Raw genomic sequence first — 72,089 nt, forward strand, 5'->3', positions numbered from 1 at the left:
GAATTGTTTGAAGTATTCTTGAATCATGTTAGAAAGATTTCGGATTAATACTTGAGTGTGGGATCATTGGTGTTAGTTGGATTATATGTGATTGAATTGAATACAAATGAAATGACGTTGAATTGTGTGACGAAGGTTGCTAATGTTAGAATATATTTTGGATTGATCGTTGAAGTTGTTAGTATGATTGTTGGTATTGTTGTTGATAATTTGGCCGAGTTGAATTCTCAGATTGTTGTTGATAAAATTGGCCGAGTTAGATTCTCGGGGATGGTGTATTTACAGGGGAAATGCTGCCGAAATTTCGGCAGAATATAAATGAATTCATTTGAAGGACTAAGACAAGTATATGATGATGAATCTAACGATTATGTGAATCTTCTTGAATGTAGACTAGCGATAGCGAGCTTGGACAATTAAGCTTAGCTAATAGGACGCGGAGCAGGTATGTAAGGCTTACCCTTTCTTTCTTTTGGCATGATCTTTGTGAAACCAACATGACAAAGCATATGTGTGATTTCAAAGAAACTCCTATCCTTAGAGCCACTAGGATGGCTAACGTCCTTGATTTCCATAGACTGTTTCATATGGTTTTGATGCCTATATATGATGTCCAAAGTTCGGTTGATATGTTTCCGAATGGCATTCGAGAGATAATTAATATGACTAATGTCTTGATTTTCAAATGAAAGCACGTTTGATTAATCCTTTGAGTCTTTGATATCTTTTGATACGTACATGTGGTTCCAAAAGCTCTATCTGATTTGATTCATAACGATGCTCGAAAGGTACCTAAGAGGATTGTTGCTTTGATTTTCCAAAAAATGGCTTCTGAAACGTTCGTAAAAGGTTTTGTACTTCAAACGCTCATAACTTTCTTCTACTAAGTCGGATTGACCCGAAACTTGTTTCTGAGCCTTCAGGTGTCGGGTTATGTACGTACCCATCGAGTCTTGAAAATTGTTTTATGTGCATATGTATATGAAGCGATGCCTTATGAGATTTATGATCTTAGTTCATGTTCTCTTAACGCTGTTATTCGTTGCTAGTCTCATCTTATAATAATTATTCCTTCAAGGTGAGACAAAGCCATGATGATTATTCCATAATATATTCGGAGGTTACCGACCTTACGTCACTCCGATAGAGACATAATATTCTTTGGGCTCTCCTGCATGCTGCTTACATGATATATGTATATGACATATGTATATGATACATGAACATGATATATGTATAAGTATATGGGGTAAGGGAAAAGGTGAGGCGCTATAGACGCATAGCCACCTGATCAGTTGGTATAATATGATATCGTCCCGGACGCGGGATATATGGATAAATGGATCGGGCTGCACGTTCCGCAGCATTATAATATAAATGGATCGGGCTGCACGTTCCGCAGCAATATAATATTTAAATGGATCGGGCTGCACGTTCCGCAGCATTATAATATATATGGATCGGGCTGCACGTTCTGCAGCAATATAATATATAAATGGATCGGGCTGCACGTTCCGCAGCAACATAGTATATATATATGGATCGGGCTGCACGTTCCGCAGCACTAATCATGCATGGTACCCGCCAAAAGGCACTCGTATGTACAGGTTGCTCTTCTATCTCATGACATGCTTTATATTTCCTTTATGTTATTATTCATGCTATGTATCTCTCGTATGTTATTATTCATGACTTACATACACGCTACATTACTTGTACTGACGTCCCTTCTTGTGGACGCTGCGTTTCATGCAACGCAGGTAAGCAAGTAGACGCATTCGATCCCTAGGAGCTCCACCAGCGGTACATTGAGAGCGCTCCAGTTGTTCCGGAGCTTCTGTTTATCGGTACTACTTTTGTGTATATATTTGGGCACGGCAGAACCCGACCCTCCTTGTGAATAAATGTTTTTTGTTTAGAGGCTCGTAGACAGATATGTACAGTCAGATGTTTCACAATCTTGTTCGTCCCTGTCGCTGTATAATATATTAGTAAAGTTTACTGACACTTGTTTACGAGTATGTTATTAATGATGGTGTTGAGTAAAGCAATAACGGTATCGTCCATACGGCCCACTCAGTAGTAAAAGTAGGATGCGAGATAAGAGGTGCTTGGTATAGTAGTATCGGGTACCCGTCACGACTTCTAGTGGGGTCATGACAGTAACCATATAAGAGAAGATAATAATCAGCAGCCTATAATTACAGTATGGCATAGAGACACACGTAAATATAATGTAATCAGAGGCAATACATAAAACTGATGGGTGCAAGGTGAGTAAAGCGAGTCAAGGTTATATATACACAGAATAATCAAAGAGGGCCTAGCTCCAAGACATATATAGGAAGTAAATAGAAGCATAACCAATCACACAAGCTCATGGGATGACCAAGAAACAATTAGGGGCAATACATGGGATGAATGAGTGCAATTTAAGAAAAGTGAACCTAAGGTATATGAATATAGATGATCAAAAGAACTAACTGTAGGGACATAACCACGCATGCGTACTCATGGCACAAGCAAAAATAACCCAAGGCAGTATATGAACCTAATGAGAGCATTGTGAGTAGGGGATATGCACCCCACAGATCTTTTAGGCATGTCATGGCACCTCTTATTTGAGGGAGGTACTGTGAACCAAGTTTCACCTTGGTTCTTCCCAATCCCTACCCCACGGTGCCTTTAAAAGACTTCCTCAAGGTCAATGTGGAATAAATCCATCCATATACATTACCTAATCCCACTTCTTTATCAATCCACTAACTTAAAACTATATCAATATAGACAACTGATCATTTCAGACTAAACCCCTCTAAAAAACATAGTTAAACACATGCTTTGAGCTTTGCAAGTAATAATAAGAGATGGTTTGGTCTAAGTGTACCCTTTTCTAGATATAATCAAGCTTTCCCAATCCATCAAAAGAAAAAAGAAGACCTCAGGGTCCTGAAATGGAAACAGGATTGGGTGGGGTTATCACATCCCCATCTTCTTTTCCTGGATTCTTCTTTCAGTAAAAAGGGATCCTAGGTTCCACTGGTCATTACCTCCAGTTCATGCGTAGGCTCACCTTTTAGTCTCCCAAGACCCTCCCTTCTTCTGATTTCATTTCATACCGCAGTGACAGCCACTAAGAGCCTTGGGAGGGTTTAGAATAAGTAAGCATTATCATAATTCTACCATAGTTGACCTCACTAGGTCCTGCTTAAACCCTTAAGGCCTTATGGTCAAACCAAGCATAATCAGAGGTTATCTAGGCCATTTAATCTACAATTAGGTGTTAACACATTAAGCAAGCAATGATCAGTTGGTGATTCATGTTTTGCATATTTCAGAGTTACTTAAATCCCCATACAACCCTACCAATATCTACATGTGAACTTTGTTCAATGCTTAATCAGTCATGCCATATTTTCATTTAATCATTTAATCAACTGAACAAAGATCAACTCAAATATGCACTTACAAGATAGGTTACTCCAAATCTCAAGTCATTGATCAAATAAGGGAGGGAAGTAGATTACGGAAAATAACAGCTCACAGTATTGTGATTCATGGATACTACCCATGATCATTCGAAGTAGAGCATTTTGAGGTATAGAAGCAGTAAAAGGTTATCAACATGAGGTCTCATGCAGGCTAGATAGGCTTCAACCAACAAATAGAGACTTGGGATGCAATGACACAAAGCTAGATTCAAGGAAAAAGTGATCACGGAAGGACCAAACAACATCATTAAGCCTTAGGTCTAATGTAATGATTGCATTCTAACTTTACATTTTGACACAGGAGAAAACAAATTAACAAAAAAAAGTTTATGGGATGGGCTTTAAACAAAAATTGCTCTAGTTCCACTGAATTTAGTCATAGAGGGTTGTTCATATCAATTCAAATATAAATGACCTAGTATAGCTCAGCATTACTCATGACCATTAGAGTAGGTTAGTTCAGATACTTAACTGATCATATAGAGAGGATTATGTTGAAAAAAAAAACTAATCAAAACAACAATCATTATACATTTGACTCTACTAGACTTCAAGAATGCATCACTCAATTCCATTGTCAATAACTATACCACAATTCTAGTCTATAAATTCAGGGCTACACCATTCTAAATTCATCCTCACATTAACATATCCCAATCTTCTTATACAACCCTACTTAAGCAAGGATGAAGATCAATTCACTTACATTTACGAACTCAAAACAGGGTAAAATCTCATTGTCATGACTCAATCAAATAATTCTAACTAATCATTATCACAGATTTACCACAAATGAACCCAAGCCAATATAATGATATCAGAAACCCACCTCAAACTTAAAGCACATGTCATTAGCAAGTCATAGCTTCAACTATACAAGGATTATCACATAACTTTGACTAAACAATAACATCAGCAGAAATTAGCAAACTAGAACAACCCGTCATTAACAATTTACTAAGCAAAGCAAGGAACTAATAATACAATACCCCAAACTAAGCAGATTTCTCTTTGTTTTTTTTTTAATATCCATTAGGTTGTGCCTAATGGCTTATTTCATTAATAAGTAAAAAAAGAAGTATCTTACATCATTCTCAAAGTAGGAAATAGCTAAAATAAGATATTCTAAAACTAGAGTGAAGTTCAAGCACAAGTAGCTCTCCCTTCCTACCACAATGTCACTAAGTTGCATATCTGCATCCTCTTGTATGCATAATAAGTACAAAATGGTAATGATCATCATGAAATCTTCTTGGTCTTAATCCTCAAATTTGGGTACTGATTCTTATCCATGTTGATGAGTGTCCTGCCAGTGCTTGAAAGATCTTGAAATCCATTTATCTCCAACTTGCTGCCTGTGTCCAAAGCCATATTAGGTAGGTAATATGCAATCTTGTTTCCTTCCCTATAGATATACTGCAAATGTACTGAACATAATTCCATAAACTTTTGTATGTCTTCTATTATTGTAATAAGATGTCATGGTGTTGAACTGCTTCCTTCTAGTATTCTCTTGACCCGCATGGAATCAATTTCAATGATCACCTGTGGGATCCCCTTAAGTACACAGAAATATAGAGCTTCTTTGATTGCCTCAGCCCCTGCTACCATATTGGTTGTGTCTGCTATCTGTGCTGTCTGTGCATATATAATGTCTCCATTGTGATTTCTGCAACAAAAGCCATAAGAACTTGGTCCTGGATTACCCCTACTAGCTCCATCTATGCTGATCTTTATGTGTCCCTCTGTTAGTGCTTGCCATATGATTTTCTTGTAATGCAAAATTGGCCTCCATGTTTCTAAGCAATCCAACAACTCTAGCCATCCTGGTGGAACCTGAGCTAGTCTTGAAAACTTGACCCTCACCAGTTGCCAAATAATTTTATGAACCTGATATTCCAAATTGGAAATTGTCATGTTTCCTCTATGCTTGATTTTATTTCTTCTCTTCCAAATTTCCCACATGATAACTGCTGGTATAGCCTTCAACAGCTATTGCACCTTACCAGGTCCATCATGTTTCCAGCATTTTATGATCACTTCACTAAGCTGCAAGCCTTCAATATTGATACCTACACATGAAACAAACATTCTCCATAAGTTCGTAGCTACTGGAGAGGTTAGGAAGAGATGTGACATGGTTTCTTCTTTTGGTTCTTGACAACACCAACACCTTGATAGCATTCTCACTCCCAAACTGTGAAGAATCACTATTGGTAGATTAAATTTCCATGCTCTCCATATAAAGAATGACAGCTTGAAAGGAATTCCTCTCTCCCACATATACTTATAAATATCTTCCCTCTCATCCTTCTATCTAATATAATTCCATGCACTTTTAACAGAAAACTTACCATTTTGTTCCAACATCCACCAGGTTTTGTCCAAAGGCAGTGTATCTACTGGTGGAGAGATATTTTGCACTATATGTTGAACAATATCCTCAGAAAGTTGTTCTCTCAAAGCACTCAAATTCCATTCTCCTCCACTACTAAACTGTTTCACTTCAATCTCCTCTTCTGCATGATTTTCTTCCACAACATGATATAAGGCACCTAGTGAAGTCCTATTATCAAACCACAAACTAGCATCTCCCTGTCTTATCTGCCACCAAATTTGATGCTCAACTAAATCCCTGACAAGAATCATCTTCTTCCATGTACAGGAACCTCCCCTAGCAATGGCTATCATAGGATGCAATTTCTTGAAATACTTGTTGATCATGAATGAAGCCCATAGAGAAGGCTTTGTTCTTAGGTTCCACCATAATTTGCAGAACAAAGCATTTGACATGTTAAAAATTGATCTAAAACCAAGGCCACCCTTTTCCTTTGGTAGATAAGCAGCCTCCCATTTGATCTAGTGTCTGCACCTTGTATCACTTTTATAGTTCTAGAAAAATCTAGCCAGAAGCCTGTGTATGTGTCTGATCACTCCAATTGGTGGACTCATAGCAGAAAGAATATGCAAAGGCATACTCTGCAGGACATTTGAAATCAATACAGCCCTTCCACCATAGGACAACATCTTCCCATGCCAAGATTGTATTCTTCTGCCAATTTTCTTGATTATGTCATCATAATATGCAATCTTGTTTCTTCCATAGTATATTAGGTAACCAAGATAAGTAAAAGGAAAGGATCCCTTTCTGATCTTAGTAATTCCCATTATTCTTCTAACCATAGTTTGAGAAACTTTATGATGAACATAGAAAGCACTCTTATTCAAGATAACTAACTGTCCAGACACTTCCTCATACTGCAGAATTTTCTTCATCATAAGCTTAACTGATTCTTTCTCTGCAGACAAGAATAATATGGTGTCATCACATTATGCGAGATGATTAATAGAAGGACTCCACTTAGGCATGCCAAATGGTTTGAATCTGTCCTTTTCTAAAAGTGCATTTAAACTTCTAGAGAGAACTTCTGCTGATATAATGAACAAAGTAGGAGATAGTGGATCTCCTTGTTTAACTCTTCTTGAAGAGGTAAAGAAACCATGTGTTTGGCCATTTATGAGCACTGAGTACCAATTACTTGAAACCGGCCTAAACACCATGTCAATAATGATTTCGCTGAAGCCAAACTTCCTGAGTACCTCAGTAAAAAACAACCAAGAAACTCTGGCATATGCTTTCATCATATCCAGTTTGAATCTGTCAGATTTTCTCTCAATATGAATTAAACAAAGAAAAAAATTTAGAAAAATTAATAGCAAGATAAAATATTACCTTTTGTGTGTGCAGCCGTGTTCAAGAATGGACTTGGAACCTTTTGTGCTTCCAATTCTTCCAACTCGAGCCACAATCACCAACAAAGACACAAAGCAAGAAAAAAAATTAAAACTATGAGACTTTAATTTTGAGTTTAAAGCCTAAAATTATATTTCATACTTGATTTTTTTTTTGAATTTTTTAGGTTCAAATCTCAAGCTTTTGGATTCTGAAACCCTCCCCCCCCCCCCCCCTCTCTCCCCTCCCCTCCCCTCTTTTTTTGCAAGACATGGAATAGAACCCCAAAAATACAACCCAATGCTTAAACAAACGATGTGGAACTTGTGATTTTCACAAGTCTCACTTAGATCTAAAATTTAAATGGTCAAGATCAAAGGAAAATCGCAATCAACGGCTTTGTTTGCATCTTAACAACTGTAAGTCAACGAAACATTTAAAAAAATACAAAGATTGTACCTTAGAGGCGCGTTTGGATGAAATTTGTGAAAGAAAAAGGTGGAAAAGGATGAAGCCATTAATGCTTCGTCTTCTCCTCCGAAAATTTAATGCTTTACACCCAATTCCGATAGGACAAAAGGAGAGAGGGGGGTATAGTGGAGTGAAAGCGGCGCTAGGGTTTTGCCCCTAGCCGCCTCCTCATTCTCTCTTTTTCTTAGAGGCCCCTAGGGCCTGAGTGTTGTGAATAATGAGGGAAGGTAGGGCGTATTGCCCTATTGTCTGCTTCTTGGACCGGGTCTGGTCCTGTTACTAGACCAGGCTCGATCCAATGCAAGAAATATATGTACATGGCCCCCTTTTCATATATCATATGTATATACTAGCGTATATTAGGTGTATATACATACATAGGGGTAAAACGAGCATTTTATTTAGAATAGACAATTACTTAAAGTAACTAATTATGAGCGTAATTAATTAAATCGTGGTCAAATTAGGACGTAATTAATTTAAATTGCTACTATTAGATTCATTTTGCAAACATGGCCTCAATTGGCTTTCAAAATTAAATGATTGTTGCAATTACAACCTTTATCTAGCCAATTGCAAAAATATCCTTAACTAATCTTAATCCAATCAATTACTTCAAATATAGCATTATCTTGGTATTAGTTAACCAATTAAAGCTATTTTGCGCTAATGACCTCAATGAATTTGCCAATGGATTTGGACATCTCAATTAAAGCCATTAGGAGGCTAGATTTGCAAAAAATGACCCCAGTCATCTCAAACCATGAGTTGGTTAATTTAATGTGGTCATTTATGTAAAATAATTAAATAATAAAATCAAATTTGCAAAAATGACCCCTCTAATTAACCAAATTAATCACTAAATTTTTTTATTAATTGTAAACCATTATGCAAACACAAAGAAATTAAAGATTGAGAGTTAAAATGGTCAATTCCTTTAATTATTCAAATACCTTGGATAAAAATAGAATAAATTATTTGTTAATCTGATTTTTGCTTGATTCAACAATAAGTAAATAATTATTCAAATTGTTTTGCTTTTGATTAATTCTAATAAAATGTTTCATAAATGTCATAAAATATCAATTAATTTCTTAATAATTTATAAAGCCCCCTGAAAATCTCTTCATCAATTTAAAGAGGTGAAATATTGTCCTGAATAATTTTACAAAATTATTTAGACCCTTTAAGATGCACAGCTTATTTTATTTATCATCCAAGGACTTCGAGTACTTAAAATAAATTATGGAAGGCCAAAAATTAGGTGTCAACAACTACCCCTTCGGTGTTCAGGGATGGCGGCACCATCCCTGAGCAACGAAATTTGACTAATCCTAATTTTTTACTGACCCGACTCATCTTACCCTTCAATTTCATGCAATTAACATATGCCGCCGGACCCTGGCTTCTGGGTTTTCCTACATATCTCAGGCTATACAAGAATTCAGGCCACCTACAGTTCGATTCAATTAAAGACTTTCAAGTGATTTAGCAGGAAAGTCCTGAGATTCCCGGTGTTGTGACCATGATTTTTCTGGACGGTTGTTAGAGAGTGGCCAATTCTCTGGTTTTGAGCCCGCCTACATATCCTCGATCTCTGGGAATCATGCCACATATAGTTTGACTCGCTGGAGAAGAGTATGTCCCTTTTGCGGGAATACTTTCGGATTTACCCGGTGTGTATCCGAACGGTCGCGGTTTTTAATAAAAAAAAAATCAGACAGATTGTGGCTAAGTATGAGATTGGATGTCTCCCAAGTCCTGGCCGGAGAGCTTGACTCTCATGGGCACCCTATCTTGACCGACTGCATAAGAAAAAGTTCCACGTTTGCTCCGATATTTGTCTGGATCTGGTTCAGCAAGCTGGCTCCTTTTTTAAGGCTGTGCACCTGCTTCTGAAATTCAACCATATTGCAGATATTTGTATGAATATCCCTCTCGGCAGTTTATATGAGTGGCTGTCTCGGCAGTTTGTATGAATGGGCCTCTCGGCAGTTTGTATGAATGGCCCTCTTGGCAATATGTATGAATGGCCCTCTTGGCAACAGGAAAGTAAACATACAATGGCCCTCTTGGCGACAGGAAAATATGATGGGGACGATAGATATGACCCTTTTTGCTGGATAATCTTTATGTTGTTCATTGTGTTGGTTGTTGACCCTTGTGGTCGGATATGCCTTTTCACCTTTGTCATGACCCTTTTGGTCAAAAATGTGTTTACGTTCATTCATCGTGACCCTTTCGGCCTGATATTCCTTTGTTGTTGATTCTTTGTATGACCTTTGTGGTCAGATATGTCTTTTCTCGTTCGTTTATTGCATGACCCTTTTAGTCAGATGTGCCTTTGTCATTCATTCTTTTTCATGATCTTCGTGGTTGAATATGCTTTCTCTTCTATTTTATTCTACAATTCCTCGTGGCTATCTGACGACAGGTTGAGTTCGCTCCTTGTTTTTGTTGCGGGCAAGCTAATTGATGACTCCCCTACTGTCCTGTTTAAAACTTGCATCCACAGAAAAATTGTGAGTTTCCTAAAAGGTCAATTAGTGTTGCTATCCTCTCTCCTGGTGTCTCCTCTTGATGCTCCTTCGATCCCTCTTGGGCTCGGTATTTCAAGAGATGTTTCTGGGATGTACTTATACTAATTTTAAAATTTAAAGTAAATATTTTATAAAACGCGCGTTGTTATTCGTTAAAATAAATGTTTATTTCGTTTTAATATGTCATGACGTGTGTTTTCTTCGAACGAGGTCTTTTGGCTCTCCCGGGAGGTATGATTTCTGACTTATAAACTGGTAAAATTTTTTAGATCTTTCTCAAAAATTCTGCCCCAGTGTATGGCTTTGTTTTGCCATCTTCTTTGTTGATTGTTTCTGGTAGGAATTTTTTAGACCCCCTCAAAAATTCTGCCCCAATGTAGAGTCGACTCTGGCTGACTCTTGTGTCAATCCTTGTAGCTTGATCTCGTTGATTTCTCCTACTTTATTGTCTCCGGGGTTTCTTGGGTTTTTGTTTTATGACGACCGAGCGCGAAAGCACTTATGTATCCTGTCGCAGCAGGAATTCAAGTCGAACGTAGTTTGGAATAAAGTAACTGAGTTTTGGTTTTACTAATAATGTGACTGGTCCGATATGGACTACCCACGTATCCCACTATTGGGAAGTCAGGTCATTGTGTAGTTCATTACATAGATGATTTGTTTTTCCTGTTCTATTACAAGATATGATTACAAGCAAAAGATACAATTATAAGGAAATGATAATGCAATCACAAACAAATAGAATCCTAAACATAGTATCTCTTGAGTGTGTCTGCATTGATATCTTTGGGCCACTCTTGTCCACCCATCTCGGCTAGGACCATGGCTCCTTCTGAGAGTACTTTCCTGACCATGTACGGCCCTTGCTAGTTTAGCGCAAATTTTCCTTTGTATTCTTCTTGGTGGGGAAAGACTCGCTTGAGCGACTCTGACCCGCTTGTTGAAGGCTAGAGACATTCTTTGTCTATACAGCTGTCTGTGACATACTGCCACCATTCTCTTTTCATCTATCGTGGCCAGCTGCTCGCAGCGATTTCTGACCTATTCTGCATCATTTAGCTCCGCCTCTTGGATGATTCTGAGTTAAGGGATCTCAACTTCTGCAGGTATGACTGCTTCTGCACCATAGACAAAGAGGTATAGGGTTTCCCCGGTGGAAGTTCGGGTTGTCGTTCTGTACCTCAACAAAGCATAAGGCAACTGCTCGTGCCAATTCTTGTAGTTGTCGATCATTTTTCTCAGGATTCTCTTGATGTTCTTGTTGGCAGCCTCTATGGCTCCATTCATCTGTGGCCAGTAGGTGGTAGAGTTCCTGTGGGTTATCTTGAATTGTTCACAGATGTCCTTTATTAAATGGTTGTTCAGATTGGCACTATTATCTGTGATGACGGATTCGGTACAACAAAATGACATATCAGATTACTTTTGACGAAGTCAGCCACGACTTTCTCGCTTCTACCCATTTAGTGAAGTAATCGATGGCCACTAAAATGAAATGATGTCCATTGGAGGCTGGAGGCTCGATGGGTCCTATTACGTCTATTCCCCATGCCACGACTTGCCAAGGCGAGCTCATGGCATGTAACTCCGTAAGGGAACCTTGATCAGATATCTGTATATCTGACACTGATGGCACTTTTTCACGAGTTTATAGGAGTCATGCTCTATGGTTATCCAATAGTATCCTGTCCTCAAAATTTTCTGGCGAGGATGAATCCATTCATGTGGGGTCCGCACGCCCCTGCGTGCACCTCTTTCAGCAATTTCGTAGCCTCCTCGACATCCACGCACCTGAGTAACCCAAGGTCTAGTGTCCTTTTGTACAACACTTATTTGTTCAAGAAGAAACCATTAGCCGACCTCCTGATGGTTTTTTTCTGATTCGCTGAACTTTCTGAGGGGTACTCTCCCTTCTCTAGGTATGCCTTGATATCGGCATACCATGGTTGGCCATCTGGCTCAGCCTCAATGTGGGCATAGTGAGCCTGTTCTTCTCTTAGTGTACTCTCTAGTAGATCAATGTTAGCACTCTCGGGGTGCTGGAGCATGAAGGCTATCATAGCCAATATGTCTGCAAACTCATTTTCAGCCCTTAGGGTATGCTTGAAATCGATACTCTTGAATCTCCCGCACAATCTCTGTACCAAATTCACATATGGGAGTATTTTATAATTTTTGGTTGCCCAATTTCCTTTCACTTGATTTCTGAGCAAATCAGAGTCCCCGATTACCAACAACTTTTGTATGTTCATGTCCAACGCCATCCTAAGGCTGAGGAAACACGATTCATATTTTGCCATATTGTTGGTATATCTGAAGTTGAGCTTTGCGTCCATCGAATAGTGTTGTCATTTTTCAAATATTAACACTGCCCCGATGCTTGACCCTTTGTAATTGACTGCTCCACCGAAGAACAGTCTCCAACCTGAGTATGGTTCTACCACCTCTTCCTCCATAGCCATTACTTTCTCATCTGGGAAGAAAGTCTGTAATGGTTCAAGTTTGTCATCGATGAGACTTTCTATCAACAAGTCAGCTAGGGCTTGTCCTTTGATTGCCTTTTTCTGCATATTTTCTTTCCTTGTAGCGTGCTGGGCCAATTCTTCAGGAGTGTAGTATCTTCCTGAATGAGTCATGAATTGGGTCATATCTGCTTGCACAGTGATTGGCTTTTTGGGGTTAGGCATAATCTGTTGCGCCACCTGGGCTACCACGGGTGCTGGAACCAAAGTCTTGAACATTGGTATAGCCTTGGGAACTCTCGGACTGGGGATCAAAACTTTGAATTTGAGACGTTCCTGGAGTGTGAGGGAGGCAACTGTCTATTCAAATAATCGACCATTTTGGGGACCAATGCCCCGCAAGCTTCCCAGTCTTTATCTCTCTCTATCATGTGGACCCCGTTATTTCCATGATTCCGTAGTGGGTTCGTGTTTACGTTGGGAGCTGCAGTTTCTAGGATGATTTCTCTTTTGTCGATTAGATCTTGGATTTTGTGTTTTAGATTTTATGCAATCTTCCGTGCTATGCCCATTCCCTCCTTAATGGTAGGCAAAAGTCTGACCGGCCCTGTAGAACCTACTTCTGGGTTGTGCTGGTTTTGGTGGGACATTCTGGATCAATCCCACAGTTAATAGTCTTTCAAAAATTTGAGCCCTCGGCTCGAGGAGCGTCGTGAATTCTCTCACTGGCCTTCTCTCGAAAGCTGGACGTGCATCATTATATGCTAGGGGCGGTGTTTTATTTTGGTAATTTTAGGGTTGATAAGCTTGTGGTGGGTTATTTTGTGGTGGGCGATAGTTTTGTTGTGGTGGTGATTGGTATGTTTGTTGTGGTGGTGGTTGATAAATAAGAGCGGACACACAGACACTGGGCGGAGCCGTATAGGCTGCTACAGTGGTGGTGAAGGTTGGTTGGACGTAATATATGGGTGCTGGGTTGTATGAAGGAGTGGAGTAATTCACAAGTGGTGAAGTTTGGTGAGAAGATTGTGGTTCTTTTGGATTTTGGTTCGGAATGTGGGATATACTCGCCACGTCCCCTTTCTTTTGCGGAAGACTCCCGCAGCGGCCTGTTCAGACATTTTATTGAAGATACTGACGATTTTTCCAGATTTGAGACCATCTTCTATGGCCTCTCCCATTTTTACCAACTTAGAAAATGGCCTCCCGGCCATGGATAACATCCTATCATAGAAATCAGGTTCCTGTGACTTGATGAACACAGAGACTAGCTCTTCCTCACACTGCGACTGCACATGGGCTGTTTCGTCCCTCCACCTGCTGGCGAATTCTCTATACTTCTCTATTGACTTCTATTTGACCTTCGCGAGGTAGTAGCAGTCCGGCACGGTTTCAACATTAAAACAAAATCTCTCCAGAAAGGATTCTGACATGTCTTCCCAAATGAGATATTGGTGCATATCTTGTGTGGCGAACCATTCGGCTGCTTCGCCGGTTAGGCTATGACTGAATAGTCGCGTGACCAAAATTTTATTCTTCTTCACTCCGACCAACTGGTCACAGTATGAACACAGGTGTGCTTTGGGATTCCCTATCCCGTTGAACATTTCAAATTTAAAATTTTAGAACCCTTTTGGCACGTCCAAATCTGGGTGCATGCACAAGTCGTCGTACCTTAGGCCTATGGCCTTTCTAATGGACCGGTTGGATTTTTCCAGTAACTCCTCCATCTTCCTCTCCATGTCTTTTTCGCGTCTATCTTGTTCGCCCTCCAAGTCCTCTCTTTTCCTCGTAATGATCCAACTCCTTGTGTCCCGGAAAAAATATGTTTGGGATGTTAGGAGTGAAGGACATTTAGTGAGTGGGATGGTTAAACGGGATAGTAGTGGGTTTCCCATTTGGTAGGGCTGGTGTGTGTGCTTAGCTTGACGGGTTGAAGAATATCGGCTGAGGGATTTGCTATGAAGGGACTGAGTGGGTGGTTCCTGGAACTTGGGCGTTTTTAATTGGTAGTGGGGTATAGCAACAAGGGCCAGCATGGTTTTGATTGGCAGTGTTTAGTGGAGGTGGCATGGTTCCTGGTGGGTAGACAGGAAAGTGGTCAGGCATTGGAGAGCTTAACGAGGGGAAAGGAGGAGGGGGCATCCTTCTTTCCGTGGAGGTATTCTTTTCAACATCAGTCGTCTCCCTTCTGGCTACCTTTTCCTGGAGAGTCGCGAAGGTAGTCAATAACGTTGCAATCACATCCTTTCAGGATGCTGCCTCTTGTGAGTCCTAGGTGTCTCCGTCACGGAGAACGAGCTCATTTCTTACTTCTTTGGGGTACCAGTCATTTTGTTTTTTACTCTGTTTCAGAGGGATGCTAACGCGACTTTGGATCTCGTAAGGTATGCCAGCTTTCATTGTTACACTAATCGGCCCTTTTCTATAAGATAAGAATAACTCAACGGCAAAGAAACTTTCTGGTTATCAAATATAAAAGAAAGATATCACATATGGGAATTTAAAGCGCAAGTAGCACATACAGTCATGCATTGAAGTTTAAATACTTTTGATTCTATGTTCTAAAGGCTCAGATATTATGGGCTTGTTATGTTTGGGTGGATCTTGGTCTGGTGGTTTCGTGGTTGACTTACTATGATGAACCCTTCGACCTGTCATAAAAATTTAAACAAACGGATGGGTGGGAATTATAATTTAAATCATGAAGGGATCGAGTCTTACGTAGACTACCTACGTATCCTTCCAGGAGAAATTAGGCCCTACGTAGTTCGATTACAAAAGAAGGATATACATTTCATCCTAAATATCCTTTGGCTAATCCTAAATACAAACATCCCCAAACCAGGCTCGACTAGGACTTCCTGCGTATCCCACCATAGGGACATCAAGTCGGCGTTGTTCCTTTATATTTATGAGGGTGGGGGCAACATTTGTGCAAAAGAGGGGGATACCTAATATCTACCCAAAAGTGTACCTCTGTAAGTCGATGTCCTTACGAACTTGCTCTCTCAAGCCAATCTTTCTTCTTCTCAAAACCTTGGTAGGAGGAGGACCAAGATTTGTCCGGTCTTGATCATATATCGAACTCGAGTTTGAAGGCATGGCATTCCTCAATATCATGTCCCCTAGCTCAAGCATGGTATAAGCAAAACTTGTTTAGGTTGGACCCTAATGGTGCGGGCTCCTAGACAGGTTCAGTGGGTCTGATCCTGTTCAACAAGGCCAAAGTTACGAAAAGGCAAGCGTGTGATTCCTCGAAAATCATGAAATCATACTGCTAAATCTGAGTCTCGGGGTAACTCCCTCTCCTAGGATAACAGGGTCATGGACCAACAAGGCATGTGGCCCCCATAAAATCTTGATGATCCTATCGTCAATCAAACTAACAATCCTTTTTCTTAACGCCAAACATTCGTTCAAGGTATGGCCCTCCTGATTGAGGTGGAACGGGCATCTTTTGTAGGCATACACCAAGTCAGGAACCTGTAGCTTAGCCCTAGTGGTGCAATCCATCCCGACGGCCATTATTTTTCTAAATACTTCCTCGCAAGTGACGGGCAAAGGAGCTACTCTACATGGGGAGGATCGAGCTCCGAAGGCTATGCTCCACGGAGCAGATGTAGGAAGGTTTACCCTTCCAAAGTTCACTGATGCCATAGTAGAGGCAACAAGCATCAGCATGGGCGAAGGTGCATAGAAATCCATTCCCTCATCAGTGAGGGCATAATAACCTGATTCGTCATCCGCATCATTCCCTTAAAATTCGGGAAACGTATCAAATGGGTTCTCCCCTCCTTCGACCCCGATGTCGATAGGCTCTGGTTCTTCTTCCTCTGGATCTTCTTCTTCCTCATGCAGCTCTTCTTCTTTAATAGGTTCGGGATCCTTCTCTTGGGGCTTTGTTACTTCTTGTGGGTCCGATTCAAACACCTATGAGTCTGACCTGAGTCCTTGTTCCCCATTTACCCCTTCCGAGGTTCCTTCTCTAGGTGATACATGCCTTCTCTCTAGTGGTATTTAGTTTAGCACCAATTCCCTCACCTCCTCGGGGACATTTCCATGGTGTTGCTATTGGGGTATGCCTTCTGTCAAATTCCCAACCATGCCCAGTAATCTGTCTACCTCCTCAATTTTCTTTCCTATTTCCTGGAGGTGCTTTTCCATTTATAGCACCTTATCCCACAGCATCTCAGTTGTCTCTCCTAAATTCTGCGTTTCCTGCTCTTCTTGATTGGCCATCGTAAGTCAACTTAGTAGAGATAAATTCGGGCAAGTTTTAAACCTCATGGTTTTTCTTTGGGGTATCTTGTTTAGATCATCGGACCAATTGTACTCAAGCTTTAATATATGACAACACACATAGCAAGTAGGAATGTTAAGCACGTAGCAAGCAAACATGTAATTTGTATCTATTTATACTACTCGTGTTCCTAAGGCCGTTTTGAGTTAAGGCTTTCGTAATCATTTTAAACATGTAAGTGCCATTTGTGAAGATGAAACACTGCCCCGAAAAAGTCATTATGATTTAATAAATAATAATAATAATATCTTCCCGAAGGGTTTACAAAAGTGATGATGAGGCCGACATAGGGCTTATAATAATAAAAGCAGTAAATCAAGGAGGTCTTCCAGCGGCTGATGTCGAGGCTTAGCTTGTCTTGGCCTTCTTGACCCTTCGAAGGGTGGTCTGAATACGAAGGTGTGCCAATATAGCTCCATCCTGACAATCATCGGGTCTGTTTCTTCCATGATCCTGGCCAAATGCTCGTTTGTACCCTCTAGGCATTCTTTCAGACGCTCCTCTTCTAGGGCTTCTTAGGGAGGTGAGGGCCCTGGTGTAAGCGCACGAGCCAAGTGTCCCTGTAGCCACTCATAATACGCTGGGTCACACCCTGCTTTGAACCTATCTGGAGCTAAAGTATCTGGGCCTCAACTCACGCGACCATTCCATTCCCTGAGAATTTTACCAGCGTTCTTGATTCTCTGTTCTATGTGCTTAATGATGAACTCCTCGGGGTTCCCTACCTGAGGTATCACTTGCCTTCTACCACGAAGGGACCGAGTCTTACGTAGACTACCTACGTATCCTGCCAGGAGAAATTAGGCCCTACGTAGTTCGATTACAAAAGAAGGATATACATTTCTTCCTAAATATCCTTTGGCTAATACTAACTACAGACATCCCCAGACCAGGCTCGACTAGGGTTTCCTGTGTATCCCTCCATAGGGATATCAAGTCGGCGCAGTTCCTTTATATTTATGAGGGTGGGGGCAACATTTGTACAAAAGCGGGGGATACCTAATATCTACCCAAAAGTGTACCTCTGTTAGTCGATGTCCTTACGAAATTCATCTCTCAAGCCAATCTTTCTTCTTCTATAAACCTTGGTAGGAGGAGGACCAAGATCTATCCGGTCATGATCATAATTTCGAATTCGAGTTTGAAGGCATGGCATTCCTCAATATAATGTCCCTGGGACCAGCATTGTATAAGCAGAACTTGTTTATGTTGGACCCTAATGGTGCGGGATACTAGACAGGTTCCGTTGGTCTGATCCTGTTCAACGAGGCCAAAGTTGCGAAAAGGCAAGCATATGATTCCTCGAAAATCGTGAAATCATACTCCAAGTCTAAGTCTCGGGGTAACTCCCTCTCCTAGGATAACAGGGTCATGGACCAACAAGGTGTGGCCCCAACAAAGTCCTGATGATCATGTCGTCAATCAATCTAACAATCCTTTTTCTTTACGCCAAACATTCGTTCAAGGTATGGCCCTCCTGATCGAGGTGGAACAGGCATCTTTTGTAAGCATACACCAAGTCAGGAACCGGTAGCTTAGCCCTAGTGGTGCAATCCATCCCGACGGCCATTATTTTTCTAAATACTTCCTCACAAGTGACGGGCAAAGGATCTACTCTACATAGGGAGGATCGAGCTCTGAAGGCTATGCTCGACGGAGCAGATGTAGGAAGGTTTACCCTTCTAAAGTTCTCTGAGGCCATAATAGAGGCAACAGGCATCAGCATGGGCGAAGGTGCATAGAAATCCATTCCCTCATCAGTGAGGGCATAATAACCTGATTCTTCATCCGCATCATTCCCTTCAAATTCGGGAAACATATCAAATGGGTTCTCCCCTCCTTCGACCCCTATGTCGATAGGCTTTGGTTCTTCCTCCTTTGGATCTTCTTCTTCCTCATGCAGCTCTTCTTCTTTAATAGGCCCGGGATCCTTCTCTTGGGGCTCTGTTACTTCTTGTGGGTCCGATTCAAACACCCATGAGTCTGACCTTAGTCCTTGTTCCCCATTTGCCCCTTCCGAGGTTCCTTCTCTAGGTGTTACATGCCTTCTCTCTAGCGGTATTTTATTTAGCACCAATTCCCTCACCTCCTCAGTGACATTTCCATAGTGTTGCTATTGCAGTATGCCTTCTGTCGAATTCCCAACCATGCCCAGTAATCTGTCTACCTCCTCAATTTTCTTTCCTATTTCCTGGAGGTGCTTTTCCATTTGTATCACCTTATCCCACAGCATCTCAGTTGTCTCTCCTAAAGTCCGCGCCTCCTGCTCTTCTTGATTGGCCATCGTAAGTGAACTTAGTAGAGATAAATTCGGGAAAGTTTTAAACCTCATGGTTGTTCTTTTGGGTATCTAGTTTAGATCATCGGACCAACTGTACTCAATCTTTAATATATGACAACACACATAGCAAGTAGGAATGTGAAGCACGTAGCAAGCAAACATGTAATTTGTAGCCATTTATACTACTCGTGTTCCTAAGGCCTTTTTGAGTTAAGGCTTTCGTAATCGTTTGAAACATGTAAGTGCCATTTGTGAAGATGAAACATTGCCCCGAAAAAGTCATTATGATTTAATAATTACTAATAATATCTCTCCGAAGGGATTACAAAAGTGATGATGAGGCCAACATAGGGCTTATAATAATAAAAGCAATAAATCAAGGAGGTTTTCCAGCGACTGATGTCGAGGCTAAGCTTGTCTTGGCCTTCTTGACCCTTCGAAGGGTGGTCGGAATACGAAGGCGTGCCTGATATAGCTCCATCCTGATAATCATCGGGTCTGTTTCTTCCAAGATCCTGGCCAAATGCTCGTTTGTACCCTTTAGGCATTCTTTTAGACGCTCCTCTTCTTGGGCTTCTTGGGGAGGTGCGGGCCCTGGTGTAAGCGCATGAGCAACGTGTCCCTGTAGCCACTCATAATACCCTGGGTCACACCCTGCTTTGAACCTATCTGGAACTAAAGTATCTGGGCCCCAACTCACGTGGCAATTCCATTCCTTGAGAATTATACCAGCGTTCTTGACTTTCTGTTCTATGTGCTTAATGATGAACTGCTCGGGGTTCCCTACGTGAGGTATCACTTGCTTTCTGCCATGAAGGGACCGACTCTTACATAGACAACCTACGTATCCTGTCAGGAGAAATTAGTCCCTACGTAGTTCGATTACTAAAGAAGGATATACATTTCTTCCTAAATATCCTTTGGCTAATACTAACTACAGACATCCCCAGACCAGGCTCGACTAGGGCTTCCTGCGTATCCCTCCATAGGGATATCAAGTCGGTGCGGTTCCTTTACATTTATGAGGGTGGGGGCAACATTTATGCAAAAGAGGGGGATACATAATATCTACCCAAAAGTGTACCTCTGTAAGTCGATGTCCCTACGAACTTCCTCTCTCAAGCTGATCTTTCTTCTTCTCAAAACCTTGGTAGGAAGAGGACCAAGATCTGTCCGGTCATGATCATATTTTGGAACTCGAGTTTGAAGGCATAACATTCCTCAATATCATGTCCCCTGGCTCCAGCATGGTATAAGCAGAACTTGTTTATGTTGGACCCTAATTGTGCGAGCTCCTAGACAGGTTTCGTGGGTCTGATCCTGTTCAACGAGGCCAAATTTGCGAAAAGTCAAGCGTATGATTCCTCGAAAATCGTGAAATCATACTGCCAAATCTGAGTCTCAGGGTAACTCCCTCTCCTAGGATAACAGGGTCATGGACCAACATGGTATGTGGCCCCCACAAAGTCCTGATGATCCTGTCGTCAATCAAACTAACAATCCTTTTTCTTAACGCCAAACATTCGTTCAAGGTATGGCCCTCCTAATTGAGGTGGAATGGGCATCTTTTGTAGGCACACACCAAGTCAGGAACTGGTAGCTTAGCCCTAGTGGTGCAATCCATCCCAACGGCCATTATTTTTCTAAATACTTCCTCGCATGTGACGGGAAAATGAGCTACTCTACATGGGGAGGATCGAGCTCTGAAGGCTATGCTCCACGGAGCAGATGTAGGAAGGTTTACCCTTCTAAAGTTCTCTGAGGCCATAGTAGAGGCAACAGGCATCAGCATGGGCGAAGGTGCATAGAAATCCATTCCCTCATCAGTGAGGGCATAATAACCTGATTCGTCATCCGCATCATTCCCTTAAAATTCGGGAAACATATCAAATGGGTTCTCCCCTCCTTCGACCCCTATGTCGATAGGCTCTGGTTCTTCCTCCTCTAGATCTTCTTCTTCCTCATGAAACTCTTCTTCTTTAATAGGCTCGAGATCCTTCTCTTGGGGCTCTGTTACTTCTTGTGGGTCCGATTCAAACACCCATGAGTCTGACCTTAGTCCTTGTTCCCCATTTGCCCCTTCCGAGGTTCCTTCTCTAGGTGTTACATGCCTTCTCTCTAGCGGTATTTTATTTAGCACCAATTCCCTCACCTCCTCAGTGACATTTCCATAGTGTTGCTATTGCAGTATGCCTTCTGTCGAATTCCCAACCATGCCCAGTAATTTGTCTACCTCCTCAATTTTCTTTCCTATTTCCTGGAGGTGCTTTTCCATTTGTAGCACCTTATCCCACAGCATCTCAGTTGTCTCTCCTAAAGTCCGCGCCTCCTGCTCTTCTTGATTGGCCATCGTAAGTGAACTTAGTAGAGATAAATTCGGGCAAGTTTTAAACCTCATGGTTTTTCTTTTGGGTATCTAGTTTAGATCATCGGACAAATTGTACTCAAGCTTTAATATATGACAACACACATAACAAGTAGGAATGTGAAGCACGTAGCAAGCAAACATGTAATTTGTTGCCATTTATACTACTCGTGTTCCTAAGGCCTTTTTGAGTTAAGGCTTTCGTAATCGTTTGAAACATGTAAGTGCCATTTGTGAAGATGAAAATTTGCCCCGAAAATGTCATTATGATTTAATAAAAAATAATAATATCTTGCCGAAGGGATTACAAAAGGGATGATGAGGCCGACATAGGGCTTATAATAACAAAAGCAGGAAATCAAGGAGGTCCTCCAGCGGGCTTAGCTTGTCTTGGCCTTCGTGACCCTTCGAAGGGTGGTCTGAATACGAAGGCTTGCCTGATATAGCTCAATCCTGACAATCATCGGGTCTGTTTCTTCCAAGATCCTGGCCAAATGCTCGTTTGTACCCTCTAGGCATTCTTTTAGACGCTCCTCTTCTTGGGCTTCTTGGGGAGGTGCGGGCCCTGGTGTAAGCGCATGAGCTACGTGTCCCTGTAGCCACTCATAATACCTTGGGTCACACCCTGCTTTGAACCTATCTGGAACTAAAGTATCTGGGCCCCAACTCACGTGGCAATTCCATTCCTTGAGAATTATACCAGCGTTCTTGACTTTCTGTTCTATGTGCTTAATGATGAACTGCTCGGGGTTCCCTACGTGAGGTATCACTTGCTTTCTGCCATGAAGGGACCGACTCTTACGTAGACTACCTACGTATCCTGTCAGGAGAAATTAGTCCCTACGTAGTTCGATTACTAAAGAAGGATATACATTTCTTCCTAAATATCCTTTGGCTAATACTAACTACAGACATCCCCAGACCAGGCTCGACTAGGGCTTCCTGCGTATCCCTCCATAGGGATATCAAGTCGGTGCGGTTCCTTTACATTTATGAGGGTGGGGGCAACATTTATGCAAAAGAGGGGGATACATAATATCTACCCAAAAGTGTACCTCTGTAAGTTGTTGTCCTTACGAACTTGCTCTCTCAAGCCGATCTTTCTTCTTCTCAAAACCTTGGTAGGAGGAGGACCAAGATCTGTCCGGTCTTGATCATATTTTGAAGGCATGGCATCCCTCAATATCATGTCCCATGGCTCCAGCATGGTATGAGCAGAACTTGTTTATGTTGGACCCTAATGGTGCGGGCTCCTAGACAAGTTCTGTGGGTCTGATCCTGTTCAACGAGGCCAAAGTTACGAAAAGGCAAGCGTATGATTCCTCGAAAATCATGAAATCATACTGCCAAATCTAAGGAATGTGGCCCCCACGAAGTCCTGATGATCCTGTCGTCAATCAAACTAATAATCTTTTTTCTTAACGCCAAACATTTGTTCAAGGTATGGCCCTCCTGATTGAGGTGGAACGGGTATCTTTTGTAGACATACACCAAGTCAGGAACCGGTAGCTTAGCCCTAGTGGTGCAATCCATCCCGACGGCCATTATTTTTCTAAGTACTTCCTCGCAAGTTACGGGCAAAGGAGCTACTCTACATGGGGAGGATCGAGCTCTGAAGGCTGTGCTCCACGGAGTAGATGTAGGAAGGTTTAGCCTTCCAAAGTTCTCTGATGCCATACTAGAGGCAACAGGCATCAACATGGGCGAAGGTGCATAGAAATCCATTCCCTCATCAGTGAGGGCATAATAACCTGATTCGTCATTCGCATCATTCCCTTAAAATTCGGGAAACATATCAAATGGGTTCTCCCCTCTTTCGACCCCTATGTCGATAGGCTCTGGTTCTTCTTCCTCTGGATCTTCTTCTTCCTCATGCAGCTCTTCTTCTTTAATAGGCTCAGGATCCTTCTCTTGGGGCTCTGTTTCTTCTTGTGGGTCCGATTCAAACACCCATGAGTCTGACCTTAGTCCTTGTTCCCCATTTGCCCGTTCCGAGGTTCCTTCTCTAGGTGTTACATGCCTTCTCTTTAGCGGTATGTAGTTTAACACTAATTCTCTCACCTCCTCGGGGACATTTCCATAGTGTGGCTATTGGGGTACGCCTTCTGGCGGATTCCCAACCATGCCCAGTAATCTGTCTACCTCCTCAATTTTCTTTCCTATTTCCTGGAGGTGTTTTTCCATTTGTAGCACCTTATCCCACCGCATCTCAGTTGTGTCTCCTAAAGTCCGCGCTTCCTACTCTTCTTGATTGGCCATCGTAAGTCAACTTAGTAGAGATAAATTTGGGTAAGTTTTAAACCTCATGGTTTTGCTTTCGGGTATCTAGTTTAGATCATCGGACCAATTGTATTCAAGCTTTAATAGATGACAACACACATAGCAAGTAGGAATGTTAAGCACGTAGCAAGCAAACATGTAATTTGTATCTATTTATACTACTCGTGTTCCTAAGGCCTTTTTGAGTTAAGGCTTTCGTAATCGTTTGAAACATGTAAGTGCCATTTGTGAAGATGAAACATTGCCCCGAAAAAGTCATTATGATTTAATAATTGATAATAATATCTTGCCGAAGGGATTACAAAAGTGATGATGAGGCCAACATAGGGCTTATAATAATAAAAGCAGTAAATCAAGGAGGTCCTCCAGCGACTGATGTCGAGGCTAAGCTTGTCTTGGCCTTCTTGACCCTTCGAAGGGTGGTCTGAATACGAAGGCGTGCCTGATATAGCTCCATCCTGACAATCATCGGGTCTATTTCTTCTAAGATCCTGGCCAAATGCTCGTTTGTACCCTCTAGGCATTCTTTCAGACGCTCCTCTTCTTGGGCTTCTTGGGGAGGTGCGGGCCCTAGTGTAAGCGCACGAGCCAAGTGTCCCTATAGCCACTCATAATACCCTGGGTCACACCCTGCTTTGAACCTATCTGGAGCTAAAGTATCTGGGCCCCAACTCACGCGGCCATTCCATTCCCTGAGTATTATACCAGCGTTCTTGATTTTCTGTTTTGTATGCTTAATGATGAACTGCTCGGGGTTTCCTACCTGAGGTATCACTTGCCTTCTACCAAATTGCCTTAAAACCTGAGATGGATAATAAGGATGGATTCCTCGAACCCCAGCTAATGGCCAAAGAGGAAATTCTTGCCTCAAACCACCACAATTTCGGATATGAAGTCAGGAAACATCTAATGGATTCGATTTTCAGTCAAGTCAACAAAGAAACCAGCCCAAGCACTTTTGGACATGAACCCGAGATTTAGACAATAAACCAGGAGGTGATCTATCTTGTTTTGTCGACTCCAACCCCAAACCTCTTTGGCCATGTTAATGTGTTTGATAATCCACCATTGTAGCAACAGATTGCATCCCTGGAAGTATTAGAAATGATTTTAGCACTTATCTGAATCCCGGAAGATGTTAGCCAAGATGATGGGTACCAGGTCAAAATACCTTATTTCTCAGTCTTTGGTTATGTCGTGGAAGATAGCATGGGCCAGGTAGATCACTCGGGTGTCTATGGCCAATAATCCGTCCTGTGGAAACACCATAGTGCCTAACAAGGCTATGGCGAAGGCTAAAGGCCTAACAGTCTCCCATTCTTCTTGACTCTTGAATTCCCTTTCAAATAGAGTATAGCCGGTGGCATCCCTGAACCTCCGGTATAGATCCCTAAATGCTACGGTGGGTCCTTATGCCCAGGATGCCTCAGTTTGGGCAAGAAACTTCATGATTTGGCCGATGGTGGGCCTTTATGGAAATAACAGATTGTGATCTGGCTTGTGTCACCTCCTTAGACAGGGTCTGTTGCTGTCTATGGCGTCCCTAATTTCTTCTAGGGTCAGATTCATTTCAATATTACCATAACAGAACAGTATTTCCTTGTCATCCCAATACCCAGCCAATACCTCTATCAGCTCTGGGCGACCATTCATTGTCATGATAAAGGGTAAGTGTCCTAAAGTGCAGCTAATTGTTCTCCAGTGGGCATCCCCCAACCATTCATACCAAGCTCTTAGCAACTTTGGAGCCTCAGTGACTATGTTAAAACTAATTTTGCATTCCATCTACAAAACAAAACACGGTTAAGATTCCCCCATCCCTATAGGATCAATGGTTCATCAAATAGGCATAAACAAGCTCCCACATAGCACATAAGTGAGATGTGGTGTTCTTCGGGTCATAGATCATCTGAACACAAGTTAGTCTTTCTTAATGAGCCTTAGGTAGGTCTGATATACCCAAAGCTCATCTAAGTATGAATGCTCTAGTCCAGTAGCGATTTTGCTTAGCTCTATCCTAGTTTTCACTAGAGTGGGCTTTTCACAAAAGATCAAAAACCCGAGCGGACAACTAGGGCTGAACCGTTAGGGTTGTTGGACGACCGTGAACCAACCCCGCCTCATAACGGTTCCAAAAGAATTTTTTTTGGTTTTATACTGAAGGAACGACGACGTGCTCTATGAAGTCGCCTTTGGAACAAAGTGTAAAATAAATGCCAGGAGTGGCGGAGTTATGATATGCATGCAATGACATTTATTAATTGCGAGAAAGTAAACACATAAACAGTTAAGGCAAATATACTCATATTATATTGGAATCCTTATGGTTAGAACCTTTAAGTCCCTAGTGGATTCGCCATCTATTACGGTTGGCATTTCGCGGACGGGGTTAGCGCTCAGAAAGCTACTTCGAACTTGTTGGTGCTCTTTCGGACTTTATTTTAAAAGAGTCGCCACCTAATTTTTAGGAAATTAGGAAAACCTATTCGTGAAAGGTTTATTCAAATACAGTGAAAAAAATCCTTCATAATTCAGAGTTCTAGGTAAGGGTTCTGATGATCCCCTAAGGAAGGTGTAAGGCACCCTGGTATTAAGGAACTGTACTATACGGTTAACCTTCAAATTCCAATATATGAGTATTTTAATGAACTGTTTATTTAGTGTTTATTCCCGCATTTAAAAAATTTGTCATTTTTTGGCATATCATTTTGAGAAAAAAGAGTTTGAATATATCCCCTTTATATACAGGGTATTATAGTTTGGATTTATAATATCCGGATGTAAATAGTTTCCTTGTATATGCAAGGATCATATATGTTGTTTGTAAAGAGAGTATAAAAAAAAATTCATCCTTTTATACGTGTTATTTATAAGGAAAAGATGTAAAATGCTACGTTTAAGTATACATAATTTGTCTGTGCTTAACTCATACTTGGTTTAGGTCGATCCGTTTAATACGTTTGAAACGCCTTATCTAAGAACTTGTATATACAAATATTTTGTTTGAAGCGTATTTGTTTTAAGAAGGTGTGCATTATTATAAACTTGAAGACTTGGTCTTGAATTTAACCTCAAAATTATAACATTTGCCTTATGACAACAAGAAAGTCTGTCCAGCCTTGGCCCAAAGAGAATTCTAAGTTTTTCTGAAAATTTCACTTTTTAAACCAGTTTTTTATTTAAGTGGGCCTCAGCCCAAAATCTCCTTTTATCTCTTTAAACCTGTTTTGAATACCAAATCTTTAGTCCAATTTAAAATTCAATTTTTAAACCTTTGTAAGGCTTGTTTAAAAGGGTTGATTTGAGATAAAAGTGTCATAATACTTGTGAATATTGAAATCCGTTTTTATAAATCCTTTTCGCCCCTTTATTAGTATTTATAAAACGGTGCCTACATTATTTTATTAATCGTCTGCTCGGGTTTAGAAAAACGTTACCAGTCGCGATTTAAAAGTCGTTTGGGGACCTAAAGTAATCTAAACGGCATGTGTACCATTGTCCTAAGACGGCTAATTCATAAACATAAAGATTCCACCAGTATAACATGAGTTTTTTACAAGTTTCTTTTTTACAAATACCAACAAGGCTCAAATAAAAGAAAATGAATCAAAATAAAAGGATAAGGGAAGGCTAGGGGCATACCAAGCCCCTAGTTGGCAATTTTCACCCATGGCTGGGCCTTATGTGCACCCGCTATTTAATTCCATCTTCGCGGACTCAATGTTCTTCAAAAAAAGAATTTTTTTTTATTGGGCCTTTGGCCCAATAGGTAGGTTGTGTCTTGACCCGAGTGGCCATGCAGTGAGAAGGGTGAAAAGGAAAAAGGAACCCGATTAGTTTAGGGATACTGAACTTTTGGCAGTTACAACTATACAGTACATATATCAAATATATATACATGTATCAAACACATTCATAAGTCATGGAGTAAGGTATTCGTGTATGTGTGTGTACGTGTGTATATATACCACGAGGCCCCACTGGCAGGGATTTGGATAATAAGGGAGGGAAGAGTCGTCGCCCCCCGTATTCCTGATGGCGCACAAGTTCCAAGGGGTTTCGTGAACCCCAGGCATGGCTAGACACTGGGGAAAGGCTAAGACTAGACCCCTCCCCAGAATTTCCTTATACCCACCAATGTAACCATACAAGAGAAGATAATAAGCATCAACCTATAATTACAGTATTGCAGAGAGACACACGTAAATATAATGTAATCAGAGGCAATACATAGAACTGATGGGTGCACAGTAAGTAAAGCGAGTCAAGGTTCTATATACATAGAATAATCAAAGAGGACCTAGCTTCAAGACATATATAGGAAGTAAGTAGAATCATAACCAATCACACAAGCCATGGGATGACCAAGACACAATCAGGGGCAATACGTGGGATCAATGAGTGCAATTTAAGTAAAGTGAACCTAAGGTGTATGAATATAGATGATCAAAAGAACTAACTGTAGGGACATAACCACGCATGCGTACTCATGGCACAACCAAAAACAACCCAGGGTAGTTTATGAATCTAATGAGAGTAGTGTGAGTAGTGTATATGCACCCCACAAGATCCCTGAGGCATGCCATGGCACCTCTTATTTGAGGGAGAGGTATTGTGAACCAAAAGTGCCTTGTAACGACCCTTCCGGTCATTATGGAAAATGTAGGGTCACCCCATCAAATAGAATCTTTCCAAGGGTAGAATGAGTCGGTAGGAACTCGATTGTGTAAGCATAAGAACTGTAATTTGACTTACTTGTGATTGTTGTTTTATTGTATTGAGTCCGTCGGGGGTTGACGTGAGAAATTAGAACTCGGTTGGGAATTCTGAGGCCGCGGGTGGATTCGTAGGGCCTTTTTATGTGTATTTACATGTTTGTGTTGTGTTTTTTAGGCCTCGGATTAAATGTTGGGTGAGAGGGGGAAAACTGGACAAAAGTCGAGCTCACTGGCCAAAATGGGCTGATGCAGCGGTACCGCTATAGCGGCGGTTTGACCGCTGCCAGCGGCCATCCATGTCCTCAGTGGCTGCTGTGGCAGGCGGTGGACCGCTATAGCGTTTCCTTTGGGACCGTTGTAGCGGCGTTATGACCGCTGCAGCGATCGACGTAAAGCAGTGGCCCGGGATTGTTATACTTAGTCTCATATTCTCTATTCACAAAACACCAACACACTTTCCGACAAGCACCTAGGGTGAATTTCCAAGCTAGGGCAAGACACTCTTGAGAGGTAAGTTTCATCCATTCCATTCTCCTTCATTATTGTTATCCCCTTCATGGGTCTTTAATGGTGAAATTGAAACAGAAACCCTAGAATATTAATAAACCTTCTATGCTTGATAGGTTATGGTTATTATCATTTAGTTATCCTCTAAAATCTTGGGTTAGTCCTCTTAATCATAAATTGCACACTTAGAGTCATAAACTAAGTGAATAGAGACCTAGGGCTCTATAAAAATGGTGTCTTGACCATAAGGACTACTTGTAATGGGGGATATTGATAGAATGTTGTCGTAATTTGATGAGTAATGATTACTAAGAACCTTGATAGGTTGCTTAACACCTAGAAAATCATCCACTCATTCGAATGGGGTAAAGGGAAGGGTATTTTGCATTAATGCATGTGAATTGAGTAATTGTGGCTCATTGAGCCTTCTATTTTTAGACTTTGAGCATTCTGAGGCTTTAAGGAAAGGAAAGGTTGTAGCGGAGTGACTTGGGTGTCCCAGCTCTACATTGAGGTAGATTACGGTCTACTTGAGTTAGACTTTGGTTAGTTGATTGTATGTTTGTAAATTCGTTAGGAGAAAGCATGTCTAGTTTTCATGCAAGCTATTGTGTGGCTAAATTCCTATGAGATTGTGATTGAGTGATTGTGTAGGCTTCATGCCACTATTCTTGTGTGTTGATTCTGCAGTGAATGTATTGTGATGAGAAGCTAATATGATCTTCTCGACAGTATTGTAACATGGAATGATGATTTGAGTATTGATATTGGGAAGGTAAGAAACACTGTTCTGTAAGAGGTATGGAAAGGCACATATGTGACCTAGATTTTGGGCTCGTGGTCCGAGATTAGTTTTGAAAAAGAGAGGTACGTTAATATGTCCCGCCTCCAAGGTTCGTTCCGGAGTAGAGGTTTGTGCATGGGTCCGAGGAGTATTCCGGAATGAGTGGTACATGGACACCATGGGTCCCCTGTAGGTCATGACTAATGAGCAATGACATCAGTTAGCATGTGTGTACAGTGAGTGTGGTCATTGTGGTAAACTTATTTCCGTTGTGGCTTACGTGATTATGATTCTTGACATTCTTGGTGATTTGATTGTGATTATCCTTGGTCGACTTGCTGTGGTTTATTGATATTCATGTTTGTTGATTGGATTGTTTATTCTACTAATTTTACGAAATATGCATAATACTAATCTTAGTCGGCCTATGATATCTACCGGTACATAGTGTTTGTACTGATACTGCCTTGCTGCATTCTTTTAAGTGCAGATTGTGATACAGAGACTGCTACCCGCCCTCACATCTAGTGTGGAGGACGTTTGCTGACAGATTTAGGGTGAGCTTCTCCCCATGCCAGGCCGCCCGAAGATTTTCTTCTTATGATGTCTTTTCTTATTCTGGACATTATGGATATTTATTAGTCAGATTTCATTCCTTAGACATGTTTAAGATTAGAGTCTTGTACGATGACTTTTGGATTTTGGGGATTTTGTAATAGTTAGAACTTCCGCATTTATTTCATTATTTTATGGCATGATTTATTTTGTTCATTTGATGTTTGAATGAGTAATAACTGATTAGCTTTTTAATATAAAAACCAGATTTGAAGGGATAGATGTCTTGAGTGTTGGTTCGCCCACTAGGATTTAGTTGGGTGCCAGTCATGGTGGGTTGGGTCGTGACATGCCTTTAAAAGACTTACTCAAGGTCAATGTGGCTTAAATCCATCCATATACATTCCCTAATCCTACTTCTTTATCAATCAACGCACTTAAAACAATATCAATACATACAACTGATTATTTCAGACTAAACCCCTCTAAAAAAACATAGTTAAACACATGATTTGAGCTTTGCAAATAATAACAAGAGATATTTTGGTCTAAGTATACCCTTTTCCAGATATAATAAAGCTTTCCTAATCCATCCAAAGTCCATTGTGTGTTCATGGAAATAAGTTCAAAAGAAAAGGAGGGACCTCAGGATCCTGAAAGGGAAACAGGATAGGGTGGGGTCATCACACCCCCATCTCCTTTTCCTGGATCCTTCTTTCAGTAAAAAGGGATCCTGGGTTCCAGTGGTCATTACCTCCAATTCATGCCCAAGCTTACCTTTTACTCTCCCAAGACCCTCACTTCTTCTGATTTCATTTCCATACCCCAGTGACAACCACTAAGAGCCTTCGGAGGGTTTAGAATAACTTAGCATTATCATAATTCTACCATAGTTAACCTCACTAGATCATACTTAAACCCTTAAGGCCTTATGGTCAAACCAAGCATAATCAGAGGTTATCTAGACCGTTTAATCTAAAACTAGGTGTTAACACATTAAGCAAGCAATGATCAGTTGGTGATTCATGTTTTGCGTCTTTCGGAGTTACTTAAATCCCCATACAACCCTACCAATATCTATATGTGAACTATATCAACACTCAATCAGTCATGCCATATTTTCATTTAATCATTTAATCAACTGAACAAAGATCAACTCAAATATGCACTTACAGGATAGGTTACTCCAAATCTCAAGTCATTGATCAAATAAGGGAGGGAAGTAGATTACAGAAAATAATAGCTCACAGTATTGTGATTCATGCATACTACCCATGATCATTTAAAGCAGAGCATTTTGAGGTATAGAAGCAGTAAAAGGTTATCAACATGAGGTCTCATGCAGGGTAGATAGGCTACAACCAACAAACAAAGACTTGGGATGCAATGACACAAAACCAGATTCAAGGTAAAAGTGATCACTGAGGGACCAAACAACAACATTAAGCCTCGGGTCTAATGTAATGACTGCATTCTGACTTTAAATTTTGCCACAGGAGAAAATAAATTTAAAAAAAAAAAAAGTTCAAGGGATGGGCTTTGGACAAAAATTGCTCCAGTTCCACTAAATTTAGTCATAGAGGGTTGTTCATATCAATTCAAACATAAACGACCTAGTATAGCTTATCATTACTCATGACCATTAGAGCAGGTTAGTTTAGACACTTAACTGATCATATAGAGAGGATTATGTTGGAAAAAAAACTGATCAAAACAACAATCATTATACATTTGACTCTACTAGACTTCAAGAATGCATCACTCAATTCCATTGTCAATAACCATACCAAAATTCTAGTCTATAAATTCAGGGCTACACCATTCTAAATTCATCCTCACATTATCATATCCCAATCTTCATATACAACCCTACTTAAGCAAGGATGAAGATCAATTCACTTATATTTACGAACTCAAAACAGGGTAAAATCTCATTGTCATGACTCAATCAAATAATTCTAACTAATCATTATCACAGATTTACCACAAATGAACCCAAGCCAATATGATGATATTAGAAACCCACCTCAAACTTAAAGCACATGTCATTAGCAAGTCATATCTTCAACTGTACGAGGATTATCACATAACTTTGACTAAGTGTTGACACCCAATTTTGGACCTCCTTTTTGTTTAATTAATTTCACTATGCTTCTTAATCGTGAAAATTCCCCAATAAATGAGTTTGGAATATTTTCACTAATTACTACACTATTTTTTAGATATTATTTCTCTAAAATTAAGAAAGGTTTCTATCGTTTTTAAAAAATCACCAAACATCATATTTATTTTTATATATAATTAAAAAAAATTTACTAAACATCATTCTTTACAATTAAATCACTCAAAAAATAGTGTTGGTATTCCTATATCAATATTGACATTGGCATTTTTCCTTTAATCCTACTTATTACCGTATTAATCATCTTTTACTCTATTTTAAAACTAAATACGTATATTAAATACTCGTATTGCAATTTATATAGGTATACATTTTGTGGGAATTGATTAGGACAAAGGAGCACATTTTAATTAATTAATTGAAGTAGAGAGGATGAGAAATTAAATCATCTACCCATAATATTGGGCCAATTCCCTTCTCCCCTTAACCAAAATTTGTGGCCCAACCGCCCCAGCCCAAAACCCCACTGACCCAGTCCAATCATCTGTAACACTCAATCCCTAGAACTAAACTTCATACTCTAACAGCCCTAACCAAACGATCCCTACACACCTCTTCAACCAAACAAGAACTAACACTCCTCTCCTCTCCCTTTTCCAACCTCGTCGCCACCCCGCTTTACCCATCAGACCATCGGCTAAAGCCGATTTCGGCGTGACTGACGCCGCCTCCCATCAACCCCTGTCCCTTTATCCCCTTTTCTTCAAGTGACAGAGCTTCGAACAGCTCGTCCAAAGTCGAATCAGCCCCCAAATCAAAAAGCACGCGAACATCTTTGGGATTCTAGACCGTTCTTCCAACAATCCATAGGGTAAAGGCTCGTTTCAGTCCGTTGGAGCATAAAACCATGGAGAATCCAATAAATTCGGAGTCCCAACGAATTTGTAACTTTCAAATCCATCTGAAAAGGTGAGAATCCGTTACTTTTTCTTCATCATTTCATGTTTTTGAAATTTCAGAATTTTCCCTCCCTTTAACCCGAAATTCCAAGGAAAAAGCCTCATGAACAAGCTGTTGAAACACCTAAGACTTTGGCTATAAATACCAGCCTCCATGGGCTGTTTTACGACAGGTTGGACACCCAGAAAAAAACCCTTTTATTTTTCACAAGCTTCCCCTCATAAAATTCCTTTTGTTAAAAACTTGGATTCTGTGAAAAATCTTATTTTTTTACTCTTAAGTTTTTGATTGTCGAAATCCGTTCTTTTAGTTCTCGGCTGAGGAAGGACCACTTCGAGCGGATTCGAAGACTCGACGACGACAATAGCCTCAGTTCGCTGTCCCGGAGAAGGTCAGTCACCGCCCTCATCTTTTGTTTCATTTTAGTTTGTAGAATTAAATATAGTCGCTCGATTGTTTTAGTCGCTAGTTTCAATTCACTTAGATAAAACTGTTGTGCTGATCTGTTTACCTTAAGTATATATGTAAAATGGTTAAATAGGACTAAGAATGCTTAGAGGAATCATCAATTAGCTTGTAGAATATGTGGATAAATATGTCGCTCATCTGAATTTCATTTTAGATGCTTGTGAGGGGGGTTAGTTTTACATCATGTGTATTGAAAAAGGATTTGCTAAAATTGTGTTTTTTTTTCTATAGAAATTAGAAATGTAGTCGTTGTTTATCTGTGTTAGTTCATCCTGTGTCTTACGGACCTGTTCTTGCTAAAAAAAAAAGGAAGGGGCAGACGAAATGGTTACGTAAACTAATAACACTTAAGAGTAATAACTACGTTACTTATCGACTACGTGAATAATTGTGCTGCTCGTTTAAATCCTGTTTTAACCTTTCAGCAAGGCTGTTTGCCAAAATTCATCCTCATAACTAATTTTCAATGAACTAGGACTACATTCATTTGTTGGTGTGTTCTGGAGAAACTCTCCTGCACATGTTGTGTCCATGACTGTTTTGTTTGTATCTCGAGCATGTTTGCTCTTTCCACTAGTGCCCTCTCTTCATAATAATAAGCATCATATACACCTTGAAGTTTGAACTATAGGTAAGGAATGTTAATTGTTGAGTTTAAATGAGATTGATGTCATAAGATTTCATACATGCTAACTGAATCACTATTTTCATTATAATTTGTTTCAAACTAGTTACCATATTGTTTTCTTTTTCTGGAAGAGATGTTATTTCACATCTGTTTTGTGCATTAGAAGAACTTCAAATGTTGTAAGGTTTTTAGTTTGGTTTGAACGTCATTGTGAACTTTGGGTTCGTTACTGGTTAAAATTTGAGGTTGCTAGTTTCAGGTAAGTTTTGAATGAAAAATGGGTCTGTTTACTTATTTGCTTATATAGAAATAACATGAATATCTGTCTTAGATTGGAAGGAACAGGCTAACTGTTGTTTCTGAAGATTTTTGTCATAAATATTGTTTTGAACATTAATAGATTTTTTTTTCCTTCTAATTTCCTAAAGTTAAGGTGTTAGAACAGTTGGAAGTTGTTGTTTATAGCTGTTTCTGCTCCTCTCTTTGGGATTCTGATGGCTTAATTTCTTGGAGTTTAAGAATACTTAGAACTAAAATGACTAAGGGCGTTTAGGAAGGAAACCACTGATTTATATAAGTTTGCATTAGTTGAAACTTGTTGTCGTTGGAACAACCTTATCGCTTATAAGTCTTTTACTTCATTGCCCAAAAGAGGTTAGTGTTTTCACTCTCTGCTCTACTCTTTTAAATCTGGATTTTTGAGGGTGTTGAGATGCAAGAATATGTTGCCAGTTATTTTTTTTAGCCTAGTCTACATGTCCTTTTGAAGAAATAAGATGCTCGAATAAATTATTAAGAGACTCTGTCTCTCCTCTACTAGCAGATATCATGCTCGTTAGATATTAAAATGTGAATGTGTGTTTTGTTTCGTGACCGTAGAAATAGGACGTTTTACCTGCTTTTTAACATGAGAATATGTTCACTGGTTAGTCTATCCTATTTTCATGTCGCTATTGTTACTCCATTTGAATAGAAAACATGAGTTAATTTACGGCTTTGTTAGTTTCCATTTTATTTCCTCCTGTCATCTCCATTGCAAAGTATGAGTTAATTAGCATTTCCTGCACTTTTTTTTTTTTTTTTTTTCATATTTAGCCTTTCTTCATTTCTCGCTAAAAGTCAGTTGGTTTATTAGTCAATTAGTGTGTGTTAAAATCTGAGTGTTTAAAGTTCTTGTTTGAGCAGAAATTCTCCTTCTTCTTTCTTAATTTTTCCGGTTCTGTTTGGCTGTGTTGTTTTTAGCTATTTTCCTATTTAAGTTTTCTGCCTATTTAAATTCTGTGTGAGTATGAGTTAATGGACTCGATTTCATGTTTATTAGCGTCGTTCTGATTTTTGTAGGAATTCAGCATGATTAAGTTTACAGGTTTAGATGTTTAGCTTCCTTTAAATTTGAGTGAAAAGCATGAGTTTATTTCCCTTTGCTGTTTATTTTTTTTCCAGTATGCTCAACTCGTTAGAAAATGTTTGTTTGGTTAAATACCAGCTTTGTAATTGTTAATGAAATCCTCATGCATTCGTCGATAAGTTTATGTTATGAGATTTAGCTTATGTTCAAGCTTAGATTAGTATGAGATTGAGTATTGCCTAATGTTTCAGCCCGTTTTACTTCTTCCTTTGAGCATTTTAGTTCCAAAAACATGAAATATTACAATGAGTGACTTTCTTTGTTCTCCAAGCATGTTAGAGTTATACAAACGTTAATCGCTATATAGATTTTTATCAAGTTATGTTTAAAATTTCCAGTTTGAGTTTCCAGAAACAAATGTTGCTCTCTTGATGTATTCACTAGCTTGCCTTTCTTTAAGTTAGTTCCCTGTTTCCTTTATGTCTCATGAACCAAAAGTTCATTTTTGTGTATAATTCTCCAGTAAGCATAAAGAGACTTTGGCTTAGTTGACTCGTTCCAATTCATTTGTGTTAGTTTTTTTTTTTTCCTAGTTCATGCATCAGTTTGCTCTTTAGTTTAATAAAGTTTGCTTAGGGAGCTGTCATAATTCAACCAATAGCTTACCCCCTTGTTAAGCGAATGTTGGTGTTTGATTCACTGTTCTTATCTACTACATCAGTTTCGTATGTTAATTGGTACATGAGGAGTAATGAAAACCATGGAAACTTCTTCACTATTTTCTGGCATGTGTGAACTCTTTGATAATTTCCTCTCTTTCTGTTTGTATACCTTTTCTTGTATAAGTCCTAGAACTTGTTTGGAGTAAGAGCTTTTCTTTCTTTATATTCAAAGAGACCTTAGTCTTAAAAATGGGATAATCTGCCATGATTTAGGATCTTAGTCTCTTTCAGATCTTAGTCTTAAACTTTGGCTAAAGTTCTTTGGAAGAATTTCGTTTTGAATTATGACTGTATCCACTTCAAGTTATTTTAAGTGCATTGATTGACCTAGACTTGTGTGTTTTGCTGGAAAAAAAAAAATCATTCATGTGTTCTTAAAAAAAAATAAAAAATTATCCTGACTATTGTAGTCTACTGTTACCTACTTTCTCTTAAAAACTTTAGAATGAGTAGAGGATTCGTTTGAGCAAATGGGATACTTTCCCTAAATGGTTCGAATTGTATCGTTAGAGTAGCCTGATAATAAGTTTTACAGTTTACATTTCTTTGAGGCATGGATGCTAGCTTGTTTCCCTATTTATGAACTTTGAATAAGTATGTGATATGTCTCTGAATTTCTGTTGTTTGGAAGCACGACAGTATTGTTTTGAACTTAAATGATGCTTATTTCATCTAAGAGGTTACGCCATATTTAGTTTGGAAAGCTAGATAGAAGAGCTGAATGTTTAAGTAACAATTGGAACTGCATTGATCTTCTTTTAAAACTGATTGTGGTATTGCGTTTTGAGAATATGACACGAGAAAGCCTTGTCTTACATTTGATTCTTTTATCTAGCTTTTATTAATTAAAGTCATATAGACTTCTTTTTCCTTGTTGAGAATTGTTTCTAATCCTTATCTTTATCTTTTTTTTTTTTTTTCATGAGGAACCTTGGGAGCATTTGGAGTTATGGCAACTCCGGATTCTGCCCATATCAGAGAACAGCCAGTAGCGGATTTAATTGCTCGTGTCTAGCAGTCCCCTACTTTCGCGTCTCGAGTTTCCGCTCTTCCTTTATTCAAAATTTTAAGCCTTCATATTGTTTGATACATGCTATTTATATTATTTGCCTAACACTCTTGTGAATTTGTATTTTTTGTAGTTTTGTTTTGAACTCGTAACTTGACTTAAGTATGTTAGTAAGTTTAGTCATTATCTTCCCTACGCTCTTTTTTTTTTTAGATATTGAACTTAGTGTATTTATTCGGATTAGGCGTATTAGAGTAGTCACATAAATGATGTCAACTTTTCCAGGATGTAAGAGAATTGGATTTCTTTTGAAAGGTGAAACTGTTGACTTCTTTCAAATAAAGAATTTGCTAACAATGTTTTTTTTTTTTCCAAGTGTTTCAAGCAAGAGCTAGGCATATTCTTTACAAAGGCCCACACATGGATTTTTAGAAATAAGAAAAACGCCGGTTTTGGAGGATTAAAAAATAAGAATTTTAGTGGCCCAAAACATCTTGCTATTTTCAGAATTTGTTCTTTTGCACTAATGTCAAGCAAGCTTTATCTTCCAAGTTGAAAACAAGAAAAAATCATATTAGGCTTATGTATAGTGGTCAAGCTATTTTACAATAACTACAAGGTACGTACTTATTTTAATACACATATACCATCTTATTTTTCAATCAATCTTTTTCATTATGTGTGTACTTATCTATATCACGGTACTTATACATATTATTATATTTTCTATGGCTATTTCTAAAAGTATACCTCTTTATACTATTTTTTACATATGATAAACATACTTCATGTATATATTATTTTCTCATTAAAAATATGTATTTTCATACTCTATATTATATATATTGTCCTTATATACAATAGCCATATTTATACCTAATCTTCAAAACATACACATGTACTCTTTTTGTAAACAATATACATCCCTAGTGTACATATAATTTTACAACTCTTATTAATTACTTTTCTTTACAATGAGTATGCCTACATACTATTTTTTTTTAACACGTAGTATACATATACTATCTTATTTCCATTAATTCCCTTGGTCGTTTTTACATTATATGCATTTATATAGTACTAGCACGTCATCAATAACTACTTTTAGTCACTCGTGATATACATATCACATATCACATAGATACATTATTATTCTATAAAAATATACATCTGCTTATTCTATATTAAACATACTATTCTAAACGTCATATATATTTTCCTCACGTACACATTAGCATTAACTACTTCCTTTATGTATATGCATTTACTCACATAGTTACAATTACCTTAAAATTCCCTTTTTTATTCAAATGGTTTTGAGAGAGCATTTTCTTTCTCGCAATTCTTTAAATAAGAAATAATTAAATAATCCCCCTCTAGTGTTAATTAAGCTAAGTTTAAATACTATCTTCGGATAGGCTCTGAGGGATGCTTAACACCTTCCCCTTGGGGTAAATAAAACCCTTACCTAGAATCTCACAGGTTTCAAAGACTAAAAAATGGAGTTTACATTTTACAAATGGTTTATGATAAAGTCCAAATCCACCCTATTAATTAGAATGGGCACGGTCATATGCAAATATATTTTACCCAACTATGAGTCGGGGTCGAATCCCACAGAGAACAATATGTAGGCGATTTGTATGGAATTTTCACCAACTAAACTAAAGCCAAACGATGGATAATGTTTTGGTTTTGAGAAGAGAATTATAACTAATGCAAAAATGTAAACTAACCTACAAAGCAAGTAAAATGATCAATGGCCACAAGCATGGATACAAGGGAAACTATTCTCTAGTAACGATCCAATGTATTTCATGATTTACAAACAATGGTGAGTTTATATTACTTAGCCTCGGATAATGACTCTAAATTAGCTTCTTCTGAAGACTAACTAGACTATCTAATTGAATATCCCTAAAGCAATTAGGAGCATTAAGAACACCTGAATATGGCTACAAGTGGTATCGCCTATCCCTAGGTCGATTTCCATTAGATGAGGGTTAACGCCCCAAATTCTTGTTAATTAATATTTTCCAATCCCGAGTTTGCCTCTTCCAAGTTTAAACCGAAATAAATGGGCAAGTCTTAGGGTTAGCTACTCCCTTAAGAATCATTCAAAATGAGATTAATTAAAGAAACAATAACTCACTTCATTAGGAATAAAATCATTCAACACATAAGCAAAACAAGAGATTCAATCCAAACTTTAATCAAGAATATTTCCATAAACGAGATTCAAGTATTGAAATGAAATACTACACACATAAATATTCAATACATAGCAAGAGTAGAAGAAATGGGTAAAGAATTTCTCATTGGTGTCTCCAAATCTTCTCTTCCAAGGTGTTGGTGATGAAACCCTAGCCTCCAAACTTGTGAAAACTGCCAAAGATAATGTTTGGAAAACCCTAGTTTTCTATTTAAAGGGACTGGAACAGCAGAAATCGTCAAATCCCAAGTTCTGGTCGAAAATTGCCGAAAAGCCTTTAGCGCGATCGCGTCACGCCCCTGCGCGATCGCGTGGAATTGTTTCATTTATTTAGAGCGAACGCGTGAAAAAGTTGCGCGATCGCACAGAGTCACGGACGCGCGTGACCGCGAACGCGTGATATTCCTGCGCGAACGCGCAGAGCAATATTTCGCCAATAATTTCCAGAACCTCCAGTTGTTTCCAGTTTTGCAGTTTTTTTGCTTGTTTTCCACACTTTGGCTCTAGGGACCCCGTGTCGCACCCCATTTTAACCGGGTTAGATTTAGGGAGCACGACGTATTGGTGATTCCTATTTATTTGTTTTAAGGAGTCGCCACCTAATTAATTTAACGGTGAATTAGGACACCTAAATATTAACTAAGGGAAAGTTAAAACTAAACCTCAATTAATAGTCTGCTTAACCAGTGTGATTCTAGGTAAGGGCTCTATATTATCCTAAAGGGAAGGGGTTAGGCATCCTTTAGAATCCGTTAACTTACGGTTATCCGACCAAACTTAGGTTAATTAATTAGTGATTAAATACAATGCTTAAATTTTAGAAAATGACTTAAAAAAATATTGCTAAAGTTTTAAAAGAAAATAATGTTAGTTAAAATAAAATTTACAGAAAATACAATAATTTGTATAAAAGAGATTTTAAATGCCATTTTGAAAACACGACTTATGAATACTGTTAAGGTTTTAGACGAAAGTATAATAGTGTTGTTTAAAATAATACTTGTAGAAAACATAATAATTTGCGTAAAAGAAGATTCTAAATATTAAATGAGACTTGAAAATATTGATAAAGCCTTAAATGAAAGATACTATTTAGTAAGATGTATAGGAAATGTGATAATTTGCATGAAATAAAACTTACAAGCATTGTTAAGATAAAAAATGTCATTTAAAGAGACTTATAAATGTGACTAAACTTTTAAATAAAATGCTATTTGACATAAGATTTGTATAAAATATGATAATTTTCCCATAAATAATAGCTATTGAGAAGAGATTTGACAATTTTGAATAAATCATGTTATACTAATGTAATCATGTAGAAAATCTTGGCTTATAAATAGAATTCAAAAGGAAACGAGTTTTCTTATTAATTATGCTTACCTGAAAATATACGTGATTGGCTCCAAACTTGAAGAGTTATTTATAAAATATGCTTGAATTTATGTTTGCGTTTTAGTGGCGTTTTGAAACAATTATGATAAAATATTATTCATTTTTACTTTAAGATATAATAAATACTGTAAATAATTTTAACATAAAAGGGAATGAAACTTATAGAACTAATATTGATATCTCTCTTAGAGTTGCTACCCATTATACTAGAGCTAAACCCACTAAATTTCGCTAATGTTCATCTAAATCAAAAAGGTTAGTTGCATAATACAAATCAAATGCATGAAATGAAGTAAAAAAAAAACGAATCATATCAAATGGACCCAGTCCGTTTTGGGATTGCTGGATCTGTTTGCCGTTAAGTTTCAGCCCAGCAACCTTTTATATTGCTGAGGGCTGGGCTGCTGCTGTTGGAGCTGGGCCTGACCCAGAATCTGTTTTTTACTTTGCTGCAGGTGGGATGACACAAGAGGGAAATTGTGTTGGGCCTTTAGCCCAACGCCGAAGGCAGATGGAATCGAGTCCGTCGGACTCGTACGAGGCGGCCATGCATAAAAGATACGAGAGGAAAAAGATTAGTATACGATCAATAAGGCTTAAACAGGTGACAGTACAAATCCAAAGTAAACTCCATAGATTATATGTATATACTTATGTATATTCGAGTATATCTCGTACACACACAATCATAAGGAGGTACTAGACATGCTAACATATATGAATTTTAAAAAAAAAACAACCCAAAATCATCACAACATTTCGCGTAGATCTGATGCACATAGGATTTCCTAAGATATGTTCCAAGTAGACAGAATATTTCAGTTAAACATCAATAATTGTTCTAGTATTTATGCAGTTAAATCAGCTAGCAAAGGGTTCAAACCAATGTTATAAGTTAAACACACAGAGGCAAGCTGATATGCTGACCGATTCCCAATTTGATAGACAGTGATACAGTTCAAACTTATAGCTAGGTCATCGGGTAATTCTAATTATGAAATGTCCTCTGATTTTTAAACCTTAACAGAACTCTAACAGGCCTATAAGTTCTATTTTTAGGTTGATTTTTACAAACATGGGATAGACTAAGACACTCTTGGCAAAGTATAGACTCCAACTAAATTTACACACATTTTCTTATAATATCATTTCCAACTTATTATTTTATTATCAGTCATATCTGCTGCATACCTAACAAATCATTTAAATCATGGATTCAAATAGTTAAGTAAGGAATGGACGGGATTTAAAAGATTTCATTCATCAAATCACACACTTTTATGCACACGCTGCCTATGATCCTTAAATTAGGCATGTTAGGCTATTAAGAATAAGAGAACAGACACAGACTCTCAAATGACCAGATCTTCCTTAGTTCAACAAAAATAATACTAATTTACTGTCCAAATGGAACAGGTTTTCAAACACAACAACATTCAAGGTAAGCTCACTATGGTTTATCTGATCAAAGCTGGCTAAATATGCCAAGGAACTGGTCACTTATAGCACCTGCTACCAGGTCAGTTCGATCCTTAAGTCCAGCCAACTCCCTTAGTTACATATGTCCATAATTCTAGGTGATCAGTGTTACACTTAAGTTTTAAACTAAATGATGCCATTTTGTAATCCTGAGTGTTAACTAGGAGCCATTCAGCTTAATCCTATATCACATAGTGAACCATACTTCAAAAAACTTCTTCTCTCAATTCAAAAAAAAAAAAAAAAAAAAAACTTATGTGCTTAAACATTCAGAAGTCCAACTCACATACAAATCCATAGTATTCTTATGAACAGCCTTTAGTGCATTCTAACAGTCCACTATCGAAGAGAACAACATAAGGTCTTTATTTTTTGTTGACTTCTTAATTCATTCCTAGAGTCTCATGCTTCAACTAAGAGACTAAAACATCTTTGAGGTTAAACTTAGATGAGTTATACGCATTAGTATTTTCAGAGGTTCAGACAGGATCGAAAGATGTCATCAAAATTCCTTCAAGTCATTAGTGTTAAATCTCATAGTCATGTATCCTCACACTAAAGGACTAGGCAGTAAGGCAATGACTCAAGTGGCATGGAAGAGAACATCCAGGTTTACAATATCCTTATCAACAAATCACATTATCCAAATTGGTATTCTAACAAACATATGTTACAACATTGGTTATCTGAGTAATAAATAACTAAAACAAGACTTAAGACAAGCATGCTGTCCAGAACAGCTTATCTTGATCCCAGCAAACTCAAATAAATGCAAGGGCAGTACTCACACTAAAAACTAATATTTAAACTAAAGCATTCATTAGCAGAACAAACTACCACCAGCAGTTATTTGAAATGGACATTCAACTGCCTCTTAACAGGATAAACATATGTTTATGACCACGACACGTTTTGACATAAATTTGTAATGACATAGATTTAAACGAGTATGCTTGATCACGCAAATTGAACAAAAGGTAAGATCATGTCTGTCTAGGACTGCTTTAAGCTATGATAGTGCACAAGACATGACCAACCTTAATGGCACAGGCCATCCAGCGGGAAACAGGCTTATTAGCATACTCAACTTATTTGTTTCAAACCACAATATTACACCTACCAAACAAAAGACTAACTAGACTAATACATATTCTGCCTATATTGTTTGAAACCCATTCAACATCTAATCTTCATTATAGAATGGACAACTTATTGTAACAGCCGAATTAATCTACGTGGAATATTTTCTCAACATGGTCACTGACCTGAATGACATTTTAAGGGAGCTAAACTAATATACTGGGCTAACGACCAATTTTAAGTTTAACGTAGCAAGCTGTAACAGATAGGCAAGACGTAAAGAACTAAATCAAGGTAGCGAAGAAGGGAAATTATTCATCTAATCTGTGACTAGCACATGAACAGACTCACACATTTAAACCAGCTAAAACCAAACTGCCATACCTAACATGCGTTAAATAGAATTTATTTAACAACTAAACCATCATGCAAAACTGGTTAAACCCGGATTAATATCAAACACAACAGACTTATCCATTAGATTAAAATAATCGAACCGAACAGTATGTCCTACATCCTTCACATCGATTATGAGGTACAGATAAAAACAGAAATATAAAAAGGGGAGGGAGAATTACCTTCTCCAGGTGCAGCGAAGTGGGTGCGAGTCTTTGATTTACACTCGAACACTACCAAATTAGAGATTGCGATGCTCGGATTTGCAACAACATCAAGGCAAACGAAAACAAAATTGATTTGATATTTTGATTTGACGATAAAACAAGATTGAAACTGCTAATAGAACTCATATTTTGGGGAATTATAGGCGACTAAAAGACTCATATTTTAGAGCTTTTCGGGGTTTCAAAACTGGTTTCAGAACTTTGATTTTCAGAGCATCTTTTGCGATTCGAAAGCCCTATTTTGTAGGGGATTTATGGGGTTCAAGAACTCGTTTTTTTGTAAGGGGATTCTTTGACTGACCAAAATTGATTCTTGGGAGGGGTTTTTACTGATTCCAAAAATCTTTCTTTTTTAGATCCCCCTTCTAATGGCCTTCCCTATATCTTGATTTGGAGATGAGTATTTATAAGGCGATTTAGGGTTTTCTTGTGACGAAGAGAGAGAGGAGCGTAAAGAGGAAAGGAGCGGGGGACAAAGACGAGTGGGGAACAGAGGAAAATGGGAGTGGGGTAGGCGGCGGTGGTGGCGGGGTGACGATGAAAAGGAAACGGCGGTGGTGGGGACAGGGGTAAGTGGAGAGGAGCGGGGTGCGAGGAAGAGGGAGAAGGGAGGAGGAAAGGGAAAGGGAGAGACGAAGGAGGGGAGCGGCGGCATAGAGGAGAAAAGGGATTAGGGTAAAGGGAGGTGAAGAGGAAAAAATGAAGGGGAAACCCTTATTGTGAACGGGTATGGGTCAGATCCGGTCCATTTATGGACTGGGTCAATTTTTGGACCGGGTATTAAAAGAATGGGCTAGCGAATTAAAACACGGACTGATTTAAAAATTGAGATCAAAATATGGGCTGGTCAGAAAATATTTATGAGTTGATTGGGCTTTGATTTGGGATCCGATAAATCAAAAATACGGACTGAGTGCACGAAATAGTTTCGCTTCTAAATTTAAATAAAATACATGTTTAAATAAATTGTGTTAAAATATTGCTCAATATGAAATATGCAATCATTAATGCTCAGATAAAAAATGGCGTTGTAATAGCCGCGTAATAATATTTCGAAAATCTACAGTAAAATAAATACTATTATTTAATTATGCAAAGATAAATGCGATGCGTGTGCGTAAGCTGGTAAAAATGTCGAAAATGATAAAAATTACGAATTATAATAATTGTAATAAATTATAATAATAGTAATAAATAATAATAATAATAATAATAATAATAATAATAAATAATAACAATAATAATAATAATAATAATAATAATAATCATAACTAATGCAGTAATAGAATAGTGAAACAACGGTATTGATAAAAGGCTAATAATTATAGTAAAAAATCTAAATATATATTTTTTAATTTTCCAAAAATATTAGAAGCGTAAAATAGGTATTTCGGAGGAGAGGCGGGACAAAATTGGGTGTCAACAACTTGTCCCTCTTTGTCCGGTAATGATGAAAAGAGTTGTCGGGCAAAGACGTTGACTCAATAGCCTATTTTGTCCCGGCTAAAGGAAACTTGAGAGGATTATGACCGAACACCGGTCTCTGAGTTACCTACATATCTCGGGCTGCACGAGAATCAGGTCTAGTGTAGTTCTGGAATAATTACGACACCTGAATCTTGCAAAATATTGTCCCAGTGTTGAATTATGATAACACTGGGTATTATGATAGAAACTTGAGAATTCAATTGCTGGAATGCAAAAGAATACTTGTGATTATAGACGAGTGTTCGAGGTAGTTCTTTGACCCGTGTCGGGAAGTCCGATTATCCTTCCCGACAAATTACCCCAGTTCGCTGCCGAAGAAAAAGTTCCACGATTTGATGTGTGATGCCAACTTCGATATTGTTCAAAGCCAACAGCTAAAAACAAATGTTAGCAATAAAGAAATATATGTGTAAATAAGAGAAGTTACACTTGCAACCCCTGTTTTGAAAGTTGAATCCACATTCGGAGGTGGGTGCCTGAACTGAAATATAAAATACCCGCATTCGGAGGTGGGCGCCTGAACTGAAATATAAAATACCCGCATTCGGAGGTGGGCGCCTGAACTGAAATATAGAATACCCGCATTCGGAGGTGAGCGCCTGAACCGCATTCGGAGGTGGGCGCCTGAACTGAAATATAAGATACCCGCATTCGGAGGTGGGCGCCTGAACTGAAATATAAGATACCCGCATTCGGAGGTGGGCGCCTGAACTGAAATATAAGATACCCGCATTCGGAGGTGGGCGCCTGAACTGAAATATAAAATACCCGCATTCTGAGGTGGGTGCCTGAACTGAAATATAAGATACCCGCATTCGGAGGTGGGCGCCTGAACTGAAATATAAATCCACGTCCACTTCCACGGTACAAAAATGTAAATCCACATCCACTTCCACAGTGCAGAAAAATAAATCCACGTCCACTTCCACAGTGCAAAAAATAAATCCACGTCCACTTCCGCAGTGCAAAAAATATAAATCCACGTCCGCATTTCACGGTACAAAAAATGTAAATCCAAATCCACTTCCACAGTGCAGAAAAATAAATCCACGTCCACTTCCACAGTGCAAAAAATATAAATCCACGTCCGCATTTCACGGTACAAAAAATGTAAATCCACATCCACTTCCACGTGCAGAAAAATAAATCCACGTCCACTTCCACGTCCGTATTATACGGTACAACAAATAAATCCACATCCACCTCCACGTCCGTATTATACGGTACAAAAAATAAATCCATATCCGTTTTCACAATGCAAAAAGAAATAGATCCACATCCACTTTCCTCGGTGCAAGAAAATAAATCCACCTCCACTTTCACAAACTTTAAAAATAAATCCACTTGCACGTCCACAATGTTCATATGAATCCATATCCCCTTCCACAATTTTTTTTTTATAACGTACAAATGTAAATCTACTTCCACGTCCACATCCATAATGTAAAAAAAAAAAAAAAAAAAAAAAAAAAAAAATGTAAATGCACGTCCACTTTAAAAAAAAGTATTGTAGCAAAGTATCCACGTTTATATCCACATCCTAGTCCACGTCCCGTTGTGACGGAAGTTAAATCTATAATTATCCCCACAATTTAATATACGACGCAAAATTTCGATCTTGTTACCTTATTAAAATACCACATTCTAAAAGAACTTTGTTAGCGACTCGAAATAAATAAATATGTATAAAGTGATAGCAAAATTGAGGAATTCAAACCAATAACAGATGACCAATGTCAGTATCCACTTTGGAAAAGGTTAAATCCACGATTATATGTACTTGATCCATCGAGAAATGCCACGAGCTAAAATAACTGTTAGTGATAAGAATATGTAAATAGCTGGGTTTGAAAGAATTATACTCACAACCCTTGGTTGAGAAGATGAACTTGTATCCACTGTTGCAATCCAAATTTCGTGACGAGTGGCATGACGGCCACCGTTTAGCGCGAGCTACCTTTGCATCCATGTTGAAGAATATTTGTCTTTTGAAGAAGGCCAATTCTTTGATCGTGTCCATAATTAAAATTCTAAGAGGAGCCAAATACGAACAACATTCATATTGATTAAACCTGTCTCATCAAAGAAAAATTGTGAGTTTAAAAGAAAATTGATTGACTTGTGCATGTCGGGGAACTTGGCCCTTGAATTGATTTTTGACTCGGTCGCGTCCCTCGTTCTTCGATTTTCATCACATGTTTTGCTTTGCCGGGGAGTTTCAGTTATACAAAGTGTATTTTGAAAAATAAAAGTAATGAGTTTTGGGTGACTTCGAAAGGAAATACTTAGTGACTCTAATAGATAAAATGATTGTGGAGACTCGATTTTGACTTTATCCACATTTCCAGAAATATATTGGTGGACTTTTTATTTAACATCGTTAAACGTTTAAGACCACTTTTATGCTACTTCTAAAAATTTGTCCCAGTTTCAATCCTGGAGATGCTTGATTCTGGACGGTAAGAACTTATAATGAAAGTTTTTTTTTTTTTAAAGTGATTTGACCGACTTCAAAATTTTGTCCCAGTTTCAAGATACTAAGACACATGAATTTAAACGGTGGTAAGAAAAAAAAAATCCTTATGTATTTTATAGGAACCAAAATGTTTGGACAAACCGAAGATATTAAAATTTTAAAATAGAAGGGCCGAACCCGCCTCGGGTTGCCTACGTATCCCAAAGGAATCAGGCCAGATGTAGTTCGTGATAAAAATAAAGACTTTTGAGTTTGCTTTTTTTTTTTTTTGATAAAAAGGGGGGCCGAGCCCTATGTGGGTTGCCTACGTATCCAAAAGGAAATCAGGCCACACGTAGTTCCACCCATACAACAAAAACACTAAAATATTTTGAAAAAGTGGCCGAACCCGATGTGGGTTGCCTACGTATCCAACAGGAAGTCAGGCCAAACGTAGTTCCAACCATAAACAAAGATACTGAAAATGATTTTAAAAGAGTGGCCGAACCCGATGTGGGCTGCCTACGTATCCAACAGGAAGTCAGGCCAAACGTAGTTCGTTACAAACAAAATGACAGAATCTTAATTTAAAAAGGTCGTAACAAACATAGAGGCAACATGACAAAAGGAACTAAATGTTCTAGTTGATGCCTCCGGCCTACTACAAAAGGAAATTTAAACTTAAAATACTGAAACTCCCGGCGAACCGGGGCTAAGATAGAAGTCCAATTTTGCAACTCCGGTCCTGGCTCAGCAGCCTATAAAGTCAATATTTCAGCAAAGTCTTTGATTATCACCGCATGATCATCTTCATTTTCCACGAACAGGTTCTTGACTCCCTCCACGATATCATCATAGGCAACTTCAACAATCAGATCTGAAGGTTTTGAGAAAGTTTGATCAATGGTAGGAATGGGTTTTGGCAATGCAATCTCTTTCCTTTTATTCTTTCGTGCTTTCTTCACTTCTTCCTCAGTTGGCTCATATCCCAAACCGAATGTAAACTGTTGCGTAGGGAGAACGACTGGCTCAACCCGCCCATTTAATGTCTTCCCTAGCCCAAATCCAGGTTGGTACCCATTTCTCAGCATTTCTTTTGCAACCATAATCGCGGCGCATGACCTTTTAAACTCTTGAGTTTGACAGACTTCACCCACTTTAGTGACATTCACAACCTCCCAAGCGTGGTAAGCTGCTCCGTCGAACCCTCCTTCTGCCTCGATGAATGGGATGGATTGCTCTCGATAGAAAGACGTATCCCCTTCTCCATGTATACATATTTGTTGCTGATCCCACTCGAATTTGACAGTTTGGTGCAAAGTAGATGGTACAGCCCCAGCCAGATGTATCCACGGTCTTCCTAACAGCATGTTGTATGTCGTGGAAATATCCAGTACTTGAAAATCCATAATGAATTCAACAGGACCAATCAACACTTTCAACTCTATTTCTCCAATAGGGCGCCTTTGAGCCCCATCAAATGCTCGAATATTCACATCACTTGTCTTGAGCTCACTAACATTATATCCGATCTTCTTCAGACTTGTTAATGGACAGATGTTAAGTCCAGAACCCCCATCAATCAACACTTTAGCCACAAACATGTTACGACACTTGACAGTTATATAGAGCGCTTTGTTATGCATGCATCCTTCTGGCGGCAGTTCTTCATTATCGAAACTGATTCGATGACTGTCAAGCACGCGCTCGATCATCCCAGCTAACGCCTCACTAGTTGTTTCACTTGGAACATATGCTTCATTCAAAATCTTCAAGAGTGCATTTCTGTGCACATCCGAACTCAAAAGCAAAGAGAGAATAGGAATTTGGGCATTGGTCTTTTTCAACTGATCCACAACTGAGTACTCACTAGCTTTAATTTTCCTCAGAAATTCTTCTGCTTCGAATTCAGTCACGACCCTTTTGGGAGGTACGTTGGTTTCCTTAAGTTGCCCCAATCTAACTAGTTCTTCTGGAGAATAGCACCTCCCAGACCTTGTCATTCCTGACGTCTTAACCTTGTCAGTGATCGTGTCCTTTCCTCGACACTCCATCACAGTTTGTTGATAATTCCATGGTACGGCTTTTGTATCGAGCACTGGCAATTGATTTGGTGCTCGAACTACTTCCACAGGTATTGATGAAGCTCGTAATATCTCGACAGGCACACAACCCCTTATCACTACAGCCGGAGAAGCAACAGCTACAAAATCATGATCCTCCACACGATCCACAGGCACTATAAATTCGGCTGGGTCGTCAACATTTTCATCTATTCCAATCATATTTATCGTGGCCCCATCATGGGTCGGGAGTGGATTGTTAACCACATTTGGTGTTGGTGGTTTGACCGTGATCTGTTTTGCTTCAATAAGATCCTCAACCTTATGCTTCAATGCGTAACAACGATCAGTGGAATGGCCTTTTACCCCCGAATGATATGCACATGTTTTAGTGGGATCAAAGCTTCTGGGTAATGGATCTGGAATTCTACCTTCCACAGGATATACTAAGCCTGAAGCTTGCAGCCTTTCAAAAACAACGCTCAGTGGCTCTCCTAATGGTGTGAAATTGCGAAACGGTTTATTTGGGCGAGGTGCGGATGCATTGTTTGGATGATGAGTTTGTGATGGCGGAGTTGGATATGTTGGTGGTCGTGGAGCTCGATATGCTGGTTGTGTGTTGTAAACAGGGTAGGATATTTGTGGTGATTGAGGTTGGTAAGATGACAAAGCTTGGTCGTAGGGATGTGGAGAATATTGAAAATATTGTGAGTGGTGAGCGTTAGGCTGGTATCGCGGGGGTCGTTGATGGTGGTATGATGTGTTTCCCAAAGCCATTACCGATGCTGCTTCTTTTTCTTTTTTCTTTCCGTTTCCGAGAGTACCAGTTTGTATGGCCCTACTAGTAGACTGTAAAGCCGCAAGACTTGTTATTCTCCCTGTCTTAATGCCATCTTCGATCATGTCCCCGGCTTTGATCACCTCTGCAAAAGTTTTTCCGCCCATTGTCACCAAACGTTCATAGTATTCCGATTCTAGTGCTTGAATGAAGAAAGTAACCATTTCTGTCTCCTCCATGGGTGGGTGTACTCTAGATGCTTCTTCCCTCCACCGTATAGCATATTCTCGAAATGATTCGGTGAACTTCTTCTTCAACTTTGTAATTGAGATTCTGTCAGGAGCGATCTCAACATGAAACTTGTAGTGATCCACAAAAGCATTTGCCAAATCATCCCAAGTACGCCATTTGGTTGTATCTTGCTTAGAATACCACTCCAAGGCTTTTCCACTCAAACTCTGATTGAATAGTTTGACTCTTATCCCTTCATTCTTCCCCACACCAATCAATTTTTCACAATAGACCTTCAAATGGAAGAAAGGGTACCCCGACCCATCAAACTTCTCAAATTTTGGAATCTTGTAACCTGGTGGCAATTCTACCTCAGGAAATGCACATAATTCTTCATATCTCACGCTTTGGTTACTACCAAGTCCACGCAAACTTCTCATGGCATCCTCCAAACTTTTGAGCTTTCTATTTATCATTTCATCATTAATTGACCGTGCCTCATTTTCAACTTCGACATAATGATCAACATTTGTGCGACATTGTCCTTGGATTTGTGTCATGGGTGGAGCTGTGGTATAAGTATATACTGGCGGAACTTGATGTGTATTGGTAACATCATGTGCCGGCGGTATGAACTGAGTTTTGAAGAGGTGGCTGTAAATAAAAGGGGAGCATTTTGAGTGAGGGGTTCGGAACAAACCGGTTGAGAGGTGGTAAAATAATTTGCTTGGTTAAATTCGTCCAAATTTGGGAATGGATGTGGCATAGGCAAAGTCTGACGAACTCCCTGGGACGGAGTCATATGTGGTGGTGTTTGAGAAAATGACCGGTTGTGAAGTACCATATGACTTAGTTCGGCAACTCGTCGCTCCAGACGAGCAATGGTCTCCAAATGTGTTTCTGATTCTTTGGAGGATGTGGGATCACTCGTGATCGGTAGACTAAGAGATGGCTCAGATGAAGTGGTTGCATTGATCAAACTTTGCTCCATTTTAGAACGAGTCTTTTTAGTTAACCAGGCGATTAGTGATGAGTCAGAGTCTGATTTCTTGGCTCTAGACCGTGTGAAATATGGATGCTCCGCCAGTTCCCCCTTAGCACAAGTCAACCTTCTTCTTTGAAAATAATTTTTAAAAAGAAAAATGATAAAATAAGAAAAGAAAGAAAAAAAAATGAGTCAGTATACGGTAAGGACATATTATTGCATATAAACACATTATTGCACATAATACATCGCGTTTTATAATGCAAGGGACCTCTTTATGCCAGAGGTAGGCCTAACGAATATTTGAAGGACAAACATGTCTTTTATGTATCATTCCACAACTCCTCCTAAAAGTAATTTGCAAGAATAAAAATTATTACATGCCAATAATACATCTCAAAATCAACCTAAGATATCTAATACTTCAACTTCACTAATTTCCTTTGGTTGTCTTCAACCTCCGGCATTAATTTAATGCTCCACGGCAACCTGCAACAAAATGTCAATTTCCTTGAAATATTTATCTATAGAGTACTAGGTCCACATATTCCACATATTTGTCCTTCAAATAATGCACATAGATAGTGAATAGTGTCACTTAGAGTCATAGACTCATTTGGACATTTGGTAAGGTTGACTAATGAACTTAATACACCAAGGGTATTAAGCCTCCTAGGTTTAAAATGATACATGTCTTTACAAGGTTTTGTTTTTCGCTCTACCTAGGTAGACTAAGAGTGGTTTTCCTATGACACAAGGCTCCCCCAAGCGGACAACTTGGAAGTGGAAAGTCCGTGGCCGTCGACTGCACCGCCGATCGACTAAATCCACAAGACCAATCCAACTAAAGGGGTAATTTAGTAGTGCACGGGCGCAAACTGCGAAGCCGCTTTAAGTGTGTGAATATGTGTGAGTTTCCAGGAGTGGAAGAAATATGAACGGAATGCCAATTTAAGGAAAGCAATAACATACATATTACATAGAAAATGCATATAAAGAATAAAACAATAATAAAACATTTAAAAACATATAAAGCAAAAAATACAAAAAAAAATAAAGCAAAACAAACAAAACATCCAACAAATTATTTATTAACCTAAGTTGTTATGGTTAAGAACCTAAAGTCCCCAGCGGAGTCGCCAAGCTGTCGCACCCCATTTTAACCGGGTTAGATTTAGGGAGCACGACGTATTGGTGATTCCTATTTATTTGTTTTAAGGAGTCGCCACCTAATTAATTTAACGGTGAATTAGGACACCTACATATTAACTAAGGGAAAGTTAAAACTAAACCTCAATTAATAGTCTGCTTAACCAGTGTGATTCTAGGTAAGGGCTCTATATTATCCTAAAGGGAAGGGGTTAGGCATCCTTTAGAATCCGTTAACTTACGGTTATCCGACCAAACTTAGGTTAATTAATTAGTGATTAAATACAATGCTTAAATTTTAGAAAATGACTTAAAAAAATATTGCTAAAGTTTTAAAAGAAAATAATGTTAGTTAAAATAAAATTTACAGAAAATACAATAATTTGTATAAAAGAGATTTTAAATGCCATTTTGAAAACACGACTTATGAATACTGTTAAGGTTTTAGACGAAAGTATAATAGTGTTGTTTAAAATAATACTTGTAGAAAACATAATAATTTGCGTAAAAGAAGATTCTAAATATTAAATGAGACTTGAAAATATTGATAAAGCCTTAAATGAAAGATACTATTTAGTAAGATGTATAGGAAATGTGATAATTTGCATGAAATAAAACTTACAAGCATTGTTAAGATAAAAAATGTCATTTAAAGAGACTTATAAATGTGACTAAACTTTTAAATAAAATGCTATTTGACATAAGATTTGTATAAAATATGATAATTTGCCCATAAATAATAGCTATTGAGAAGAGATTTGACAATTTTGAATAAATCATGTTATACTAATGTAATCATGTAGAAAATCTTGGCTTATAAATAGAATTCAAAAGGAAACGAGTTTTCTTATTAATTATGCTTACCTGAAAATATACGTGATTGGCTCCAAACTTGAAGAGTTATTTATAAAATATGCTTGAATTTATGTTTGCGTTTTAGTGGCGTTTTGAAACAATTATGATAAAATATTATTCATTTTTACTTTAAGATATAATAAATACTGTAAATAATTTTAACATAAAAGGGAATGAAACTTATAGAACTAATATTGATATCTCTCTTAGAGTTGCTACCCATTATACTAGAGCTAAACCCACTAAATTTCGCTAATGTTCATCTAAATCAAAAAGGTTAGTTGCATAATACAAATCAAATGCATGAAATGAAGTAAAAAAAAAAACGAATCATATCAAATGGACCCAGTCCGTTTTGGGATTGCTGGATCTGTTTGCCGTTAAGTTTCAGCCCAGCAACCTTTTATATTGCTGAGGGCTGGGCTGCTGCTGTTGGAGCTGGGCCTGACCCAGAATCTGTTTTTTACTTTGCTGCAGGTGGGATGACACAAGAGGGAAATTGTGTTGGGCCTTTAGCCCAACGCCGAAGGCAGATGGAATCGAGTCCGTCGGACTCGTACGAGGCGGCCATGCATAAAAGATACGAGAGGAAAAAGATTAGTATACGATCAATAAGGCTTAAACAGGTGACAGTACAAATCCAAAGTAAACTCCATAGATTATATGTATATACTTATGTATATTCGAGTATATCTCGTACACACACAATCATAAGGAGGTACTAGACATGCTAACATATATGAATTTTAAAAAAAAAACAACCCAAAATCATCACAACATTTCGCGTAGATCTGATGCACATAGGATTTCCTAAGATATGTTCCAAGTAGACAGAATATTTCAGTTAAACATCAATAATTGTTCTAGTATTTATGCAGTTAAATCAGCTAGCAAAGGGTTCAAACCAATGTTATAAGTTAAACACACAGAGGCAAGCTGATATGCTGACCGATTCCCAATTTGATAGACAGTGATACAGTTCAAACTTATAGCTAGGTCATCGGGTAATTCTAATTATGAAATGTCCTCTGATTTTTAAACCTTAACAGAACTCTAACAGGCCTATAAGTTCTATTTTTAGGTTGATTTTTACAAACATGGGATAGACTAAGACACTCTTGGCAAAGTATAGACTCCAACTAAATTTACACACATTTTCTTATAATATCATTTCCAACTTATTATTTTATTATCAGTCATATCTGCTGCATACCTAACAAATCATTTAAATCATGGATTCAAATAGTTAAGTAAGGAATGGACGGGATTTAAAAGATTTCATTCATCAAATCACACACTTTTATGCACACGCTGCCTATGATCCTTAAATTAGGCATGTTAGGCTATTAAGAATAAGAGAACAGACACAGACTCTCAAATGACCAGATCTTCCTTAGTTCAACAAAAATAATACTAATTTACTGTCCAAATGGAACAGGTTTTCAAACACAACAACATTCAAGGTAAGCTCACTATGGTTTATCTGATCAAAGCTGGCTAAATATGCCAAGGAACTGGTCACTTATAGCACCTGCTACCAGGTCAGTTCGATCCTTAAGTCCAGCCAACTCCCTTAGTTACATATGTCCATAATTCTAGGTGATCAGTGTTACACTTAAGTTTTAAACTAAATGATGCCATTTTGTAATCCTGAGTGTTAACTAGGAGCCATTCAGCTTAATCCTATATCACATAGTGAACCATACTTCAAAAAACTTCTTCTCTCAATTCAAAAAAAAAAAAAAAAAAAAAACTTATGTGCTTAAACATTCAGAAGTCCAACTCACATACAAATCCATAGTATTCTTATGAACAGCCTTTAGTGTATTCTAACAGTCCACTATCGAAGAGAACAACATAAGGTCTTTATTTTTTGTTGACTTCTTAATTCATTCCTAGAGTCTCATGCTTCAACTAAGAGACTAAAACATCTTTGAGGTTAAACTTAGATGAGTTATACGCATTAGTATTTTCAGAGGTTCAGACAGGATCGAAAGATGTCATCAAAATTCCTTCAAGTCATTAGTGTTAAATCTCATAGTCATGTATCCTCACACTAAAGGACTAGGCAGTAAGGCAATGACTCAAGTGGCATGGAAGAGAACATCCAGGTTTACAATATCCTTATCAACAAATCACATTATCCAAATTGGTATTCTAACAAACATATGTTACAACATTGGTTATCTGAGTAATAAATAACTAAAACAAGACTTAAGACAAGCATGCTGTCCAGAACAGCTTATCTTGATCCCAGCAAACTCAAATAAATGCAAGGGCAGTACTCACACTAAAAACTAATATTTAAACTAAAGCATTCATTAGCAGAACAAACTACCACCAACAGTTATTTGAAATGGACATTCAACTGCCTCTTAACAGGATAAACATATGTTTATGACCACGACACGTTTTGACATAAATTTGTAATGACATAGATTTAAACGAGTATGCTTGATCACGCAAATTGAACAAAAGGTAAGATCATGTCTGTCTAGGACTGCTTTAAGCTATGATAGTGCACAAGACATGACCAACCTTAATGGCACAGGCCATCCAGCGGGAAACAGGCTTATTAGCATACTCAACTTATTTGTTTCAAACCACAATATTACACCTACCAAACAAAAGACTAACTAGACTAATACATATTCTGCCTATATTGTTTGAAACCCATTCAACATCTAATCTTCATTATAGAATGGCCAACTTATTGTAACAGCCGAATTAATCTACGTGGAATATTTTCTCAACATGGTCACTGACCTGAATGACATTTTAAGGGAGCTAAACTAATATACTGGGCTAACGACCAATTTTAAGTTTAACGTAGCAAGCTGTAATAGATAGGCAAGACGTAAAGAACTAAATCAAGGTAGCGAAGAAGGGAAATTATTCATCTAATCTGTGACTAGCACATGAACAGACTCACACATTTAAACCAGCTAAAACCAAACTGCCATACCTAACATGCGTTAAATAGAATTTATTTAACAACTAAACCATCATGCAAAACTGGTTAAACCCGGATTAATATCAAACACAACAGACTTATCCATTAGATTAAAATAATCGAACCGAACAGTATGTCCTACATCCTTCACATCGATTATGAGGTACAGATAAAAACAGAAATATAAAAAGGGGAGGGAGAATTACCTTCTCCAGGTGCAGCGAAGTGGGTGCGAGTCTTTGATTTACACTCGAACACTACCAAATTAGAGATTGCGATGCTCGGATTTGCAACAACATCAAGGCAAACGAAAACAAAATTGATTTGATATTTTGATTTGACGATAAAACAAGATTGAAACTGCTAATAGAACTCATATTTTGGGGAATTATAGGCGACTAAAAGACTCATATTTTAGAGCTTTTCGGGGTTTCAAAACTGGTTTCAGAACTTTGATTTTCAGAGCATCTTTTGCGATTCGAAAGCCCTATTTTGTAGGGGATTTATGGGGTTCAAGAACTCGTTTTTTTGTAAGGGGATTCTTTGACTGACCAAAATTGATTCTTGGGAGGGGTTTTTACTGATTCCAAAAATCTTTCTTTTTTAGATCCCCCTTCTAATGGCCTTCCCTATATCTTGATTTGGAGATGAGTATTTATAAGGCGATTTAGGGTTTTCTTGTGACGAAGAGAGAGAGGAGCGTAAAGAGGAAAGGAGCGGGGGACAAAGACGAGTGGGGAACAGAGGAAAATGGGAGTGGGGTAGGCGGCGGTGGTGGCGGGGTGACGATGAAAAGGAAACGGCGGTGGTGGGGACAGGGGTAAGTGGAGAGGAGCGGGGTGCGAGGAAGAGGGAGAAGGGAGGAGGAAAGGGAAAGGGAGAGACGAAGGAGGGGAGCGGCGGCATAGAGGAGAAAAGGGATTAGGGTAAAGGGAGGTGAAGAGGAAAAAATGAAGGGGAAACCCTTATTGTGAACGGGTATGGGTCAGATCCGGTCCATTTATGGACTGGGTCAATTTTTGGACAGGGTATTAAAAGAATGGGCTAGCGAATTAAAACACGGACTGATTTAAAAATTGAGATCAAAATATGGGCTGGTCAGGAAATATTTATGAGTTGATTGGGCTTTGATTTGGGATCCGATAAATCAAAAATACGGACTGAGTGCACGAAATAGTTTCGCTTCTAAATTTAAATAAAATACATGTTTAAATAAATTGTGTTAAAATATTGCTCAATATGAAATATGCAATCATTAATGCTCAGATAAAAAATGGCGTTGTAATAGCCGCGTAATAATATTTCGAAAATCTACAGTAAAATAAATACTATTATTTAATTATGCAAAGATAAATGCGATGCGTGTGCGTAAGCTGGTAAAAATGTCGAAAATGATAAAAATTACGAATTATAATAATTGTAATAAATTATAATAATAGTAATAAATAATAATAATAATAATAATAATAATAATAAATAATAATAACAATAATAATAATAATAATAATAATAATAATCATAACTAATGCAGTAATAGAATAGTGAAACAACGGTATTGATAAAAGGCTAATAATTATAGTAAAAAATCTAAATATATATTTTTTAATTTTCCAAAAATATTAGAAGCGTAAAATAGGTATTTCGGAGGAGAGGCGGGACAAAATTGGGTGTCTACACCCCGTATTACCTGAAACATACTAAAAACCACGTAAAATAACATAGACTTGCTTAAAAACAAGTAAAACTTATAGTTAAAAAGCATCGATTGTGGCGCAAAATCACGCCACATCAGTTTCCCAATATTTCCTAAAATTTTCAAAACCAGAGGAAATATAGTCATAAGTTGTGAACTAGTTTTAATCTGTTAAAAACGGGGCATAACACTAAGCAGTAACATCAGCAGAAATTAGCAAACTAGCACAGCCTATCATTAACAATTTACTAAGTAAAGCAAGAAACTAATAATACAATAACCCAAACTAAGCAGATTTTCTCTCAATATGAATTAAACAAAGAAAAAAATGCAAAAAAAATTGATAGCAAGATAAAATATTACCTTTTGTGTGTGCAGCTGTGTTCAAGAATGAACTTGGAACTGATTTTTTGTGCTTCCAATTCTTCCAACTCGAGCTACAAACACCAACAAAGACACAAAGCAAAACAAAATTTAAAATTATGAGACTTTTATTTTAAGTTTAAAGCTTAAAATTATATTTGATACTTGAGTTTTTTTTGAATTTTTTAGATTCAAATGTCAAGCTTTTGGATTCTAAAACACCCCCCCCCCTCGCCCCCATCTCTTTTTTGCAAGATATGGGGGTTCTATTTATTGAACCCCAAAAAACAACCCAAAGCTTAAACAAACGATGTGGGGCTTGTGATTTTCACAAGTCTCACTCAGATCTAAACTTTAAACGGTCAAGATCAAAGGAAAATCACAAGCAACGACTTTGTTTGCATCTTAACAACTGTAAATCAACCGAAAAAATACAAGGATTGCGCCTTAGAGGCGCGTTTGGACGAAATTTGTGAAAGAAAAAGGTGGAAAAGGATGAAGCCATTAATGCTTCGTCCTCTCCTCTGAAAATTTTATACTTTACACCCATTTCCGATGGGACAGGAGGAGAGAAGGGGGGGAGGTATAGGGCCTGAGCGTTGTGAATAATGAGGGAAGCTAGGGCGTATTGCCCTATTATCTGCTTCTTGGGCCAGGTCTACTCCTGTTATTGGACCTGGCTCGGTCCAATGCAAGAAATATATGGTCATGACCCTCTTTTCATATATACTAGCGTATATTAGGTGTATATACATACGTAGGGGTAAAAAGGGCATTTTATTAAGATAGACAATTACTTAAAATGACTAATTATGAGAATAATTAGATATATCGTGGTCAAATTAGGACGTAATTAATTTAAATTGCTACTATTAGATTCATTTTGCAAACATGGCCTCAATTGGCTTTCAAAATTAAATGATTGTTGCAATTATAGCCTTTATCCAACCAATTGCAAAACATCCTTAACTAATCTTAATCCCATCAATTACTTCAAATATAGCCTTATCATGGTCTTAGTTAACCAATTAAAGCTATTTTGCGCTAATGACCTTGTCACACCCCTTTTTTGCGCACCCGCGCTATCTATGCGCAGGTTTTATTACTAAAGGGTTTTTCCAATTGAAGTGACGGTTTTGAGTAGGGATTAGTTATTTTACAGAGTCGCCACTTGGAATTGAGTTTTGGTGTTCCAAGCCACCTTATGAATCCCTAATCAAAAGGAATGACTCTTTTATTATGGTCCGCGAAAATAGAAGACCAGGTAAGGAATTCTGTTGACCGGGGAGAAGGTGTTAGGCATTCCCCGAGTCCCGTGGTTCTAGCACGGTCGCTTTATCGACTTATACTTAGATTAAATTAATCTTTGAGTATATTATGTATTTGAGCCTTGATTTGCTCGTACTTTTATTGTTGAACATTTTATTGGTCTTAACTCGGATGCGTAACCGCATTCCGGATCTTTTAAGCGTCTCAAAATAAGATGCATAACTGCATTCTCACTTGAAACAAGATTAATTATTAAAGCGAATTTAGCCAAAGTGCGTAACCGCATCCTTGAGTTTAAAAACAAACGTCTCGAAATAAGATGCGTAACCGCATTCTTAATCGAAACAAACGTCTTGAAACGTGCCTAAAGCTCATCTAGCGTTAAAGACAATTATTTGTCTCTAAAATCCGAGACTTATTATTATTAATTTTCACTCTTTTGACAATGGATTTTGAATAAATTCGCAACTCATCTCGTTCAACTCACATTTAGTTAATTAATCAGGCCTTTGATATATTGATTAGGCCCTAAAGTAGTCAAAAATTGATTCATCTGACGAGTCATATGACCCATTAACCTAACCAAATGCCAATTGCTTCTATATTCACGTATTAATGCCTAAAAAATTAATTGTTATCACTGCAAACACAAACCCAAAGAATATAGCAATATCCATACAAGCATTTAAAATAAACATACTCTTAAAACAGTAGGTGTGACAATAGTAATTAATCACAACACCCATATATCACTTTGTAGCAACTGAAGAAAAGAAACTATACGTATACATCAAGCATTCAACCTATTCATAAACCATAATAACATTTAACATAAAACAATAGCAATACGTGATAAGATAAACTATTTCAAAGTAAACAAGAAGTTTGAAAGAATGGACCTTTTTATAGATTTTTCGCAATACAATGAGATGATAACCATGAATCTTTCATCGGACTCGACCGGAACGGCGAGCGGCAACCTCTAACTCCCTTTAATCTCACTGGGAAACCGAGAAAAAGCTGTGCTTCGTATGTGTTTTCAGCAGCATTTGGGATTATTATTTCAGCTGGTTTTATGGAGTTTGTGTCTGGGTAAAGGGATGTTTTAGTGAGGTCTTAAGTTGAGGAAGGTAATGGATTTCTATCTAAAACCCACCGTAGGTAGTGGAGTCGAGTTTCACGGTGGTTCTGTCATTTACATGGTGATGGACTTTAGCTTTCAGGTGAGTGTTCACGGTGTGGGGCGGCGGCTAATGGTGGACTTTTTTTTTTAGTTGGGTTGTGGAACAGTGGCAGAGAATGGGTAATGGGGTGGTGGTGGTGTAAGGGCGACGGGGTCTGTTTGGTATTTTTTTTTTTTTTGCTAGATTTTTCTGGTAGGTGGTGACGGGTTGGATGGAGGAGTGATGGTTTGGCGGTGTTGGTTGTTTCCGGTGACCTCAAAATGAAGGAGATGATGTTTCTTGTTTTTTGTCCGTTTCTCCTTCTCTATCTATATTCCTCTATCTATTCATCTATCTACCATTCTATATCTCTGTCCAAGAAAAAAAAATGGAGAAGGAGCCTCTAAAACAGAAAGATGGTCCCCCTTTCCACGTGTTTCCAGCTTTTTTTATTTTATTTTTTTATGTGGGACGCACCCCCTAACCATAAAATTTTCCAAAAACGTGACCCCTTCCCATTTTGATAAGATTTGTTATGAAGTTTTGTCATTTTGTGATGAGTGATGAGGTGGTGTAATCCTATTTACTCTTTTTTTTTTTTAAATGTAAAAAAAAAAAAAATATATTTAATAACTATTTCTAGATAACTAAAAAAAATAAGGTTAAAATAAATGACTGGCTAAGCAAAATTAAAACCTATAAAGCATATTTTTGTAATTTTTCTTTCTTTAAAACACAAAACTTATACTCTAAAAACAAGTATGTTTGTTCTTTTTTTTTTTTTTCCGCAAATAAGCCTACTAAATAAAAATAGAATAAAGTCGACACGTCAAAAATTAAAATTAAAATAAATATTTAAACACTATAAGGTGAAACACACGGGGAGGGTCAAAATTACGTGTCTACAGCATGTCCCTCTTTGGTTGGGGATGCGAAGCGTTCTCAGACAAAGACGTAGACAACGAGACAAATTTGGACCCGACCATTATTTGAAGGAAGAGAAAGGAATGGAACAAAATGTGACCGAGCCCTGGTCTTGGGCATCCTACATATCTCTGGTTATAAGAGAATCAGGTCTCGTGTAGTTCAAGAGTTAAGATGGGTGATGAAACATACTGAGTTGGGGAGTCGATTGAGGTCCTGTCGAGGTTCCGGTCCGCGGCTCCTGTTATTACATCAAAATGAAAAATAAAAGTTACAAAGAAAATACAAGTACAAGACCCTATCTATGCAACTTCTCTTGAATCTTGACTTGAATCTTCATGCTTGTTTCTAAACTTTAAAATTTAAAGTCATCCCTATTCTCCAGGCGGGGCTCCTGCTACTTCTGTCTGAACTTAAAACCAACTCAAAGTACACCCCATTTTTCAGGCGGGCTCCTGAGCATGAAATTGAAAAGTAGTTGAATGTTGACCCTATTATTCAGGCGGGCTCCTGCTACTTCTAACTGAAAGTACACCCTATTCTTCAGGCGGGCTCCTGAACTTGAAATTGAAAGGCAGTTGAATGTTGACCCTATTATCCAGGCGGCTTCCTGAACTTAAAATTGAAAGGCGGCCCTATTCTCCAGGCGGGTTCCTGATTATCCCATTCTTCAGGCGGGTCCTGACTTGTTCCCATTCTTCAGGCGGGTCCTGACTTTCTTCCCATTCTTCAGCCGGGTCCTGACTTTCTTCTCATTCTTCAGGCGGGTCCTGACTTGCTTCCCATTCTTCAGGCGGGTCCTGACTTGCTTCCCATTCTTCAGGCGGGTCCTGACATGCTTCCCATTCTTCAGGCGGGTCCTGACTTGCTTCCCATTCTTCAGGCGGGTCCTGACTTGCTCCCCATTCTTCAGGCGGGTCCTGACTTGCTCCCCATTCTTCAGGCGGGTCCTGACTTGCTTCCCATTCTTCAGGTGGGTCCTGCAAATCATCAAAGACAAACAACACGAACAAAATTTTCTGCCCCAGTTTGCACTAGGAAGATTTTTGTGAGTGTTAGCAAAATCATAAACTCTTTGTATGATAATTCAATGATGTAAGTAAAATCAAACGCTATAACTAGGAAGTGCGTCTCCTAGAGGTAAAAACTGAAAATTCTAACTAGGAAGTGCGTCTCCTAGGAGTAATGGTTCAATTTAGGAAGTGCGTCTCCTAAAAGAAAAACCTGAAAGACCCAAACTAAGAAGTGTGTCTCTTAGGGGTTAAAATCTCTGACTAGGAAGTGCGTCTCCTAAATGTAAAAACTAAAAGACCCTGATTAAGAAGTGCGTCTCTTAGGGGTTAAACTGAAAGACTCGACTAGGAAGTGCGTCTCCTAAGAGTAAAGGTTCATATTAGGAAATGCGTCTCCTAAACGTCAAAAACCAGAAAGACCCAGACTAAGAAGTGCGTCTCTTAGGGGTTAAACTGAAAGACTCGACTAGGAAGTGCATCTCCTAGGAGTGACGGTTCATATTAGGAAATGCGTCTCCTAAAAGCAAAACCTGAAATACCTTGACTAAGAAGTGCGTCTCTTAGGGGTTAAACTGAAAGACTCAAGTGCATCTCCTAGGAGTAGAGGTTTGCATTAGGAGGTGCGTCTCCTAAAGTGAAAAACCAGGAAGACCCAGACTAAGAAGTGCGTCTCTTAGGGGTTAAACTGAAAGACTCGACTAGGAAGTGCGTCTCCTAGGAGTAGAAGTTTTGCATTAGGAAATGCGTCTCCTAAAATCAAAAACCAGGAAGACCCAGACTAAGAAGTGCGTCTCTTAGGGGTTAGACAGAAAGACTCGACTAGGAAGTGCGTCTCCTAGGAGTAAAGGTTTGCATTAGGAAGTGCATCTCCTAAACGTCAAAAACCAGGAAGACCCAGACTAAGAAGTGCGTCTCTTAGGGGTTAAACTGAAAGACTCGACTAGGAAGTGCGTCTCCTAGGAGTAAAGGTTTGCATTAGGAAGTGCGTCTCCTAAACGTCAAAAACCTGAAAGACCCTGACTAAGAAGTGCGTCTCTTAGGGGTTAAACTGAAATACTCGTCTAGGAAGTGCGTTTCCTAGGAGTAGAGCTTTGGGTTAGGAAGTGTGTCTCCTACAACCCGGACTAGGAAGTGCATCTCCTAGGGGTGACAGTATTCATAATTGGAAAGTCGATCAATTTTGTTGCTTGCAAACATATGTCGTGACATTGCCTTTTGCATCGGCAAAAATAAGACATTGTACCTTTTGAAGCTTTGACCCTTTGATTTGAGGATAATATCCATTCCTGTTTCAAACAAAGAAAAATTGTGAGTTTTAAAATGTGGTGGTTGGTTTGTGGCCTTGGTTCTGAAGGTGCTTGCTCATGAACTTGTTCTACTTAACTGTGATTTCAAATAGTCTATGCTCACTGTCGGCTCGTTGGACCACTGACCCAAATTCTGGCTACCGGAGTGACTTTCAGTGACTTTAAATCAAAACCAATACCAATACCTCTGTTTCATGGTGCCTATTAATTCAAACTCTACTGATCCCATATATTTTCATGAATCCATAATCTATCAATGAATGATAACTCATTGGGTACTCTACCCACTTTAAATCATGCTACCTTCATGTGCTAGCCAGATGTTTTGCTTCGCAATTGGAAAAGCTGGTAGCAAGTTTTGAAATCCTTTCTCCACCCGTTATACATGGACAACTCAACGAAACAAAACAAAAGAAGTAAAAAGATGTAGAAGTGGAAATGTCCCTTATTAGGAGAAAAGGAAAGAAGGCACTTATCTGAGTGTGGTCGCTAGCTCCAATGGTCATGACATGCATTTTGGATTGAGCGACCTAATCTGTTCAACCAATCTATTCTTTAACTCCTGTTGTGCTCTCACAACTTGTTTTGAAATCAAGGCTTTATATCCCAACCTATTCAACAGGCTCAAGACTCTCATTCGGCTAGTGGCGCTCCAAAGTGTTTTCATCACTAAACCTCTCTCTTTTATTTGTCTCTCATCTTACCATCGCCTTACGGTGCCCATGAGGGTTTTTACCAATAACACTCTCTCATTTTCATTCCCTCAACTCACCGTCGCCTTACGGTGCCTGTGAAGGTTTTCACCGGTAAGACTCTCTCATTTTCATTCTCTCAAACTCCCCGTCGACTTATGGTGCCTGTGAAGGTTTTTACCAGTGAGAGACTCTCATTTTCATTTCTCTCAGATATTCATTGCCTTATGGTGCCTGTGAAGGCTTTCACCAGTAAGACTCTCTTATTTTCATTCTCTTCTCACCGTCGACTTGTGGTGCCTGTGAAGGTTTTCACCAGTGAGAGACTCTCATTTTCATTTCTCTCAGATATCCATTGCCTTATGGTGCATGTGAAGGCTTTCACTAGTAAGACTCTCTTATTTTCATTCTCTTCTTCCACTTCCCTTATGCTTACGCAGACAGGTGACGCTCGTTAGCAAATATTTTGTACTCATAGCGTGCTCAGCCTTGACATTCTCAATGATTGATCTGAAGGTCTTTTCTTTGGTTGTAACATGGCTTTGGATAGGGTTGAAAAGAAAGGATGGCGTGGAGGCTCGAAGACAACACAAAATAATAGGGGTGAGACTTACAACTTTTGGAATCGACTCAAAAGGAAAAATAACTTCTGTCCCAGTTTCTTTGAAATGGGAAATTTCGAATCTTATTTGGGTTGGACCGAACCCCAGAATAGGGTTGCCTACGTATCCTGTCGAGACAAGAATCAGGTCAGACGTAGTTCCGTAAGCTCATTTCTTGTGTGTTTCTCTTCGTTTTTTTTTTGTTTTTCTTTTTGTGTGTGTGTGTGTGTGTTTTGTTTTTTTTGGCTCTTTTTTTTTTCTTTCAACTCTTTTCTCTTCATTTTGACTTTCTCCTTACCTTTTCACTTTTTCTCTTCCGACTCTTTTTTTGTACTGTACTTTGATTCCAAAAGAGGGATACGAAAGAAAATAAAACTAAGGCTCAAAAGGGCTAGCAAAGGGTGACACAATGTTCAGATAGCAGAATGAAATGCCTTCGTCATACCAATCATTAAAAATATGAAGTATAAATCATGCGATTCGAGAATGAGAAGTGAAAATCATATGGTATCTCTTTATAATGGATGACTCAAGTTAATTGGAGCGAACTTGCTTTTTTGACCTCTCTTGATATTGGCCCACTTCAAATCACTTGGCATCAACATTTGTTATACACTAGTACCATTCTCATGATTCCCAAAGTGATCGTATTAGTTTCATTCAAGCCAGACTTCAGCTTACTCTCAAAATGTTTCAGCACTCTAATATTTCCTCCCATGTTTTTCTTTACCATTTTCAATCCTTTGGGTGCATTTCTCGTATAATTAAACTGGCCTTCAAGATCTAGCTAAAAATATCTGCATGCATGTCATGTCAATAGAACCAGCCTAAAAAGAACTATACAAAAGAAAAATTAAAGAAAATATACTAGGAAATGACAAAACAAAAACTCATTTTTTTTTATTATTAAACAAAATGATAGAAGGGTTGTGGACATTAAAACAAGCAAAAAATTTCTAGATTACAACCTTAGAATAACCCGGATAACAGAAAGAACATCAAAACAAACTACCAAGACTCCTTCCTAGAGGGGAGAGGAGAAACTTCTCAACTGCAAAGCTGTCATCTTAGCCACTAAGTTGCACATAAGCATTACTTGGACCATTATCATTTTCAATCAAATTATGCTCAGCAAACAAGTTTTGGGTCCCTTTAACCAATTCATCCTTATCAACTTCTGGAACTGGGACTGATAGCCCGGGAAGTTTTCCAGAGGCCTCCCTTCTCTGTTGCCTCTCTTTCTTGTATTCCGGCCTAGGTCGAAAGATGGAGCTGGTACGAGGTCGATATGCTTGTGGGGGATAAGAACCCTGTGGAGCTGGTGCACACCATTGTTGGTAAGGATATGGCTGAACATATGGCTGTGCAGCACAGGCAAAGTACTGGAGAGGTGACATGGAATATTGAAGGTCTTGTGGAGGAAAGTAATGTTGAGGTTGAGCGTATGGAGTTTGGGAATAGACTTGAGGCTGTGGCTAGGTATATGAGCAAGATGGACCCTTCAAACCTCGTCACAGTTTTGGTATAATCATGGCTACATCATCATTTTCCCTCATGTCGCTCAGGCTTCCGGAACCATTTTGAGTTACTTCAGCATTTACTTTCATGTCAGCGAAACTCATGATACGTCCTGTTTTGATTCCATCTTCTATCATTTCCCCCATCTTAATGACCTCAATAAACGGTTTTCCCAGTGCCGGGAGCATATGTTGATAGTATTCTTCAGTTTGGGCTTGGAGAAAAGTATCTACAACCTCACCTTCTACCATTGGAGGCTTTACTCTAGCAGCTTGCTCTCTCCACCTAATGGCGAATTCCCTGAAACTTTCTGTAGATTTCTTCTGCACCTTGGTCATGGACACTTTATCTAGAGCAATATCTATATTATACTGAAATTGTCGCACAAACTCTTGAGCCATGTCATCCCAAATATGCCACTTAGTGACGTCCTGATCAGCGAACCAATCCGAGGCTATTCCTGTTAAGCTATCACTAAAGCAGGCCATAAGCATTTCGTCTTTACCTCCAACTCCTCTCAACTGATTGCAATACCTCTTCAAATGGGCCACAGGATCACCATGCCCATCATACTTGTCAAACTTTGGAGTCTTAAAACCAGAGGGTAAGTGAACATTAGGAATCATGCACAAGTCTTTGTATGAAACACTCTTGTGACCTTCCTGACCTTGCAAGTATCTTATGGATTGCTCCAAGTTCCTCATCTTTCTAGTCATTTCCTCATCCTCCACGGTCTTATCAAGTTTTTCACTATTAACGGAAGGCTCAAAGTGAGGATTAGAGACATTTAAAGTCGGTTCTAGAGTATAGGGGTGAGCATCAAGGGTTTTGAACATGGGCCCACTGTTAGATGGATCATCAGGCACAGTGAGTGGAGCTCGGGTTGAGGTTGGCATATTAGGGGAAATGTCAAGGAAGCCAGGTGGCGGTGGAGGTGGTGGCTGACCAGTCATCCAAGCCCGATACATGCTTGTCATGTGTTGTTTTAACATTCTCACTTCTTCGGCTAACCTCGAGGTTTGGTCAACCAACGGTGTTTGAGCGCTAGCGTCAACCAACCCAGTGTCCTCGTTGGTCGCCATTGCCTTTTTGGTTTTCGACCTTGTGTTGTAAGGATGAGTCGCCAGTTTTAAAACCACAAACCAACCACCTTCTAAAATCAAGCATCATGAATAAAAAAAATGATTGAGTTAGGGAATCGTGCGCAAGTCACATATGCACGATTATTAGTTCTAGAATGATTCTAAGGGTAACAATGTCATTTTGGCATCATCCCCATTTTCGTTCGATTTGGCCTTCCTCTCTTTCATTTTTTGCTTTCCATACCTCTCGGTTCACTCATCTTTTTTTCTTTTTATGATTATCTCTCTTTTTTTTTTCACTCTTTTTTCTTCTCTGCTCTTTCCCTACTCTTTTTGGATTTTTTGAAAATAATTCGATCGAACCCGACTTGGGTTGCCTACGTATCATGCTGGGACATGAATCAGATCTTTGCGTAGTTCGGAAAGTTTCGGCAAAAAACTAATCAACAAAATTGTTTCGACTTTTCGCTTCTCTTTTTTTGAAATTTAGGAAGAGAAAAAAAAAACTACAAAAACTTGAAAAAAAAAAAAAATCTTTTTTGGATTTTGATTGTAAAATTTCCTCCAAAGAAACCCCGCTAAAAAATACTACTCAAAGTAAAATCTTTTTGCATTTTCCTTTTTCTTTTGGATAGGGAGTTAAAAAAGAATCTCCCCCCTTTTATTATTCTTTTTATTTTTTATTTTTATTTTTTATAAAACTATCTCCTTTGTTTTTCGGATTTTCTAATACAAAATAAAAACACTTTTTTTTTAAATTTTTGAATAAGGATCACCGAACCCGATATGGGCTGCCTACGTATCGTCGCCCCGAGGGACGGGAATCAGGTGTGCGTAGTTCGTCCAGATTGGACTGCTAAGTTGTTTTTTTTTTTTTTTAAATAAAAATAATAATAAATTAATAAACTCATCTCGAATTGAACTCTTCTTTTCTTATTTTTAGCAAGAGCCAGACAAATTAGAGGTTTAAGGAAAATGGGTGCGTAAAAAGTCAGATGAATGCTTTTCTCTCTTCTATTTCACTAGTTAACCTAAAGCCGATCAACAGTCACGCAAGCCTTAAAAATAATATTGCAAATAGCACATGAGATGCACAGGTCGGTCAAAAAAAAGGATACCTGTCCTAGACAGACTCGACCCCTGTGCCGAGTCCCACTAAGTCAAATGCAAGTGATGCATATAAGCGGATCCTACTAGCGATAATCATGTCTGCGTTTCAGTTCTGCTAGGTTTAAAACCTAATGGAAAAGGTGTCTAGACTGGGTCACCCGAGCGGACAACTCGAGCCGGGGAGGGGCAATACTGTCGGTAGCAGTGCTATTCCGACTTCATTGCTTATCCTGTCCCGCCTAACATGTGTGACTAAAATCCTTCACCGGGCGCCAAGACGCTCCGGCTTTATCTCGACAGAAAGTTAGGATGCATAACTGCATTCCTGTGACTGTGTGTGAAGTGTTTCAGAGACTCAGAGGGGTGCGCGAGAGAAAACAGTTTATAATACAGTTCAACAATATCAAAGCGGTAAATGAGCGGCAGTTAGCACGTTAGGCTCAACAAAGCACACAATAAACCCAAATAATGATAATAAAAGCCAAGTATAGGGCAATATCACAAAGCTCGAAATCTGGTAGGTCCCCAGCAGAGTCGCCAGAGCTGTCACACCCCTTTTTTGCGCCGCCGCGCTATCTATGCGCAGGTTTTATTACTAAAGGGTTTTTCTAATTGAAGTGACGGTTTTGAGTAGGGATTAGTTATTTTACAGAGTCGCCACTTGGAATTGAGTTTTGGTGTTCCAAGCCACCTTATGAATCCCTAATCAAAAGGAATGATTCTTTTATTATGGTCCGCGAAAATAGAAGACCGGGTAAGGAATTCTGTTGACCGGGGAGAAGGTGTTAGGCATTCCCCGAGTCCCGTGGTTCTAGCACGGTCGCTTTATCGACTTATACTTAGCTTAAATTAATCTTTGAGTATATTATGTATTTGAGCCTTGATTTGCTCGTACTTTTATTGTTGAACATTTTATTGGTCTTAACTCGGATGCGTAACCGCATTCCGGATCTTTTAAGCGTCTCAAAATAAGATGCATAACTGCATTCTCACTCGAAACAAGATTAATTATTAAAGCGAATTTAGCCAAAGTGCGTAACCGCATCCTTGAGTTTAAAAAAAAACGTCTCGAAATAAGATGCGTAACCGCATTCTTAATCGAAACAAACGTCTTGAAACGTGCCTAAAGCTCATCTAGCGTTAAAGACAATTATTTGTCTCTAAAATCCGAGACTTATTATTATTAATTTTCACTCTTTTGACAATGGATTTGGAATAAATTCGCAACTCATCTCGTTCAACTCACATTTAGTTAATTAATCAGGCCTTTGATATATTGATTAGGCCCTAAAGTAGTCAAAAATTGATTCATCTGACGAATCATATGACCCATTAACCTAACCAAATGCCAATTGCTTCTATATTCACGTATTAATGCCTAAAAAATTAATTGTTATCACTGCAAACACAAACCCAAAGAATATAGCAATATCCATACAAGCATTTAAAATAAACATACTCTTAAAACAGTAGGTGTGACAATAGTAATTAATCACAACACCCATATATCACTTTGTAGCAACTGAAGAAAAGAAACTATACGTATACATCAAGCATTCAACCTATTCATAAACCATAATAACATTTAACATAAAACAATAGCAATACGTGATAAGATAAACTATTTCAAAGTAAACAAGAAGTTTGAAAGAATGGACCTTTTTATAGATTTTTCGCAATACAATGAGATGATAACCATGAATCTTTCATCGGACTCGACCGGAACGGCGAGCGGCAACCTCTAACTCCCTTTAATCTCACTGGGAAACCGAGAAAAAGCTGTGCTTCGTATGTGTTTTCAGCAGCATTTGGGATTATTATTTCAGCTGGTTTTATGGAGTTTGTGTCTGGGTAAAGGGA

General features: G+C 38.6%; 1 long non-coding RNA gene across 1 annotated transcript; it reads left to right on the forward strand.

Annotated features, from left to right (window-relative positions):
- Nucleotides 1-33,210: 33,210 nt before the first annotated feature.
- Nucleotides 33,211-37,933, forward strand: LOC132606354 (uncharacterized). Its single transcript, XR_009569700.1, has 2 exons — nt 33,211-33,581; nt 33,883-37,933. It is a non-coding gene; the product is annotated as an uncharacterized LOC132606354 (long non-coding RNA).
- Nucleotides 37,934-72,089: the final 34,156 nt, after the last annotated feature.

Source organism: Lycium barbarum, chromosome 8 (genome assembly GCF_019175385.1).
Source record: "Lycium barbarum isolate Lr01 chromosome 8, ASM1917538v2, whole genome shotgun sequence".
NCBI classification, from domain to species: domain Eukaryota; kingdom Viridiplantae; phylum Streptophyta; class Magnoliopsida; order Solanales; family Solanaceae; genus Lycium; species Lycium barbarum.